The 72,089-nt window shown below is 41.6% G+C and overlaps 3 protein-coding genes across 3 annotated transcripts in view; 1 reads left to right on the top strand and 2 right to left on the bottom strand.

Moving 5' to 3' along the window:
* Nucleotides 1-37,596, bottom strand: part of LOC149303108 (inactive ribosomal protein S6 kinase delta-1-like) — a 60,010-nt gene extending 22,414 nt beyond the window's left edge. Inside the window, exons 1-9 of the mRNA XM_089481327.1 lie at nucleotides 37,495-37,596; nucleotides 35,798-35,833; nucleotides 33,687-33,807; nucleotides 24,471-24,586; nucleotides 24,013-24,103; nucleotides 18,456-18,515; nucleotides 16,498-16,860; nucleotides 7,715-7,836; nucleotides 6,357-6,449 (exon numbers count right to left, since the gene is read on the bottom strand). Of these exons, the coding sequence (XP_089337453.1) occupies nucleotides 6,357-6,449; nucleotides 7,715-7,836; nucleotides 16,498-16,860; nucleotides 18,456-18,515; nucleotides 24,013-24,103; nucleotides 24,471-24,586; nucleotides 33,687-33,807; nucleotides 35,798-35,833; nucleotides 37,495-37,596 (1,104 nt within the window). The remainder of the gene's footprint in view (nucleotides 1-6,356; nucleotides 6,450-7,714; nucleotides 7,837-16,497; nucleotides 16,861-18,455; nucleotides 18,516-24,012; nucleotides 24,104-24,470; nucleotides 24,587-33,686; nucleotides 33,808-35,797; nucleotides 35,834-37,494) is intronic.
* Nucleotides 37,597-40,622: 3,026 nt separating this feature from the next.
* On the top strand, nucleotides 40,623-47,268 carry LOC149303107 (RNA 2',3'-cyclic phosphatase ANGEL2-like). Its single transcript, XM_089481326.1, has 8 exons — nucleotides 40,623-40,800; nucleotides 41,060-41,298; nucleotides 42,386-42,455; nucleotides 43,330-43,748; nucleotides 44,014-44,141; nucleotides 44,616-44,677; nucleotides 45,321-45,476; nucleotides 47,120-47,268. The coding sequence occupies exons 1-8, from the start codon at nucleotides 40,623-40,625 to the stop codon at nucleotides 47,266-47,268; spliced, it is 1,401 nt and encodes a 466-aa protein (XP_089337452.1).
* A 3,922-nt stretch (nucleotides 47,269-51,190) lies between these two features.
* Nucleotides 51,191-67,453, bottom strand: LOC149303106 (tubulinyl-Tyr carboxypeptidase 2-like). The gene is made up of 6 exons (XM_089481579.1): nucleotides 67,368-67,453; nucleotides 65,901-65,957; nucleotides 62,687-62,761; nucleotides 53,502-53,883; nucleotides 52,840-52,946; nucleotides 51,191-51,263 (listed from the first exon to the last, which is right to left on the bottom strand). The coding sequence occupies exons 1-6, from the start codon at nucleotides 67,418-67,420 to the stop codon at nucleotides 51,191-51,193; spliced, it is 747 nt and encodes a 248-aa protein (XP_089337705.1). The 5' UTR covers nucleotides 67,421-67,453.
* Nucleotides 67,454-72,089: the final 4,636 nt, after the last annotated feature.

Below are 72,089 nucleotides of genomic sequence, written 5' to 3'. Positions count from 1 at the left end.
ACCCACATCCAGGCAGATTTTCAGGAATTGGGGGGGCAATAACTTCTATCCCTCTAACCAGTATTCTGGCTGTGCATGATGGGAGTTGTGGTTCACCAAAGCCAACATTAGGACCACCAATAGTCAAAAGTGGTCCAAGGAAGCAAAAGCAGTGAACCAGCTGATATATATATACACACACACACACACACACACACACACTATATGGACAAAAGTATTGGGACACCAACAGAGACTTCGCATTCTAAATAGACAGACATTAATACGAGGATGGTCCTCTCTTGCACTCTTCTGGGAAGGCTTTCCACAATATTTTGGAGCATTTCTCTCTACTGGACCAGATTCATTAAACCAAGTCAGGATGTATCAGGTTTTTGTTAATTTCTTCTTATTTATTATTATCTTTTAAATTATTACATTTATTATTATTTTTTAGATTTCGAAATTGTATTGAGATTTTCACGTTTGCAAAGAGTGTTACAATGCACAGCGGTAGACACACAGTAGCACATCCAGAAATACATTACATCAGTACTTCCATAGCACGGACAAAGTATGAACCGCATACATACAGGAGAAACGATCCTCGCGTCCATTCAGCTCCGTCGCCAGGCCACGCCCCCCTCAATTTATTACTATTTAGGAGTAATGTCATTATTATTAATTGATTCATATAACACCATCACATTGTGTAGCACTGAATGTTCATTTATCTACTTCACTTAATATAGTCCCTTGTAGTCTTCAATCATTTAAGATGGAAATATATAACCGTCCTATCCTATAAACCGAGTGAGTTTTTCTCGGCCTCAGATAGCTCCTCCCACAGCCGCCTCCACTGAAAGAGGGAGCATACCACGGTATGCTTCCTGCACATGCTCAGTAGAATTACTATTCTCGCCAGCGGGAGTAGCGGCAGCCAATCATGTCTCCTCTCTGGACACTGCTGGTTTGCCAGCATACATGTGATTGGCTGGTTCTTCATGGACTCAAAAATCCAGACTGTCCCTTTAAGCATCCGCTGGGAAAATATTAACGGGGCAAAATACGGCAAGATCAACAATAATGCTAATTACATTTCTAAAGTAATATTTAGTTATAAAAGTGTTCCTGTTCAGCAGCATAAGAGACAACATTGAAACGTTCCCGTCAGGCACCTAAAAAGCGTCAGCCTCTCGTTCCAGTCCGATTTCACACTCCCCGGTTTATTTGCACCTGGATATCATTCACACTGAAGTAATAAATACAAGAACATATGTGATTTTTTTTAAAATATGCCCTTTGACTGTCAGTTTTTCCCAAACAGGTGTTGCCTAAATGATTATAAATTGGCCCCTGGATACACCTCTTCAGCTGAGCCGTACAGGACTGGCGCTAATATAATTAGGTCTGAAAACATGAGGCCGGAGAATGCTTCCCATCTGTTTGGCAATAATGTTTGGTTAACAATACTCTTTAAGAGAAGCACCTTCAACTACCGCTTCAGACACATTAATGACATTGCCGTGTGAAAGAGTGGAGACACGTGATGAGCTGAACATACATGGTTCTTTCACATAGCGAGAGACCTTCGAAGTAACCCTTGCAGAGCCATGCTGGAATTTACTATGTAACCCCCTGAAGCAGCAAGGGTTAAGGCTCTTGGATATTTTCAGGTTCTAGAAGCAGCCATAAATATTAGCGACCCTATAAATATTAGCATTAACCCCTTGCAGGACAGAAAACACAGAAACATTAGCAGAAACGTTTTTCCTGATGCAAGACCTCAATCAGTGGTCGGTCTCGTCTTAGATTCAGGAGCCATCCCATGCATGTTTAAATTACCTTGTGGTATTCGCCTCTACCACCTCTGCTGGGAGGCCACTGCACCCTCTAAGTAACATACGATAGGACTCGAGTCCCCATACTCCAAAAACACACTTGTTCCCCATGAGTTAACCTTGGTAATAAAGTCCACTCCACCTCCCCAGTTTTCAGCATAAGGTCCGTTTCAATCAGATGGATTAGGAGGACCGGGTCGCCCGCCTCTGCCCCATGTCCTCCGTACCACTCAGTGACTTCAATGCTCAGGAATACCAGCTGTCGATTATTTTGTTTTTATCGCATAAACCTGACCCAGCTTTCCTGGGCACCCAGAGACTCTATAAGGAAGACTAAACAGGTCCGCGTGAGCAGGGCAACAATGCAAGGAGCTCAATGGTGGCCCCGCTCATCCATCCTAATGCTCTGCCCACTTCCAAACATGTCATGCCTAATTATATATTAGTTTATATAGCACCATCATATTCCGCAGCGCTGTATTGATTCAGCTCGTGCCCCTGTTTTTTCCCCATTAATTTTTCCTACTTAAACTTTGAGAGGCTTGTCATTATTATTGATTTCTCTATCACATTCCGTACCCTTTTACACTCATTTATCTACGGCGCTGAACGCAGAGCGTTGTATTCTAGATCATCATCATCACGTTCCGTGCTCCAACACTTGTGACGTCTAAAAGAAGCACGGGGAAGGACTAAATCATGAAATCAAAAGAAAAAAAATGAGCAAACAAATATATCATTATATCATATCTGTTCATTGATAATAACCGTATAGATAAGGTCATCGCTATAACAACAGCAGAATAAGGGAGATTTACTATTTAAAGTGGGGCCCAGCCAATAAAAACTCCATAGAACAGACGAACGACATCCAGGACACAAAACATGCTTCGGAAAAGACAGCCGGCGAGAAGTAATCGGGAGAGAAAGGGGTTCTAATGACAATAGTCTTGCTAGAAAGGGGCGAATGTATCGTGATCTAGAGTCTACCCTCTGAACATCTGCAGCGCTTCCAATCGGCATGCATCACTCCTAGCGTAATGAACAGTTCTGGAGATGCGTATTAATATAATGGCTTCATCCTCATCTCACGATGAAGGAGCCAAGTTTTTTTTCCTTTAGCCGACGCCGGTCCAATTACTAATGAAGCTATAAGCTTAAAGGACAGTCAAACGGCTTGAATAACCCCGCGGAAAAACAAAACGCAGACAGGCGAAGAGCGCTGCAGATTGCAGGAAGTAAAAACATGATATATATTATTATATGCTATGTTACTTTATTATATGCTTTATTATTTTATATAAAAAAAATATACATTTATGAATATTATTGTTCTGCAAACTGGAGAGACAATAAAAAAAAAAATCTGTAAGAATTAGAACCAGTCAATGAAACCATTCTAGAGAGAACAAGAAGAGATACATAATGCTAGAACACCTTACCGCATGAATTAATACGTTCTAGGATTTCTTTATGTGGTTTAGCAACGGCACATTAGCATATTCACAAACAAAAGGACGGAGTGGCCTTTTGGTCCTCGGGGGCCAGTGCCGTACGCGAAGACCTTGTCTGCTCTATAGCAGCCGCCATACAGTGAGATGAATTGCAGATCCTCTGATCCAGTGATCACAGAGACATTAAGTGCCACCTTTAAGAGGCTATTCAGTTACAATTACATACTCAACTTCATGCTGTTAGATGGCATCATCTTATTGTATATCTTTTTTCCTACAGGAACAGACACTATGCCGATATGCCGTCCCCTGGGATGTATTTCTCAAGTACATCAAACACTGATAACCGTTACTTGGTTTATTTTTGCTAATTTCAGCTGGTAAAAGCAGCTCTACTTCTTGTGTTACCGGTCAGCGTTGATTAAAAGCCATTTATGAGAATCATCTTGGATAAACACGTGTATCAGCTATGGCGACACGCGAATCCATCAGATCTTCAGCGATGAGACCTTGGTAGAAGAAAGCATGAAGAACCCGTGGTCTAGGACCAGAAAGAGACAGTCAGTAGGCTTTATGGTCCTTTCAAGGCTCTAGCCCAGCACACACGGAACATAAACACCCTTATTTACTCATTAATATGCAGAGCCAAACAGCGAGCCACGTGGCCGGGACTCTGAATATAAATCAAGAGGTTGAGTTGTTGTTGACCAAACGTGAGAGTCGGGAAGCAGCGTGATCTCAGTGACTTTGCGTGCGGTATGACTGTTGGTGCCAGACGTGGTCTCCTAGCACCTAGCTTTCGAGGTTCGTGCGAAAAACAAAAAACATCTGGTTGGAGTCTATTCTATTGGCCAAACCTGCTTAAACTGACAGAACGGTCTCATATACTCAAAAAACACACTTCAATGAGCCGGCTGTATCTAGAAAGCCAACATTATTTAATGGACGCAGGGGCACCAGGGCATTGAGTAAGCCTCGGACACTTAGTAAAGGCGGTTAGGGGAACGATTTTGTAGATCTTACCATTAAAGTAAGTATGGTCTGCTTAATTGTTTTTTAAAGGTTAAAAAAAAAAGTTTAGTGTCACTTAAAAAAAAAAAAAAAACTATTTTGCCTCCTTTAAAAAACAGTTAGTGTCTAAATATTTCTATTGCATGCAAATGTAAAAAAAAATGTTTACTATGCTAATATTTTAATTAAAGATATTTCTTTTGCCGAATGCTTTCATATGCACCGCTGATCTATCATCAAACGTTAACTCTGCAACTTAACACCAGTATAGCCGGTGGCAGCCTGAAGGTTTGCCATCTGCTGCCATCCAAAGTCACTGTGGCCACCTTCAGAACATATGCATCAAAGCCCTGAGACACGAGACGGGAGGAATTGCCGCCGAAGCCACCATAAGGGAAGGCTCAGACCTGGAGGCAGGCGACGGGCAAGCCCACAGTATAAAGGATGCATGGTGGGCTACTTGTCATCGCACAAAATAACCAGTCAAGGTCACAGGGGACATCACTGGCTGATCAAATCTATGAAAGGAGGCACGAGGCATCCATTATGATGTCTTTTAACCCCTTAAAGTAGGGTTCGACAAATTTGGTTTGACTCCAGGAGTTTAATTTTCACATATTTAACGTTTCGGTCATATCCCTTCTGTCTAAGGTAAAGCTCCACCATCATATGACCCCTTAATATAAAACATTAGGTAAGATAAAAGATATCTTACAAAATATGTGTAATAAATAATATTTAAAAATACACTAAATAACTGGAGATCAATTCAATGTTTATTAAATACATTTGATAAATGCAGTAGTACATAATTAAAACATGAAGGAAAGATGAATCTACCTGGAATGGAGCTCACTGTGCCTCAGGTGCCACTAACCCTGACATACACGCTCATTGTAATACCATTTACATATCCATACACACGCTAACACCAAATACTAACACATACTTACACACTCTAACACCATACAGTAATAGACACACGCAATCATCATATGCTCACAAACAATTCTAACACCATACACACACAAACTGTAACACTATATGTCGACATACACATTCATGCTGATGCCATACGGAACACACACACAAAACACGTTATGCTCATACACACTAACATAACACTTATAAACTCACACTAACAGTATATGTAGAGTAAGCGTGTATGTTTTATATAACAGCACTTAGATGACATTGGCATTTAAAGTGCCACAGATTGGGGAGGACAGTTGTGTACCTGCCTAGGGTAAGGAAACTATATACATGTTTTAAAAGCCTTATGTGTATTCCATATGAGGGCAGCCATAACTAATGATCTGCTCGGTCATTTCTCCCCATTAAGTTATCTCTTCTCTTTTGTTAAATTGCTGGTTGTTGCCGATTAGTTCAGGCAGCTGTTGTAAGGGGGGGGGGGTTGAAGAATGGAGAGAACTTCAGGCAAACTGATAAGAGCTATTAGGGCTATTAATAGAATAACATTCATATTTTAGAGCTTCTTGATCCAAGGAGAAATCCTTTTGGAGTCAAGAAGAAATTTTTCCCCTGATGGCAGAATTCGAAGCTTAATTACATTTTATGCCTTCTTTTGGAGGAAGGTTGGGTAGAAGGGATGAACTTGATGGACTTCGGTCTTTTTTCAACCTTATATACTATGTAACTATGTAATGCTGGACTTCAGCTTCCGCTGGGCTAACTTTAAATGAAATCGCACCAAAACACTGATCCCAAATCAAAAAATGACAAACTATATGTAGTTTTAAGCAATAATTTTAGTTATGCTAAGAGTGGAAACAGCAAATTACCGAACTGATCTGAGCCATGTTGTTGAACATCAACAAAACACGTACCATGCACTTCCCATCAGATATATTTTGCACAACCTTACACGAATTGCTTACATTAAGAATGCTTTTTTTTCCCCTTTTGTTGCTTTTACATTTTAAAAGTGCGGATGCATTTGAGTCATTTTCCCCTTTTGTTTCAGATCCTTAAGATCCTCAGCTTCAAAGGCAAAAATGTCAGCATGCGGCGGATTTATGAGTGAACTCTTGAAGAGATACTGAAGAATTACCTTGTCAATCACCCCGAGCACTCTGAAGGCCTTCAGTTCCTCTGCAGGACTCCTTAGGTTCCAAGAGGGCCTTGAACTCCGAGCTCCTGGAGGCTAATGGAAGATATCAAAGATGAGACATCAATCAGCGTGGTACTTGAAGGAAGGACGCCTGCTGGAGCAAATGCCAGGCCGAAGGAACTAAATTTATCATAAATCAGAGAGCCAAGATGAAAGGTGACGTTTTATGCGTCTCTCTAATTATTAAGTTCCAAGTAAATAAATTAAGAGTACAGAGGGGGAGCTCACAAAGTAACCGTAATTCATAAACCTGTTTGTTTCTGGAAAATTAAACCGGACTGATGTTAACTCAACAAGGGTAGTCGGACTATGTTTAAGATCCGCAGAGAGTGAGGCCATCGTGAGGATTGTGACGCAATGTAAAATCTCTTCAGTACGTGTTGGATCCATGGCACTATGTGGCACGGGACATAAAACATTGTTTATTGCATACTGGAGTCCATTTTTTTTTCCAGTTTACTGCATGCAAACCCATTCTTTAGTTACTGGAGTTACTTCCTCCCACGGCTGCCGCTACTGAAAACAGGAAGTGTACGCAGGTAGCATTCCTCTTGCACACGCTCAGTAGCCCTCCTGTGCTACCCAACGGAAGTGGGGGTAGGAGCAGCACCCAATTCCATGTAAGCCACCAACACATAAAGCATAACCGAGATTGGATGGTGTTACGTCCCTCTGTATGTGCTGCGCTTTATAGTACTAGTTTAACCCATTCTCTTAAAAGAAGTGATTATCTAAAAACAGACTGGTATAACCAGGGATTTGTTAGAAATGGGAAAAGTATAAATGATTTGGAACAATAGGAGCGATACTAAATAATAACTTTCATGATCTTATGCAGGCTTAAACAGGACATACGGGCTATATCATGAATATGAGATCTAGAGAGAGTAATACGCGGGGATAATGTCTCATTTCGTCAGATGTACACTACAAATATATAGTAAACAATCATAAGTAACGAAAAGTCAGCACAGGAATCTTCCCATAGCATGTCGCTTACAGCATTCAGAACAGGGCGGTTCAGTGACGGATTTGATAGTCACCAATCTGATGTGTGGGCTTCATGCAAATGTGGGGGTCCTGAATGTCAAAAAGAACATGATGGAAACATAGACTGAAATATTCTATTATGAAAATACTTTCCAATGCTCTTTTATATAAGACTCACATTTATGGAAATGAAGTGCCATTCAACTGGTCGAGTCATATATCCAAAAAGCAATTATACAACATACTGTTATTGCAATCTATATAAATGTATATCACAGAGCTGGACATAGAGTTCAGTTTTAACTCACATCGCTAAGTAGACCCTCATCGGGGGAATGTCTAACGCACAGGCTAGAAATGGTCTCCGCACGCATCAGGTATTCAGCCGTCTTCTTCTTCACGGCTTCCCTTCGCGTTGGGCTGGACTCGCCTAAGGAAGCAGAAACAACAAAAAAAGGTGTGAAACACGCAAAAAAGCTGTGCTTGTAGGAAAACAGATTAACTTCTTTAAATATCTTGATTTTTGTCTAGTTTGCGTGATGATTGTATATCACCGTCTGCTAGAGACTGATGCTTTCCGTCTTTTAATAATAATAATTAATCACAAATTAATAAGCACACTGCTTATTCCGGCAGCGCACTATTAACAACATATACACCGGGCGTGCGTAAAATATGATCTACCCCCAACAACTGCCCAAGTAAGAATTTGTTTTTACGCAGTAGCTAATTTGCCCTCTAGATGGCGCCATACGTGTACAATAACTGGAATCTTCGTTACAGTCGCTGGGATTAGAACAATCCTAAATGAATTGTCAACATTCCTTAAAAACTAGAATGTTTAAATCAATGGTAGCCGGCCGCTAACCAACAATAACAAATTATGATGGAAGGTTGACATCCAATCTTTATTGTCCTATCAGCCTAAATATTAATACTTCATGATGACGATATCATTCCCCAAGAGATCTTATTTATACAGCACCAACAATTTACTCGTACTATGATTTAAAACCCACTTAAATATGACATTTTGGAAATGTAACTAATTTACATCACATGCTCTTAAACCAATAACACTTTAAATTACATTCTAACGTGTATAATTTATTGCTGGTTAAACCAAGATCTACCTCCTCGCTTTCAGCACTTGGCATAATAAAATAAAATAAAAAATAAGATAAAACCAGGGATTAAATGCTAAACTTAACGACAGCACAGGATGGAATACATGGAATTTTTCAGGCAAAATTTAATACAGGTTTGAGCATCCCTTATACAAGACGCCTGGGGGCAGAAGTATTTCGGATAACGGATCTGGGATATTTATCCTGTACTTGTCACCGATCGGGTTTCTACCTTTCCAAGGCAAGCATGATAAATACCCTCGATCAGTTCCCTTTATACGTAGGCACGAGGCCATATTATCCTGGAGTTACAAGGACAGAAGAAATACTATCACATCAGATCCCAGCGTACCTGTAGATATACGTTACATAGAAGTAACATAGAAAGCAATACATTTTCAATAATTATTGATTAGGATTTAGGACACGCTTTCAACAGTATCAACTTCCCTTTATCACGGCTTGTTTTGCTTCAGAAATCAGAGATTTTGAGACAGTCGCAGTCAGATCAGCCGCATCTCTCGTGTAACGGGAGTCTACATGCTCATTGTAAACGCAAGGCTTTCACACTTACAGAAAGTCTCTCAAGAGCTCCGACATTGGGGGCTCCGCAACCGTCATCAAGAAAGGGTTTAAAGGCCACTTCTTAATGCACTATGCCACATTGTCGAGACGCCAGGGTAGGCTATGAGTCGTAGAAGGGGTTAAAAAGGCTTCAACACACACACAAACCTTACAACAGGGGCAGACTGGCAGTAAATGTGGAGATGTTTATACACTGCCGTTCAAATGTTATCCTTGTTTTGTCCATTAGACATTAGAATAACATGGATGAGAAATCCAGCACAGACGGGGTTAATGTTGTAAATGACTATTGTACCCGGAAATGGCTGATTTATAATGAAATCTCTTCATAGGCGTACAGAGGCCCTTTATCACTCCCATCACTCCTTTTTCACTCCCATCACTCCTGCATTCCAATGGCTCTTTATCACTCCCATCACTCCTGCGTTCCAATGGCCCTTTATCACTCCCATCACTCCTGCGTTTCAATGGCCCTTTATCACTCCCATCACTCCTGTGTTCCAATGGCCCTTTATTACTCCCATCACTCCTTTGTTCCAATGGCACTTTAGCACTCCCATCACTCCTTTGTTCCAATGGCTCTTTATCACTCCCATCACTCCTGCGTTCCAATGGCCCTTTATTACTCCCATCACTCCTTTGTTCCAATGGCCCTTTAGCACTCCCATCACTCCTTTGTTCCAATGGCTCTTTATCACTCCCATCACTCCTTTGTTCCAATGGCACGTTGCGTTCGCTGATCAATTAGTTTAAAAGACTAATTGATGGTTAGAAAACCCTTTTTGCAATTATGTTACAGCCAGAAATTTTCCATGAAAACAGCTAAGTGACCCCAAAATTTTGAATGTTAGTGTAAGTCTGTGATCACATCTTGATCCTTACTCTATATGTTGGACAGGTTATCATTATCACGCACTTTGAGAAGGGCTCAACCAGTTATTTTTAACCCCTTTTAACCCCTTACTTTAAGGACAATGGGCGGTCCCTAAACCCATTGAAAACAATGCATTTTGAGATACCCAGTATTAAATATCATATAATACAAGAACCCCAACTCTGAATATCTCACTCAAGAGAGAAACCTAAAGACAGCAAAAGCTGAACCATTTGGCCTAACAAAAAAAAACAACAAATTTACGGAATCTCCTCTAAGCCATTGGCTAAGCCTCACCAATCATCCAGATGAACCCTGCCTTAAAAAAAAATAAGAAGCAGCAGAGTATTACCCCCTCATTAACTGGATAAAGTCTAAGGAAGTCTTACATTACTGAGAGGGTGGTAGACAAATGGAACAGCCTCCCATCAGAAGTGGTAGAGGTTAATACAGTGAGGGGATTTAAACATGCATGGGACAGGGCTTACGGCTCCTGAATCTAAGACGACATCAAGGGCTCATTAAGACTGGAGTCTTAACATCATGATAAAGGTTCTTATCTGTCGTCAGATTCTATGTAAGGGAGACGTCGCCATTAAAAACGTAGGAAGATAAGCGAGAATTAGAACGTGTGTTTAATAACCTGTGGTTATAACAAATCCACACCCCAAAAACAACCCTCCTAACAGAACCGGAGGTAAAAAGAACACCAAACACAAAGCCAGCCTTTCACCAGAGCCGATCACACAAGGAGGCAAGAATGACGTTCGATCCGTTTAGTTCATTTAAAAAAAATCCAGTAAAAAGCGCCGGTAACGGATCCGGATCCGGAGGGAAGTTGTTTCTTCGCTGTGGATTTCACACGAGGGAAGGACAGACGCAGGGGCCGTCTATCTCCCGGCCCCCCGCGTCGAGGATATTGCCGGGCAGCAGGCGTTCCGGGGCAGATGGATAATAGTGGGTTCTGGGAACTATCGGCTAACCAGATGCTGACCGAGCAGCGCATGAATCCATCCATAACCCCCCCCGCTCACGGCCAGCGCACCCAGAAACGGGTTGAGAAGCGGACGTTACGGAACTTCCCAGTTAAGGAAATAGTTAACCCCTTCAACACTGGCTTATTGATTTCACTCCATCTCCATCATTGTGAACCTTCCATGTTTTTCTTTTTTTTTTTTCCATTATCTGTAACTTTTTCGATATAAAAAAGCTGTTTCTAATAGAAACATATATAGTGTGTTCATGTCAAGCCCCACTCGTTTACCGACGCTTATATAACACTGACATATAGAAACACAGAAGGTGACAGTAGATCTAACTAGTCTGCTGTAAAGACTCAAACCTTGGTCAGTTCTTGGTCTTGTCTTAGATTCAGGAGCCGTATGCCTATGCCACGCATACTTTAATTCGCTCACTGTATTACCCTCCACCACTTCCGCTGGGAGACTGTTCCGCTTATCTACCAGCCTCTCAGTAATTTGGAAGCACTCATCTATAATTGCTAGAAACAAACACTTCCGCACGAGGCTCTAACCGTTTCTCATTGTTTTTCACAAAAGAACTTGGGATGGAGAGAGGTCGCGGATCACATATAACACAAATAATACCCTTTACAGCCAGACTGTGTCACGGGCGAAGCCATCAAGGAAACGCCGGCTTAAACACAAGCGTTCTATTCATTGGCTTCTCGGCTTTAGAATTGCGGCTCAAGAAAAAAAATTAAAAAAACATCACTTTAGAATCATCGCCTACTAATTCCGAGTCATAGGGACATTTGGGTTTATTCACTAAAGGAGGAATCACTACACATTATAAAGAAACATTGCCAGTGAGCTCCTGCTTGGCTGGCCCTGTATAATGTATAGTTGAAGCAGTGAAATTACTTCTGTCTCTTTGCCGATTGAATTATTCATTACACAGGGCCCCATCCTTGCTTGTAACATCACACAAAACAGTCTCTCTATGGCCATTTAAAGCATGCAACAGCGTTTGTTCGGGATTAATACTACTTCGTGTAAAAATGGCCTGTAGCATTCCATATTAACCTGGCTAATTTTGGGTCATTTAAAGGGAACTTGTAGCATATTAATAAATACAATTTTTACAGAATTTTTTTTCAAAAAATGATTTGTTAATATTTAGGAGTTGCGCACACAAACAGTTATCTTTTAAAAAGATGCTATAAAATCTTTCCAGTAGGAAGTATAATACAAAATACATCTTTATAACATTTCTAAATTAATTGCCAACATTCCGTAAGAACCCCGGTGTTAAAATGGATGGTAGCCGGCCGCTAACCACCAATAACAAATTATGACGGCAGGTATACCCATCCAATTTGTATTGTATCATCTGCTCTTAAACTAATATTCTTTGCAATTTAAACGTTATTCAATTATTTAATTATGTGTAATTTATTGCTGGTTAAACCAACATTTTTTTTTTTTCTTATTTTCAAAATTATTTGTTAATATTTAGGAGTTGCGCACACCAAGTTATCCTTTAAAAAGCTGCTATAAAATCTTTCCAGTAGGAAATATAATACATCCTACCCAAAAATGGACACTTTAATACAGTATTTTATTTTATTTATTCACAAAAAAAAAATAAAAAAATATTTTTTTTATATTATATTATATATATATATATATTTTTATTTTTTTTTTAAATGACAAATCGACAATTATTCATGCCGGTCTCATTCTGACTCCGCGGGGACTTCTAACAATAACCAGAGTGTACTTGCTGCTTTTTACAGTGGACAATATCTTGCTAGCGAATGTGGAAGAGCAGTGGCTGTTGGTTTAAAAGGCTCTGGCAAAATAAAACAGAGTGGTTGCATGAAAAAGACCCCTGTAATATAGACCCTTCGAGATTCCTCGTCTGTCTCCGGAGAGCAGCAGCTGTACCTCATCTAGATGCGCATGAATGAAAATATTTAGGCAAAAATCCTCCCACTTCGTTTATTTTCCATTTGACTTTCCTGCAATTATTTTGTAAACTGTTCGCATAACAATACATAAAAACATCTGCAAAAACAGGTAATTAACATGTCAAGCCTAACTAATGCATTTTTACGGTGGCCATGCCTCGTCAGCTGTAATTAGAACTCTTTTTAAGCAAATGATGATGTTGGGGGCTGCGATGTGCGAGTGCTTATTTCGGAGTCCTTATTACTGGTAGTGCAAACAGAACATCAACTCAAAAGCTACTTAATTACCTGTAAAACCAAACTTAATATACATTTACAAACACGGGGAGACATTATTCCTTTGCTCGGAAACGCACCAATAACACGCTCCGGTGATTTTCTCGAGGGAACGATGTGGAAGAGGAGAATAAAACACTCTAATTACGCAGCCGGTGGAAATAAGCACTTGGACCCTCTGAAAAAACTTTCGGGAGATTTAAAAAAAAAAAAATAGATGGCTTGGGTTCGAATAAAACCATTAAAAGTTGTCCCAAATAATGCATGAAGAAGCAGATATCCGTTTATAGTTCTAGATGGAGTCCCGGGATCATCCTGTACACATCAGCCAGTTTTTTTGGGACACATATTCATGTTACCTGTTGCTGACCTGCGATGTATACATTCACATCAGTTATACATCACACATGCTGCAGGGCTGGTCAGCTGCATGTAAAATGGATGTGCACTGGAAAAATAGCCAATGAGGTCATCTGACTCAGGATTATATTGGATAGATGCGATGTCTGAATGACCTTGAAGAAACAGTCTAGTCTTCCATACGGCCCCGTTAATGAGTACTGTAAGTACTTTGTAAGCACTGTAGTATGTATTCTTTAAGTAGGCTGGGAAAAGAAGAACTTGTAGGAGAAGCTGCAGCGCCAGTGGCAGGAGAGCAGCCCCACTGAAAGCAGTGGGAATCCTTTACGGGCATTCTGGTCGGTGGTCTTGTTAGCTGGCTGGCATGCGCGCTTTTGTAAGCTGAAGATGCGTTTAGCCAAACATACCTCCGGCAAGCCATGTAACCGGGGAACGTGGAGAGAGGCAAACATATATGGGGGGATTCTGCAGAATCACTACGCATGCGCAGGGGGACACAAACAAATTGAAAGGGCGCACTCAAATATCATACGCATTGAATTGTCCTTTTAAATCACCACAACTCACTTTTAACCTTGTACAGATCCCATACGTTCTCTTGGAAGAACTAGAGACAAATCTCACATAGATGCCTAAATACAGATACGCCAACCAGTCTTCTACCGTGACTGACGGCGCACAGCATGGAATCGCCTCCCAGCACAGCCTAGGATACACAGCGCGCCCATAAAGCAATGCTGGAGGGCGATGCCATTACATCACACTATCCCCAAAACCAGTCTTACAGGGCACACTGTGTGCGACGGTCTGCATGTTACCGTATAACGCCTTCAAATGTGTAAGAAGCCTGGAGAAGAGCCCGAGGTAGTCTTGGAAGCTTGCAATCTATTGTACTTCAGTTAACTACTTAAAAGTAGGGCTGCAACAACGAATCGATAAAATCGATAATCGATTATGAAAATCGTTGTCAACGATTTTCATAATCGATTAGTTGAATCGATTTTTATCGATTTATAAAATTATGTTTTTCAGAGCAAACGCTCTGAAAAACTCCCGTCCTTCTATAATCCGATCTCAAATAGAGATCGGATTATAACTGTAGAATCCAGACCCCCCCGCAAAGCTGCAGGAGACCTGGATCCTCTCTGCCACCCGGTGAGGGTCTGTGCAAAACACAAAGACATCCTCCGCTTCTCCCCTTCCGCTTCTCCCCTCCACTTCCGCCGGGGCTTCTATTACTGAACCCGGCGTCACGTGACCTTCCGGTGCGGCTTCCATCATGGAAGCCCCAACGGAAGCGGAGGGGAGAAGCGGCTGTCTTCGCGCATCACACAGACCCCTACCGGCTGCCGGAGAGGATCCAGGTCCCGCTGCAGCGCCTGCAGGGGATTTGGATTTTAGTGCGCGATGTGCGCAACCTCGCTACTTCATCTCACTGCCACTTCCACCTGCCCCACCAGGGGTTAATATATCAACAGAAGAAAAACAGGACAAGTAAGCAGCGCTGGGTAAGTATTATCTTTATTTTTATGCTCATTTGCCCTGTGTTTCTTCTGTTGATATATTAACCCCTGGTGGGGCAGGTAGAATTTTTGCGGGATCTATTAATTATGTGCATTTGTGTTTTTTTTTAATGTCTATAATATTTGATTTATTGTCCATATATTTATATATATTTATATTGTATTGTGTATTTTTTTTTGTCTATATTTAATAAATATAAATATAAAAAAACAATTTTAGTGATGTCAGTTTTTCTTATATCGGGGGGGCATAAGACATATCAGGGGGCACAGTGGCATAAAGGGGCTATAAGGCATATCAGGGGGGACAGTGGCATAAAGGGGCTATAAGGCATATCAGGGGGGACAGTGGCATAAAGGGGCTATAAGGTGTATCAGGGGGGACAGTGGCATAAAGGCGCTATAAGGCATATCAGGGGGCACAGTGGCATCTCAGTGGCATATAGGGGTAAAAGGCATATCGGGGCATGGTGGCATATAGGGGGCTATAAGGCATATCAGGAGGGCACAGTGGCATATCGGGGCACTGTGGCATATATGGGGCTATAAGGCATATCAGGGGGCACAGTGGCATATTAGGGGACAAAGTGGCATATAGGGGGCTATAAGGCATATCAGGAGGGGTATAATGCATATCAGGGGACAGAGTGGCATATAGGAGGTATCCCCTTATACCTCCTATATGCCACTCTGTCCCCTGATATGCATTATACCCCTCCTGATATGCATTTCTGGGACAGAGAGGCAAGCTGGGGGTGAGATGTGCATAACTGGGCAAAAATAGTTTACATGAATATTTACTAGTAAAGCTTTTTTTGGTATTTTTTGAGTTCTTGTTAAAATATAGCTTTAATTATGTCAGTAAAATAAGAAGGCGAATCGTGAAATGCCATTGTAAATTATACGTTTTTATTTAAAATAAGCGAAAAATTTGCATATTGGTTTTTTTTTACCCGATTAATCGATTAATCGAAAAAATAATCGACCAACTAATCGATTATGAAAATAATCGTTAGTTGCAGCCCTACTTAAAAGTATCAGATTTGCCAAATTTGTCTTCCTTCTTTCTACAGCTATCACTGCGCAACTATGCACTATGCAGTCCGCCCGCCCCCGCGCAGTCTCTCCGCCCCCGCGCAGTCTCTCCGCCCCCCCGCGCAGTCTCTCCGCCCCCTCCTTCACTAACAAGTACAATTATTTCACATTTTCTAATCCCAGAAAACCAAACGTTTCATAGATGTTAATTTGGCAACCGCATCAAAAAATATTATAATCGTAAATGTTATATATCACCAGAAGTTCAAGGTTATTGTTTAATATGATCACTGTGAGCCTTTATTCTATGTTCTATGGTTGGACTACTGGAGGAACCCAAGTATCAAAGTGACTGTTATTATGGAGCGGCATATCGTACCTTGCACGCCTTCCAAGAGGAGATCGACCCCTTTCCTGTAAAAGCTGAAGGCGGCTTCATAGTCCTGCTCGGTCTCTTTGTTTAAGGCCATGGTGATGAGCTCGCCGGCCTTCGTTAAGTAGTCCGATTTGTCCGGTTTTTGCCTCAGCCGGACAGGGAACAGGCCGCGGCTTTCTTTCTCCGTCTCGCCTCTGGATGCATCGAGGCTAGCGGCAGAGAAGCCCTGAGCTACTGACTCCGCGCATGGAGAGACGGCGAGCGGTCTACTGGGTGAAGTCTGATTGGAGGCCATTCCATTATCCAACCCCGAGAGAGAGTCTACGTCCACCGTCAGAGAGATCAGATCACTGTCACCGGACAGACCTGGAGGAGAGGAAAACAGCCGATGAGTAAAACGCGCGTGGAACGGGACAGCGGATAAGAACCGTTCGGCCCATCTCCTGTGCTTCGAACCAGATCATAGATCCAGGATAGCCATATAGCCATACTGGGCAAGTTTAACCACCCTCAGTGTATTAACCAAGTGGCCAAATACTACAGATTTTAGTAGCCTTGTACAATCCCATTCTTATGCATTTTAATGAAATTTGACAATTTCTTTAATTTGTACGAATGTCCAAAAATGAGGAGGGACCCCCCCCCAACGCAAAAAAGAAAAAGTAGAGAGCTACGAATTTTTATTTTTTTTTTTATTTTTTTTTTAAACACACACACTCAAACACACTCACACACTCTCTCTCAATGTCTCCCTACCTCCCCTACCGTGTTCCCGTATCCTTTTCTACAGCTCCGCTTCTTTGTTCTTCCGTCTTCTTTCTTGGTCCCTTCTTCCCGCTCCGTTAAGATTGCCTCCTCAAAGATATCGCAGCGGACAGAGTGAGGAAGAGAACCAAGAACGATGACAGAAGACGGAAGACGGAAGAAGCAAGCGGCAAGACAACAAGCAGAGCTGCGGAAAAGACGTGGATATGGAGGTGGTTGGTGGAGAAGGTAGGGAGACATCGAGAGAGCGCGAGTGTGTGTGCGAGCGTGAGTGTGACAACAAAACTTGTTTCAAATTGAAGCCCTGCCAATCTCATCCAAAACGGAAGGTCAGGAAACGAAAAAGAATGGACCAAAGACAAAATGAAAAATGGGGTCTGATTTCTTTTTTGGTCCAGTTTTTTATTTTTTTACCCACTGGGAATACACATGTAAAAAATTATATTTAAAAAAAAAAATAAAGCGCCCCAAAATATCAAAATTTGTATACATTTTTTTTATAATAACTACATTAAGTTTGGAAAGATTGGGCTCATTAATTGGTTTTAGTTAAGAAGGCAGAAAGGAGTCTATTTATAAAGACCAATCGAAGTTGCCTCACATTAGGTTAATGATGACCGGTCTTCAGCCCCCTGTACCCGCTCCCCTGTAACAACAACTTATCTAAACCTCCTACCGAGATCTTTCTGTCCATTAACGGCGTTGGAGATCGTCAGATCTGTTTTCATGTCAACATATTCTGTTTACATGGTCAGGAAACACATGTATCACGGCAATTACTAAGACGATTTACCAAACTAACCGCCTTCATTACATCGGCACATTACTCTTTATATATTTTAAAGGGGTTGTTCCACCTATTGCACTGAATTGGCCACTTTTATAACTAAACGCAGCATCAGAAGGATGTTGAATGTCCGAACCCTTCCCAGAAATAACTATTTTGTTTTTTTGTTTTTTTTTCCAGGAACACTTAATTGTCATGTGAGACAAAACCAGGCACCGATAGGTTGCTGAATTAAAAAGCTCATTAAAATGTCGTGTTTTGGGACGCCAATAATAAAACTGTTAACCCTGGCACTAAAGCACGCGCTCTACTTCGATGGAAACTTTCATGTAACGTCTTTGGTTGCCATTGTTAATATAATGAATAATAAATGACTTTTTTTTTTTTTTTTTTTTTTTTTTACCCTTACCTCCACATTCAGACTGACTGGCAAATGTCACGTCATCGAGTCCAAACGAGTCCTTCCTTACTGCAAAGAAAACGTAATTAGAATCTACGTTAATTGGTTCTGGCCAAAGAAAAAAAAAAATAATAATATAATCTGTAAATGAGACATGATTAGAAATGTTGTGAAGTATATTCAACAGATTTGGCAAAAAACATGATTAATTACAGATACTTGAAAGAGTCGCCCGTATGCTGTGTATGAAGCTTTCTGAATAGGTTTTAAACAAAAGAATCAAAAGAGGCAGAATTCCACATTCTTACTGTAAAAAAATGCAAAAATGTATTCACACGGGACAGACGGGTAGAGCTTTTCAGTGTAACAAAGTAATACAGGATTTTAACCTTACATATATATATATATATATATATATATATATATATACATACACACATATACACTGTGTGTATATATATATATATATATATATATATATATATATATATATATATATATATATCTACCCTGCAATGGAAAACTTAACGTCACCTCTGTTCCTGATTGGTTCTAGAAGCCTGGAACGGGAGAGAGTTTAAGGACAGGATAATGCAGTCTCTGCCACAGGCTGCCTCCGATCTCAGCCTCCACATGCTAAGCTTTTATACTAAATATCTCAAACACACAATTATACCATAAAACACAAGCGTTGCATGGCTTCTGTACATGAATGAACATATTAAAGGTTGGAATGGCGACAGCTCTCTTTGACAAATAGAAACGTAAAATGCAACGGCGGATCAGACCCGTTGAGCCCCGTCTAGCTGCCCGTTTTCTCTGATGTAGAGACTAAGGTCTCCATCGGTCCTTGGTCTTGTCTTGGATGCAGGATCGCTTGATGCCATGGTATTTCTATGACATCATGTTTCTATTCAAACTTCAGGGGAGAACGTTCAGCTTCAAAGTGCTCACAAACTACCCACCCTCAACTTCATTTTTGTGATATATGTCTCCATTTACATTAATCTTGCTTTAAACGGGGAGCTTCACTGGTGAGTATATAAGATAGATGGATATTCTGGAGTAACACCGATGTACACGCTTTCACAGAAAGGGAAGCAGGTGGAACAGCTTCATATTCTTAGGTTTTTACATTAAAACAGATAGAAGGAGCTGAAATTTTAAGACAAGTTGTCAGAACATGAACCTTGCTTTATTCCTCTAAATGCTTGTCAAGCGATTTCGGCGCCAGCGCTGAAAAAAATGAATATGCAACAGTTTTAACCTTTGTCAGAAGAGATTGTCACGCAGGCATCTTGTATTATCATCCGAGGAAAAAAAAAAAAAAAAAGAGAAACCTTCCCCGCGGTGAGAGCGGCGAAACCATACATCAGCTGCGTTCATGAATACATACTTCTGGCTCGCACGCTTGGCAAAGTCACTCTTTGTTTGGCTTCCAAAGCAGAGAAAAAGGGAGTAAGTAACAATTATTATTGTGTTACAGGTGAGCGAGCGGAGGCTAATCCAAGATAAAACCGATTGAAAGAAGAACATCTCAAGCACTACACAGACCTTCTTCTCTTAATACTTTATGATTAATTAGAAATAAGGACTCTTCCTGGATGGTCTCGGAATCTGCATTAACCTTTTCAAAGACTCGTAGCTAAGCAAGGCAGCGGACAACGTTCCTAAACGCTTCTTGCAGAACAGAAAGGGTTAACAGTCTATATATAGTAACAAAAAAAGAATGTTAATTCTTTGAGAGGCATAGAATTAGGGGGAAAATCTATCCCTTACGGCCAAAGCTTTGTGCATGCATTGTGAAAATTTACGAGGTTGATGGAATCTCTTCTTAGGAGTACAGAGGCCCTTTATCACTCCCATCACTCCTGTGTTCCAATGGCCCTTTATCACTCCCATCACTCCTGTGTTCCAATGGCCCTTTATCACTCCCATCACTCCTGTGTTCCAATGGCCCTTTATCACTCCCATCACTCCTGTGTTCCAATGGCCCTTTATCACTCCCATCACTCCTGTGTTCCAATGGCCCTTTATCACTCCCATCACTCCTGTGTTCCAAGTTTAAAAGGCGAATTGATGGTTAGAAAAGCCTTTTTGCAATTATGTTATAGCCAGAAATGTGCTTGTTTTCCATGAAAACAGCTCAGTGACCCCAAACTTTTGGGCTCTAGATATATATATATATATATATATATATATATATATATTTAGCTCTTAGTTTTGGGAACCATTGCAGGATCAGCCCAAAGCAAACTGAAAACGGAATTTTGATATTTAATTCTGAAGGTTTTTTTGTTTTTTTGTGTGTACGGCCCATTGTAGTCAATAATCCCATATCCTCATCTCGTTCATCCATAGGTTTCCCAACACTGTACTCCTAATTCAAGAATAATACTACGGACAGCAGAAATCCAACACTGGATACAAACAACTCAAAATAATTATTTGAATATTTCGAATAGCGGTTTCAATCGCAGACACCGCTCCCCCCGCCATGCAATATAATACCCTCGAAAAACATAGGACAATAAAAAAAAAATACATTAAAAATGCTTTACTAGCCCTGCAAAAATTAGCAGTTGATTAATTCCCATTCTGTAGATTGTTTTGGGTCACTATTGACAGCTGTAGAATGTGCAATCAATGCTCCCGAGTGCCACAACACTTAATTGGCACTGTCACTTAAGGGATGGAATAAAGGGGCGAAAAAAGCAGGTATTCATTTTTCAAGTGTTTTGTAGGACAGCTTGAATACTGTTAACATTTAAAAATTTGCATCTCTCAATCACAGATGTTTCACAGACTCCGATTCCAGATATTTATGCATTCAAACTCGCCTTTGCAGGCTTTGCAGCTGCAAAAGGGGAACAACACTGCCCCCAAGAGGTCACTGATATATATATATATATATATATATATATATATATATATATATATATATATATATATATATATATATATATATATATATATATATATATATATATATCCTTCCCGACACACTCACCCGCTGCCTATTAACCTCGCAGTGGTAGATGATCTGTATTGGGAAGGGTTAACCATTGGCCCTCCAGCCCGGTGTGAACAACTGTTAAGATGGTCAGCTTTATTAACCCTTTCATAGCAGGAGGGATCAGCAACCCCACTGGCTTTCAAGAGGAAAACAAGGAATAAAAGATATTTTCAAGGCAATTTCAGAAATATTTATTTTTGCACCAGTTCAGTAACTTACTGCACCCTATTACTAAAAAATGACCAAATGTTCCAGGGGGGGGGGGGGATTGTACCTGTCCGTTTAGGTAGTTTTTTAAGGTAGGTTTAAAGGGGTGATATACGGCAAGACAGGAGCCAAGTCTAACCTTAACCCCTTGGCTGCTAAGCCATTTCCCACCCTGGTGCTAAGCTGGTTTTCGGCATTTTGGTGCATCTCACGTTTAAAAGTAAATTTCTTGGGAATAAACTATACAAACCATATATTGTTTTTTTTCAGCACACCCAGAAGATTCCAAATATACCATTTTTATATGTGTATGTCTCATTAGGTTTGTAAAACAAAGCCAAAAATGGGAAAAAAGTGTAATTTTTCACTTCCGACTCAATAAAAACTAGTTTGTCATTTTATTTTTCTAAGCTCTAATAACAAAAGCTGTGCTGCTAAATATTTGTAGTAGGTAACCGGTCTAAAATAAACCGAAATTGAGAACAGTAGACTGTTTTTCGAATATTTTATTGCTAAAAGTTTAATTTATTAGACTATCACAAAAGACATCTTTACATTTAATGCATGGCTGCCGTCAATTAAACAGCTCTAGCTGCCCGGGATGTTAAAATATGCCAACAAAACTATATATTTTTAGAAACTACACCCCCAGCTGCAGCAAATGAGGTCTTATTTGTATCACAAATCTGATATGCACAACAATAAAAAAAATAAAAAATTAAAAGCGACAAGTTCATTTATGTCTTGTGCACTCCAGTCTTGTGCTACGAATACATGCAGCCCCTCATTTGATGCGCCAAGGGGTGTAGTTTCTGAAAATGTATACTTTATGTACCATAATTTAACTTCCTAGGGGCTACACGTATTTCTAGGACAAAAGTTGAGTGCACAAATAATGACGGAATATGTCGCTTCGGCTAGAAAATATGTTTTTTCTAACCATAGCAACATGTTCATTTGTGTCTTGAGATACAGGCATCTAAGCAGAATGCCCCCATACCTCTTTAACTGACAATTGTCAGTTTTCAATAAAGTTGCGAGGTGACGTCATCGCGTCATTACGCGCGCCGTCACTGGCCGGATCGGGTGGTCCCGGTGATGCCCTTCAGTGTGAGGGGCAGATCGCCGGGGTAGGTGGTGATGGAGGTCCACAGACCCCCATCAAGGTAGGGTAGTGCTAGCGACGGCATGGTGCCGTCGTTAGCACCTGACTGGGACTGCTAGCAACGGCACCATGCCGTCGTTAGCAGTCAAGGGGTTAATATGTGTACATCTGTTACTTATTGCCAAACCACTGCTGTATTTTAACCCCTAAGGACGTACCTGTACGTCCTTAAGACCTGTGGCAATAAGCCCATTAGGATGTACAGGTACGTCCTGCCTTTCTTGCACCGGAGATGAGTCTGTCAATTGACAGCTTGGACTCCCCATGTTGGCTTAAATCAGCATCGCTGGCTTCCTCCAGATAGATCGCATGTAACAGCGCTATCATTCAATGAATGACCGATCACGCAATTGAGAATTCACTTCCAGTAGGAGAGCGTCGGTAAGGCCTTTCTAGACCCTGCTGGGCTCTCTCACTGCTCCCCCTGCTGGCTGAATGCAATTCGCAATGTAAGGTTATGGATTGTGATCAGCCAAAACACATCAGGAGATGGAGAGGGAGAAAAATAATTTCTTCCCCTTCAAAAAAAAAAAAATCAAAGAAAGAAAATTTTTAATCAATTAAAATTGATGGGGAAGCCATATTACCATGACATCACTGGCATAAAAATATGCAAAATATGAGAAGGGATCTCAAGCCATACTGCACAAATACATAAAAAATCTAAACAATCGCCCCTTAACCCTTCCACAATATGTAAAAAAAAATTCTAAAATCACTACCCCAAAACCTCTTAAGCCAAGTATTAAAACATACATATAATATGGGGTAATACGTAAAGCATGTATGTGGCCTTCTGGAGCATAAAATAGATGTATGTGTGGTATGACTGTAATCAGGGGATGTTGCTGAACATAAATTGGGTCATTGTTCAGCTGTGGCCTTTACAGAATAAAAGAACATTTTTTTTTTATTTTAGCCTATATTTTATGCATTATCACTAATGTTTTATATATTACTATGATTTTAAAAGAAGGCTCTACTTCTCCTAAGCTAAATGATATATAATTTGTGCAGGTTCATCAAATATGCAAAAGGAGAATTATGGTAAAAATGCCAAAAATATATGAAAAAAATATGAAACCCCCCCGGCCTGAAAGGTTATATTTCATTCTATATCAGACACATAGGCCTTGCAAGTAAAAACCTAAACAGCAGATGAATGAACAAGAACTCACCATCAGAGCTACAGTCAGACAGACTGTCTGTAAAATCTGTAAATGGCTCAGCCGGACCAATCAGATCTGACCCATCATGCACTTCTCCACCCTAGGGGTAAGAAAATATTGTGAAACACTTTAGACAGTCTTACTTCACCTCCCCCCAGTGTCCTTCTTCAGGAGACACAGTCCCTCCTGGGACCCATGCTGGCTCCTCTTTTCTAGGAGCTCAGAATATATAAGTAGCTAGCAATAGGTCGGAAAGTCACTAAAAAAGTTTTATCAAAGCCACATCTTCTAAAACGAGTGTCCCTCTGGCCGTTTGAAGTGTCGGAAAGCGTGTGCTTATTGTAGATATTCCTCCAGATAACTCCACTGCTCCCAACAGTCGTAGCTAATGTACAAGTCACGCTAAACATGGGACATAGATCATTAAACACTTCAATCGGACAACTTTACAAAGCATGATAAATCACCTTGAAGAAGTCCTCAAACTGACTGCTGCTGTAGAGCGCTGGGATGTTAGCGGAAAACTGGAGTAAGTCCTCGGCACATTGTCGCCTCTCTTCAATTACGGCCTCATCAAACCTCCCTGGAACACAAAAGACTGGTTAGAAAGTTGGACCTTATCTAGATATCAAGTCTGTTTTATGCTAATCTCAATGAAAGATCTGCAAAATTCCCAAATGCCAAATATATTATTATTGTATTTATTGAAAGTATGCCACGATAGCGGCCGACCGATGTTTATGGAGATACAGCTCCCTTTATGGAGCATGATTGGTATTGAGAGCCGTGCCTCCCTTGCCTCTACAGAATCCTCCCCATGCGCTTTTTCCCCGTCCTCCTGTCAACTCCATGTAGGAAACGCAAGTGAGCTGCAGCTTCCACCCAAAGTGAGATCCCTTTTCCAAGAATGCTTATTAAATCATTAATAAAGTACTTTAATATGCATTCTTCTATAATGGGTTATCGGGGACATTAGATCGGCTCTTTAAGCCGATTTTATGCATCGTTTACGGCCTCAGTCTCTGGCACTGAAAGGGTTAAACCGCAATGAGGCCACGCGATTCTTCGATGAGGACGCCATTGGAAATGCATTTTATTTCAACTGAATATTTGAAAAAAGGCGTAGGGGTTCCCCTTAAAGCCCCCACCAATGTGTAGCTGTATGCGACCTGGAGATACGGGTTTGTTGGAGGGCTCTCCCCACCCACCATTGTTTCCACAGCAGAAGGTTCGCAAAGATTCCAGAGATTTATTGGAGAGGGCCGGGGAAAGGAGAATGGAAAACTCTGCCAGAGGAACATGTTCACCCCAAGATTATAGTTTTCAAAGCAACGTTAGCAAAAGTAAAAAAAAAAAATAATAATAATTTAAAAAAAAAAAATATATATATATATATATATATATATATATATATATATATATATATATATATATATATATATATATATATATATATATATATATATAATATGGGGAGAAAGAAAGTTTTATTTTTTCCAAAGCCATTTTTTTCCCGGAAAAATTGAAACAAAATTTTACAATGATAAATGATGGCATTTATACTATTTTACATGAAGGCCTTTATGAAAGACGCAGCATGTCCACATCCGACCGGCACAAATAATGCCACTTATTTTTTCACCTGCAATTGGAGCAAATCTGATTGGGCGATTGTGATCACTCTCCCCCTCCAATCCATGTAGAGGGATTAGAGGAGATCTTTTGGGGTTTTTTTGTGTTGAGGGTTTCTTTATTTATTTTGTTGCATTTGAAGGAAATAAGGGCTTACTTGTTCTCATGTATAGCTGAAATCTTCTTATCATATACAGATAGTTTCATTTGCAACAAAATATAAAGTTTTAAAAAGCAAATTTAGTTTATTTACTGAAAAAGCTGTACTTTTATTTCAAGCATGATACTTATATATATATATATATATACTGAATTTCATGCTCGCAGGGTAACAAAATCATTTAAAATTTGTAAAACTACTCCACTTTGAATTAAAATTTTCCATTTATTTTTTTTCCCATGGCTTAAAAATTCCTGGAAATTTTACATCTCTAATACATTCTAACACAGCCCAACATGCAGGAAATGCATGGAACAAGAAACTTTAAACGTTAAGAATAATAATTAAAATACAGTAAAATGGAGCAAAATCTGTAGAAGCCAAGGACATGCTCCACCATTCCGACTTGATTTCCAAATTGTGATTTATACATGCACCCAAGTCAAATATTTTTCAGCGTGAAAGATTCAGCACCTCATCACTGTAGTATTTCACTGTTTGGGATACTTTAATTTCAAAGCAAATAAGGAGGAATTACTGAAAAAAGGAGCTCACACCATAATATGATCATTTAGCTGATTTAGGAGAGACTGTGTGTATTGCCAGTGACATTCTTTTCTGCTAGAGAACACTGCCCCCTGCTGGCTGAAACATTGTACAGAAACAGAATAAACACAACAGATAAGAACCTTTCGGCCCATCTAGTCCTCCCATTATCCCTGCGGTAAAGAAATTATATTACAAAAGCGACCGTATAACAGAATACGACAGATTGCTTTGTTGTAACTTAATGAATATTGGCTAATCGCGTGTATTCTTTTGTCAAACCAAAACTTTAGTCCAAAGACGTAGTTATGTTTTTGTTGTTTTATAAAAGAATACGACAAGATTACAGATAACAGATGGGAGGTGGAAAATTACTTAGAACCTGGAAATAAGTGAGATCGCTTAGAATTCTATGTATTTAATTAGGATACAGAATATAATATCTAATAATGAGGATGCATTTTTACAGCAAAGAGCAATTGGTTGAATTTTAATGGGAAGTATAGACAAGGATAGGGTGTCCCTTTTTTTTTTATTATTAATTAAAGGGACAGCCCAGTGTCCCAGGAAGCCCCCCAAACAATGAATGCACTAAAGAATAATTGTGCTTACCTTAGGGGTAAGACCCAAAGTTCTCAATAGACCCCGATCCACTGATTGGCAGGCGGTGGATCACGTGTAGCGAGAAGTGTTCGGCCGAACACATTTCCTACACGGAATATCCCGGGGGGGGGGCGCAATGAAAGTGTGAATGTGTAATCCCCGCCATGCATTAGCAAGGTGGACACCAAAGATTTAAAGGACCTCTCAGCGATCATATGGATACGACGCCTGGAGCGTTGCATTGCATTGCCGGCGTAATATTTACCATCGCGAACCTGACCTTTCTTCTGATCGTCTGATACGTTGTATATTTGTCAGTAATTGGCACAGAAATCAGAAGGAAAGCGGAGATGACGGCTCCAAATCGCATTAGAATAATAAATTCAAGGTTGGGATGACGATAAACCGACACAAATAAATATAAAATAAATAAAAAATGAAAATCCTTTTAAACATTTTAGTAGCTTATTCCTTTGGTCAAATAAATAATGCGTACATTTTTAACGAGGACGGTAATGACCGATGTTGTGGCACTGCCAAATCCATAGGTGCCCTACAAAAAAAATGATAATATTAACCTGTAATAACATGCGGATTATTCCCCCAAGACTAAAATGGAATAATAATACATTTTTTGCATGTGTTGTTTTACAGATACTGTAACGTGGAGCTCGGATTTGACCGGTAATAGACACAAGCGAGGAACTGATAACAAGGGGCGCGTTATCACAGCCTTCCAACCCGCACCTCCTGCGGAGGCTTTCCAACGGGCCGGCTGGAAAGACCCCAGCGTAAGCAACGCTTTCAGAAGGAAAACAATGTGGCGACACGGCGAGATCGCATCGCTTTCCTAATAACATTCGTGTTCTGGGTTTAAACTCCGGGTGTTTTGTTTTTAGTGCGCGTGGGAACAAAATACATTAAGCAAACACGGCAGAGAATCACTAAACCAGACCTGGGCAAAGCACGGCCCGCGGGCCACATCCGGCCCGCTGAATAGCTCGGACCGGCCCGCAAAGAGTGTCCTGGTGACTCACCAATGAGTCCGGTGTCCCCCCCCGCCCCGGTCACTTACCTTAAACTCCTGTGTTGGAAGCGTTTGTCTCGGGTGCCGGCGCTTTACGCTGGGCGCCGGCATATGACGTCAGACGCCGGCGATCAGCAGTGAAGCGCCGGCACCCGAGACAAACGCCTCACGCTTCCAACACAGGAGTTTAAGGTAAGTGACCGGGGCGGGGGGGGGGGGATCCTGAGAAGGGGGGGTTAGGGAGTTAGAGGGGAGATACTGAGAAGGGGGGGTTAGGGAGTTAGAGGGGAGATACTGAGAAGGGGGGTTAGGGAGGGAGGTCTTACTGTGTGTGTGTGTCTTACTGTGTTTGTGTGTGTGTGTCTTACTGTGTGTGTGTGTATCTCACTGTGTCTGTGTGTGTCTCACTGTGTCTGTGTGTGTCTCACTGTGTCTGTGTGTGTCTCACTGTGTCTGTGTGTGTCTCACTGTGTCTGTGTGTGTCTCACTGTGTCTGTGTGTGTGTGTGTCTTACTGTGTCTGTGTGTGTCTCACTGTGTCTGTGTGTGTCTTACTGTGTCTGTGTGTGTCTCACTGTGTCTGTGTGTGTCTCACTGTGTCTGTGTGTGTCTCACTGTGTCTGTGTGTGTCTCACTGTGTCTGTGTGTGTCTTACTGTGTCTGTGTGTGTCTCACTGTGTCTGTGTGTGTCTTACTGTGTCTGTGTGTGTCTCACTGTGTCTGTGTGTGTCTCACTGTGTCTGTGTGTGTCTCACTGTGTCTGTGTGTATCTCACTGTGTCTGTGTGTGTCTCACTGTGTCTGTGTGTGTCTCACTGTGTCTGTGTGTGTCTTACTGTGTCTGTGTGTGTCTTACTGTGTCTGTGTGTGTCTTACTGCGTGTGTCTTACTGTGTTCATAGCTTATTCAGTTATTGTAATAAATATTTTAGCCCATTTTTTAGCTCAAAATATTTTTTCCTTTTTTTTCTCCTCTAAAATCTAGGTGCGTCTTATCAGCAGGTGCGTCTTATAGAGCGAAAAATACGGTATGCACTCCGAAGCCTTGTTCATTTTGTTCACTTCTGTGCTGTGCTAATAGTTATTCAGGCCTTACTTATTCAAGCACCTCTACCAATGACGTAGGCTTGAATAACTTTATTAAACAGCACATAAGTTAACAAAATGGACAAGGCTTCGGAGTTTGTAGTTTGTAGAGGTCTGGCCCTCTAAAACCATTCCAATTTCTCATGTGGCCCCATGGGAAAATTAATTGCCCACCCCTGCACTAAACCAACGATGAGCCGCTACGGTGCGAAGGATTCTTTTCCCCAGGCAGAGAACCGACCCCTGTGTGTCTTCACAACCAAAAGGGTAAAAATCACACGAGGCCGGCACAAATTCAGGAAAATACAACCACCTTCTAAATATCTGATGAGAGTTCTTACAGGTCCGTGCAGGCTACACAGTCTGTTATTTACTAAGGAATTTTATATATATATATATATATATATATATATATATATATATATATATTTATTTTTTTATTTGTTTTATATAGCGCCATCATATTCCGTAGCGCTGTACAATGGGCGGACAGGACATAACAAGTAGTATGCAACATAACAAATTGACTTTGAGACAACAGGTGAGGAGGGCCCTGCTCAAAGGAGCTTACAATCTAGAGGATATATTTACATATATATGTGGCTTAATATTTCATTTTATCTAGAGCACCAGCAGATTCTGTAGCTGTTACAATAGAGGACGGTGAAAATTAACAATAACATTAAAATGAACAATATAACACATATTAAAATATATATAATATATATAACACACATCAAAAAATATATAATATATATAAAACAGACATTAAAATATATATATAACACACATTAAAATAAATATATATATAAACACACATTAAAATATATATATAATATATTTAACACACATTAAAGGGACACTCCAGCCATCACATGCCCTTTAATGCATTCTCCCAAAAAGCTTTCCTGCCAGAAAAAGTGGTAAGAATAGTGTTTCTTCGTTTTGGAGGAAGTGCTCACAGAGGGCTAGGGTTACTCAGACTACTTTGATATGCATTTTTCCATAGCAGGGTGTCGGGGACATTAAACTGTCCCTTTAAGACACACCGGTGCAACAGAAACCGACGGGCTGATGGCTGATTACGTTGTACAGAAACAGAATACATCTACCCTGAATTTTAATTTAAACGTGCCATGAATGCTCAGACATCCCCATGGATGGGGGGGGGGGGCATAAAAAATAAAAAAATAAAAACCCATGAGCTTGCAGGGTAGCTAAAACCTTTTTTTTGCACGATCGCCGGCGTTAATCCTGCATAATGCATAGTTCAAAATCCCACCTATTTAACTATGCATGATGCAGGCTCAGCCTAGCACTTGCTACAACTATCACCATAGCAACAAGATAATGGGTCAATCAGTGAGAACTGGTTGCTAAGGTGATAAGACCAGTTTCTAAACTTCCTAAAAAAGGCGCGTGCTTTTTATTATTACAGCACAATTCTCAGCACCCCGCCGGTGACCTATACATCTCAAAGGTATCAGAGATCGTACACGGCTTGGGGTAGATTCCTTTACTAATCCTCTGCATCCAAAACCTGTACAGAGACCAATTTACAATATACCTGATGTCAAGCAGGAACGCCTTTGAGGGGTTATACAGGCATGTGGAAATGAAATGAAGATGTATTCTGTTTAATGCCGTCTATTACATGAACATCTGCGGCTGCAGAAAGGCTACAGGACTCTGCTCGCTCCATGATTTATATACAGGCTGTTCATTCGGTTAATCGGTAAAATGGAGCACGAGTCCCCGATCAGCCGCTCTGACAGGGGGGGTCCGCAGAGCTTTCAGGCTCCGTTAGAGGGACGCTTCAGCCGTCATATGCACGTTAATGCTGAGTGGCCGCTTTACATATCGCCATGTCCCTTTCGTTGTGGGGAGGGGGGTTCTGCAGAATTCCCCCCCCATATCACTTCTACCCCCAGCTAAATGCCCGTTGCACGAGCTATATTTACCCCCAGTCAGCCCCATCGCTGGCTCAAAGAACGCTGTTCACTTCAGACCCTTGTGTGCCTGTACCGAAAGCTTTCCCACGGGTTTTAATAGGAGAGCTTTCCCGACAATGATTGGTTGCTTGAAACCAATCAGCGTCAAGAATCGGTTGACTATGGGGGGTGAGAGCAGCTGCAGCAGCAGGGCTGCAGTTTCTACCTCAAGTAAATGTGCTCTTTTTCCCCCCCATTTTGGAAGAATGTATACTAAAGTACTTAAGGAGTAAACGGTCCCTTTAAATACACATGTTGTCCCAAAATCACTCTAATCCCTGCGCCCCAAAAACAGGCAGCAAATGCATTCTACCCAGCTATAGTCTCAATGCACCTAGATGCAGACCACCATGAACTTGGCATAGGGGATATACACCGACGTAAATGTGCTAAACCCAGGATCCATACATCAGAGTTCCGCTATGATAGTCAAACGCGCATGAACAGTCAGCAACAAGTTTCATTTTCAAGTTTCATCAAAGCACCAATTTCCAATAATTACATTATTAAAGCCCATTTTCTTTCTATTTTTTATATCTCCTTTAAGTGTTTACCTACAGACACCGATGTATGCGGCAGAGCCAGCGTCCTCTCCTGTCCTGAAGTTTTCTCAATTCTCCTAACCTTTCCTTACAGGGAAGGAGAAGGTAACGACGATCGGGCAACATGGGCAGAAAGGGAAGGGTCAAACACAAACTACTCCGTACATTCCGTCAAAACCTTTACCATGTCGCCATGTGTATCTTCTATACTAAGAAATAGCACAAGAGATTATATATATATATACACATATATTTATTTATATTTTTTTATTTATTATTATTTTTTATATATATATATATATATATATATATATATATTTATTTTTATTTTTTTATTATTATTATTATATATATATAGTATATAACAATATTAAAAAAAAAGAATAAAATATATATATATATATATATATATATATATATATATATATATATAAATAAAATAATAATAAATAAAAAATATAAATATAAATAAATATATATATATGAGTTGAATTCAGGTCATAAATTCCACCGGCGCTTCCCTTACACGTACATTTTAAACAATGCACTAAATAACATTTAACAACATCTAAAGCAGCAGAGAATCAAACATAGGCTTGGCTATTATAAATGATTACATAATTATAAGAAAACTAGCCGCCCACTTTTATAGCACTGAGTGACCTTTTGATTTTATATCCGACATAGAGTCCTAATTGCAAAAAATCCCCATTTCCATTAATTCCCTAAATAAAAAGACAGCCCCGAGAGGTACACAAACCTAAACAACACCGTAACAGAAAAGCAGGTATTTGGCTTTACTGCCTATAACCTACAAATTAGAAAAAGCCGTTTCCTGGTTAAGCGATTGATTAGTTATTAAAGTGTTAAAACATGTCAGAAAGCTACGGTATAGGAACATTACAGAGATATACATCCGGCACGTTAACGGCTTATCATATTCATATTATATGGCCTTCTTTTCAGTACTTTATCCAGTTGCTGTACATTAAAATTTAACAATTCATACAAAAGCTCATCAACATGGCACAAAATGATCAGTCATTTCATGTCGTTTTAGGAGGACAATCAATGTTTTGAAACAAAAACATTAAACCTGCTGTTACGGTTTCTCTTTGAGGCTTCGGTCTGCAATAATAATCTTTTAATCTTTGAAATGCAGGCATAAATCCAATATACAAAATATACAGAAAAGCTTGATGGAACTTTCAGCGCACTTTCACAACATACAAACCCGTGGGAAAATGATACGCATGCGCATACATATAAAGTGTATAATACACTAGTACGCAAAAGTTTGGGGTCACTTAGAACCTTCCGAAAAGCTAATTTTGCCCATTAAAATAACATGAAATGGATCAGAAATCCAGCGCAGACGGGGTTATCACTCCCATCACTCCTGTGTTCCAATGGCCCTTTATCACTCCCATCACTCCTGTGTTCCAATGGCCCTTTATCACTCCCATCACTCCTGTGTTCCAGTGGCAAGTTGTGGTCACTAATCAAAGTTTAAAAGGCTCATTGACAGTTTGAAAACCTTTTCGCAATTATGTTACAGCCAAAAATTCCTTGTTTTCCCTAAAAACGGCTAAGTGACCCCAAACTTTTGAATGGCAGCACAGGCATTTATTGTTTATTTGAAACTGTAAGAACCTTTACATTCAGGTTTGTTTAATGTAATAAAAAAATAACCCATAAAGAGGGTTTTTACCACAAATATGAAAAGCCTCCTTCTAGATATTCATCGGAGATGTTTCTTTAGCTTTCTCATAGGGTCGCCGCCAGGTAACCCTTTGAGGGGAGGCATCAGCCGGACCATGCCAGCATTCACCGCAATAACAGTTAAACCGGAGATAATACATATAGTTTGCCGAACAAAATGCTTAAAATGTGTTGGTTCTACCTGCTTGCTGTTACCCCATCTGAAGAAATAATATGAAAATGATTTATTTTCCAGTGAAGCTGCACCCTGATGCCATGCATGCTGGCAGAGACAGCAGATGTAAAGGTTTTGATCCATACATCTGCTGATCCCTATCCAGAAACAACCTAGCGGCAGAAAAAAAAAAAAGACAAGACAAGGCAAACACAACACCTACCAAACAGCTTGGCTTTAGCGAAGGGCGGAAACAGCTCGGTCTGTCTGAAGAGAAGTTTGTGTAATTGCCAGAGATCTCTATGCAGTTTCTTAAAGTCGCTGTATCTCTTCCAAGTAACTATCTGGGGGGGGGGGGAAACATATTGAAATGAAGATCTGAAGACATAACCATAAAAACCTAATAGTGGTACGTCAGCTTAAAATACAAAAGAAAAAACATTGATAACAAAAAAAAGAAACGTATTTGCGTGTCGCGGATAATAAGCGAGTTGCAGTGATGTGTCTAGACATCTTTGAAACAAAAAAAGGCATATTCTGGACATTCCATACGGAAAGTTTCAAAATCCAGCTGAACAATAACGCTGCATATCGTTTGTATTTTGTTCGTACTCATATCTCATTGGCATTCGGACATATACATGCAGAGTAAATGAGAAGGTTTGTAATTATTATTGGGCTCAAGAAACCGGGAGGTTCTGGCTTTGTCGCAGCGGCAGGGACATCTCTCTAGCGCTACAGGGAGATCAGGCTGTCCATTGACAGGCTGGACTCTTGCCTGTTGGCTGAAGCCAGCATCGCCGACGTCCTGCCGACTGATCTTGTGTTTTCAGGTGCCGGTACACCGCCATTCAAGCTGCGTCGATCACGTGATCGGCCATTTCTTTCTGGTAGGTGTCACCGCTGAGGACAGGAGAGGCTCCGCAGGGTCTTTCCGCAATGCAGGACTATGGAGCCCTGCTTGCTGATCACAGTTTGATCAGCACAAACAGGTCAGGAGGAGGAGAGGGAGAAAAATAGTTACTCCCCTTTCAAAAAAAGGGGGGGGGGGGTTGAAAATAAAAATAAAAAAAATGTTCCTAAAAAAGTGCCCCTTAGCTCTTCTACTATAAGAAAAACATATATTAAAAGTACTCCTAAGCCCCTTAAGTCAATAGTATTAAAAAATATGTAATATGGGGTAATATGTAAAGTATGCATGTGGCCCTCTGGAACATAAAAATTACGTATGCGGGGTATAAATGTAGTCAGGAGATGCAGCTGAACATAAATCAGGTCATTGTCCAGCTGCGGCACCTACAGTACAGTAAATGTTAGCAAGAATAATTTGATTTTTTCTTCCATTATTAATAATAATTCTATGATTTTAAAAGAAGGCTCTACTTCTCCTGAACAGAACGATGTATAATTTGAGCAGCTTCATCAAACATGGAAAAGATGAATCTCGGTTTAACAAACATATCGAAAAATTATTATCTCTTTTTCATATAGCGCCAACCTTTTACGCAGCGCTTAATACAATACATATATTCAGGGGGTCTGACAAGACGAGAATGGACAGACAACCCGGCCCACAAGCTTACAATCTAGAGGGAAATGGGGTGACAAACATAAGGCACAGAGACGGGTGAGAGGTAGTGTGGGGGTTGTATCAGTGACAGGGAAGTTCTAGCAGCTAAGATGGGGCGGCTTCTCTGAAGAAGTGGGTTTTGAGATGTTTCTTGAATGTTGGGAGGGAGGGTGAAGGCTGAAGGTTCGGTGGAAGTAGATTCCGCAGATATGGGGCAGATATGGGGCAGATATGGGGCAGATATGGGGCAGATATGGGGCAGATATGGGGCAGATATGGGGCAGATATGGGGCAGATATGGGGCAGATATGGGGCAGATATGGGGCAGATATGGGGCAGATATGGGGCAGATATGGGGCAGATAGAGTGAAATCTTGTAGACGGGAAAAGTGATAAGTGAGGAGGAGAGCCTTAGCTCATGGGAAGAACGTAAGTATAGAGTAGAGGAGTATTTGTTTATGAGAGCAGAAATGTATGGAGGAGCAGTGTTATGGGGGCAGTGTTTTGGGGGGCCTTATATGTTAGTACATTATTTTAGATTTAATTCTGAAGGTAATTGGATAAAGGCGAAGCAGCAGCAAGATGGCAGCGTCCGAATACCATGCACTACCAAGATTTTCTCTTTATTATTACTAAAGCAAAAAGAATATGAAAAGATGATAATCTCGAAATATATAGGTATGGGAATTAGGATTCATTATATCTGTATACGGTATAATAATAAATAATCTGGAATGAGAACATTTCCCTTTAATAAATGTTACCTCTTGGACATCTTCAGGGTTTTTTCGGGACACGACCTGAAAAAAGAAAGATAAAAGAAATGAATAAGGCAGCGAGCAGAAAATTGGAAGTCGAAACGCGACACACAGAGGTTTATAGAAAGACGTCTCTGTATCATAAAAATAAAATGAATGGCACCTGCGACAAGCTGCGGGAGGCAGGAAAATGGGTTAAATGTTAGGATAAGAATTCAGTTGCAGATTATATATTTGGAAGAGCTAAATTTAAGGTCACTTTATTGCATTAAATAATTGAATAAAAAAGTTCTACAGCATCTTTTCTTGAAGTATTGACCCCTTAAATGCCAACCATATGAGGTTTGACATATACAGGTAATTTTTTTCCCCATTTGTTCCAACGCATGATCTTATATGACCCACAATTTGCCTTTAACACCAAGTACGTAACACACGCTTGGCACAGCCTTCTGGGGAAAGCTCTGTCTGGGGGTTAATTAGAGAGACTTCATTTTATTATAGGTTTTATCTGCAGCACTTGTGTTGCATCAGACTAGATATACACATTCTAATTGTGTTACTACGACAGATGGGACCAGAGGGAAACGGCAAATATCATTTCTCTTTTGTATGGCATCCAAACTAAGCCGGAACACAACGTACTTAACTTCCCATGGAGGGCAATCTTATCGTACGCCCCAAAGGTGAGCATCCCGCTAAGAAATGATCGGACCGCCTAATTTTTAGCTTTAGTAATCGGTTACCAACAGGGAAAAGTAAACGGTGTGCATCCAGGTCTTTAAATCTTATCTTTGAAACAGCGTCTCTTTGGGTCAAATCACTGGCTTCAGGGGGCAATTTATTAAAGGGACACCCCAGCCATCATATGCGCATGATAGCTGAGTGGTTTCTTTGTGATGTCCCCCTTGTAAATGCCCCGGGGGGGATTCACCCCACACGCATTTGCTCCTTTGTCTGCCCTCTTGCTGGAAGCAGCCAATCAGTCATAGCAAAGCGCTCCATTAAAATTAACGGGGCTGCATCCCGAGCATGCGCATGGAGGTCTACACAGATAACAATGTAAATCCCCAACACAGCTATCAGACACATTAAAGTGCATATAACGGCTGGGTGTCCCTTTTAGTTGCAGCTTAACACCATCTCATTAGACCCCACACTGCCCGGGTACAACCCCTGCCAAACCAGAGCAGAAACTGACTGGCGGTGAAGATATTGCATGGAAAGAGATGTGCAAAACACATCCCCTGCAAGCCATATAGCTGGGGGCTGCCGAATCCCTCCATGCATGTACAAGGTGGATCACGGATACTGTACATTTTAAGTAAGAAACCACTCCGCTATCATACTTATTAAGCGACTACAGCGGCTGGACTGTCGCTTTAGCATAACCTACACTCGCAATGATGCACAGAATGAGAGATCTGACACGTTGACTCGTCCAATGAAAGGCTCCTTGCTAACGGCGCCCCAGGCAAACTTCTCAAATAATCACCACCTCCCGCGGACCAAGGCGCGGACGCATCCCTGTAACCGGTAGAATATTTGAACTCTCGCCATTTTTCTTACCGCAGGACTTTTATCGGCGCTGCACGTAATGAAGAAACATGGAAAAAAAAATTCCAAGTAATCCACAATCCTCCCATTTAGTTCCAAAATCCAGAGTATCGTCCTTTCACCCCACACGGTAAACATTGACTTACCCTGGCTGTGACTTTATATATGGTGAAACCCTTCTGGTGTCTTCTAGGATCAGTGACCGTGTAAAACCGCGCCAGATCCCCTCTGTCTCTATGGGAGATCATACTGTCCCGCTACCGCCAGAGAGAGACCATCAGAGCGCTATATCCCTTTCTGACTGCCATTTACACGCTACACGCAACCCAAACACTAAATCACTACCGGGGAGTCCTGCCGGAAAATGCAGAGCACTCCTATCACAGCCAGCCAATGCGACTCCCACATACTCCCTACAGCAACTATCAATTCCTCTTCTCATCTGTGGACCATTCTGGAAAGTGGCTGCCCATTCATTATGGTCACAGTAAACTATTCGATTCCCGTTACAAAAAGACTCACATCAATGCAATGAGCAGAATTTGACAGGTGTCATGTCACACACACCGTGCACATATAAACATTCTGGTTTTGGCCTTTCTCACCCTTCAGCTGCACGTCCTTCCCAACCAATACCTAACACAGGGGGGTACTAATGAACACTAGCCTCAAACCCTTTCGTTTCACTCTCACTGATAACCGTACACCACCCCTGGAATACAACTTCCGGGTCTTGGGCGGCTATGTGGAATAATAAGGTCACATAAATCAAAACACAAGAGAGGGAGAGGGCGATCATCGCATCCTATCCGTAGTTCTGATTAAGAGCCATGTTTGTGGAGCTCAACTGCATAGGACACGTTTGATTTTGATCTCCGATAAAATGGACGTTGCCTTACAGTTCACATAAACCTCAGAAGTCCATTCGTGTGAGTTGTTTGTCAGTCTCTAGTGTTTAGCGCTCTGTGTGCGTTCGGTCGCTCTGTATTTAAAGGGAAGCTTCCGCTTGCATGTTACGATCGTCTAAAGTTCTCTGATTGGTGGCTTGTCGAGGGGCGGGGCTAAGCATAGTTTCCGGTTTTCTAATGAGGGTTTTTTAACTTTTTTTTTTTGGTACCGGTGTTTTTGCCGACGTGCTTGATAATGTTCTGCTGAAGATAGCGTTAGATACGGTTGATCACGGTCAATTATGCACGTAAAAGAAGTGGGCTAGATGAAGCGATGTGTTTCGGTATTGCGAGAAAAAGCCCCGATATCAGATCGCCATTTTTTTCTTAAAAAATTAACAAAATGTCCAGGCCGTGCAGATTTATGCGGGGTATTGCAGCTTTTTATTTACTTGTATTTGTTAGACAAAAAAACTTAAATGCGAGTTTTTTTTTTATGTATTGTTACTTGGTTTATAGAGCGCCAACGTATTCTGCAGCGTTGTTGCATAGGATGCAAAAAACACGTTGCAGACAGCAGTCCCTTCACTATATTTAATAAGAGCCGTGTATAAAATATATACCGTTATACTTCGGGTCCTTGGCCGTTATCTCTCCAACTGCTAGTTATTCAAAAACTACCAGGCTGACCTGGAGATATCGGACGTTATTAAAGTAAAATGCTAGATTTTATCGCACATCTAGTGTAAAGTATATTCTAATGGGCATATAGCGGATATTTTCGGCGCTATTGGTGCTCGGTAGAGTAACTTTTACTGATTAGTAAGCGCTTTAGCTGTGTTTCCAGACGATCTAATCGATTGCTGAAAAGCACCTGACCAGAACTAGTACGTACTAGTCGATGGAACGGCTTGTCAGCCAATCGTCTGCTACCTTACACTCCCGCTACCGGCATGCTTTGCGCTGGGATGGAGCTTGTTTGCTGTCATGGCTTCCCAGCTGTAGTAAAAGCAGCCGGCGGTTGGTGAGAGGCAGGTAGGGCCTGTCCGGGCGTTGGGTAAAGCTAGGAGGCGTTGTGTTATTCGCTGCTGCTACAAATACGTATGTTTTCTGAAGTCGAGATAAACCGTGTCCGGGTGTGACCCCGGTGCCGTTATATTTGGCTTCTCTAGAGCTTGGGGGCAGATACGGTTTGTAAGGAACACGTTCTACAAATGAGTCGCGTATCGGGGGGGGGGTCCATGTTTGGGGGGGGAGCAGTAAAACTGAAGCCGCTGTGCTTCCTGCCCCCCCCCCCGGCAATACAACGTAAAACACGCCTTTATTCAGAACTGCACCACTTTGTTCAGTACAGCGGTTAACCCCTTCATGACCAGGGGTGTTACTCCATAAAGACTCAAGCTTCTGTGTCTAACCATTATACTCACAAACACCTTACAGCAACACACGCTAACACCATACACTAATACACACACACTCATACCAATGCCAAACTTATTCACTAACGCTACACTCATATATACGCGCACACGGAATCTGGCACTACAATACAGTAGGCATATTGACTCTTGCACTGTACATATACACACTGACTGACCCTACAGTATATAAATATACAACCCCCGCCCCCCCTCGTAGAGACCTGCCACATCCCTGCCTACCTTCTACCTTTGTGAATCTGCCCCCTGTGTGGTGAGGCACCCGGATAGATCACAGGGTGGCGGGTTCGCAATGGTAGCACTGCCTGGTTTTTACCACCTTATCCTGCAAAACCTTGGGCGTTTTAGTAATCTAGGTAGTTTTAAGAACAAGAACCAAGAACAGTCTCCGATGTTCTGAAAGTAATATTCTGGAAAAGGAACAATTGTGTGTTTTTTTTTATTTTTTTTTATTACTGTTACTTTCAAATATAAATTTTAAACGAAGCAGAATGCTTTAATGTGTAATAACCTGCAGCGCTTCCTTATCCATGAACCAGAATGTTCCCCTGACTATCAGTCCTTTAGATTGTATTGTTTGCTTCCATCCACCATCCTTATTTTGCCCCGCCGTGTAGCACTGGACTTGATGCAACAAGCTTAACCTGATTGTATTATTTCTGTATAGGGTACCCCATGTTACCTCGTCGTCTTCACCGATTGGGCAGAGACTGGGTTGCCCGTGCTGAACACCCCAAATCTCTGCGCATGAATAGACACTTTTTTAGGTCCCCATGGTGGACAGGACACCACCCCAGGACTCCTTACACTCCTGGCAATGCTTGGCACCCTCCAGTAGAGTGGCGACCACATCATTCTTTTGTCCCTAGTAGAGCTCAATATCAGAATCCCTCCTGTGTTCCTTGGAATCCCCGTCCGTCAGCCTGGCTTCATACGTCTCACCTTAACATGGCATCGAAAGCAGATGAACCATTACCGAAACGAGTTAAAAGTACAGAGGAAAGCCGTCATGGGAGAAAGGTGTCTTCAAAGAGATCATACAGTCCGACAAAAGATTTCAGAGTACCGCCGATACCTGACCCATCTGCTCCTGTCACCGACTCCGAAGAAGATGCAGACAGAAAAGGTGAGTGTTAGTGGCTTTTGGTTTTCTGGCTGTATATATATTATATATATCAGGAAAACTTTGAAGGCTTTGTACTTTCCTATGAGTATCGAGGGGATTCTAGACATTCAGCATGAACGCAGAACGCAGGCACCCCCTTAAATCCCACATGATTGTAGCTTTGTTAAAGAACAACGTATTTATACAGCTTAAAATGCTTTATTTCACCCTCATCAGCTTCTTATGTAAATATGCTCCATTTCTAATTTTCTTCCGACAGGAAACCTAAGGAGAGGATGGGAGGACTTCAGCCAGTATTACACAGCAAGGGCGAGAGATGAGAATGACAGTCGGAGATGTACAGAAAGCTTTGATTTCACTGTCCTCTCCTATAACATACTTTCCCAAGACCTGTTGGAAGACAACGCTCACCTGTACAGCCACTGCCGACGGCCGCTTCTCTTCTGGAGCTACAGACTCCCCAATATCCTTAATGAGATCGAGGAGATGGATGCTGATGTAAGTTTAACTGTAGCTCTGGGAGATTACCCGGATTCATGTGATTGTTTTCTCTGTTGGGGAGGATATTAAGTTGGCGAAGTCATGCTGGGTTTTTTTTTTCCCCTCTGTAAAAGGTTCAGGTTTTTTATGCAGGAACTTTGAGCTCTAGTCTGGCCTGGGCTCTTTATTTGTACAATTTAAGTAAATAATTGTAATAATATCAATGGTCTTGTGCACGCAGATTAACACAAACCTATGCTGATGCCAGTTTGGAGCAGAAGTATAGTATCTGTGTAGTGGGGCTTAAATCTTATCCAGTCATTTGAAAACTTCCCTTCCTCCGAGTGAATTATATAACAGAACTTATAGGGAAAACACTGCTATGTTTGGAATAATCTGCAAGATTTCATCATTTTCGAGTGCTTTGCATTTGATGTCCCAGAACATCGCTGTTTGCGGCAGGATAATGACTTTACTGCAGAAAATGAAAAACTCAAGAGCCAGCCACAGATAAACCATCCGCTGATCCTTTTTTTTTCATTAGTTGTCTCAAACCAGAACATATACTGTCTCTGTAATGCTTTCCTTTCTTAAAGCGGCAGTTAGGAAGAATACATATTATTCTTTAATATGTATTTAAATATTAAAAAAATAAAACAATAGCACCCGTCTCCTCCGTGGTCAGTTGGTATCTGTGCCGCTGATTTTAACCAGCTAATAGCAGATCAGCTTCAGAAAGCGCCCCCCCCACTGAAATGAAAAAAGGAATGGCAGTAAGTATACGGCATGTCGGGAGATGTTCGCATCTTCCGGACTCCAAATAGCTGGATAGTGAGGAATGAGTCAGAGTGCATGCGGTAGAATCCATCCATGCATCTGCAAGGGGATATTCTTTTACTGTGCGGCTTACAAAGTACATAAAGTCGATAACGGATCCCTTGTAAGTATGTAAAATAGTTCAGAAGCCAATTAAAATTCATGTTTATAATGGCTTTAAAAGTCTGGCTATGCTTTACCGTATAATATCTCGTGGAGCGAGCATGAGTGATTGTTTATTAGGTGTGGTAGAAAGCTGGTTTGGAGTCCTGTTTCTTTCTTTTTGTAGATTCTTTGTTTACAAGAGGTCCAAGAAGATCACTACAGAACACAGATCAAGCCCAGTTTGGAAGCCCTTGGTATGCAGTATTTTGGCAGTCCAGCAAATTCCAACATCCTAATGGTCCATAGCCTGTTATACGGCAGTCCCAACGTGCACCCTTTGTTTGCTGGACCCCGACGTGATACATTGATGAAAGTTCATGTAGTAGAAAGTGTGTGTTTGTCTTGTCCGTGGATGGCACAGGCAACACACTAGGCTTTTACGGAAAGGGGCAAATGTACTTTGGGACATTTTGCAGAATCCCAAGCATGGATTTGAAAACCTGACTGCATTAAAAATAATTGGAGTGCCAATCTATCATGCATTAAAGTGCATATGGTGGCTGGAGTGGGGACCTTTTAACTTTATTTTTGAGAAATATATATGGTTCTGTGGATGCAGTAGTCAATTTCTTTCAATGCAATGAAATTTGCGTGTGTTGGCAAGTAGCATGTGAATATTGGGGGGGGTTAAAGTGGTCACCCTACCTGTCTCAAAGCAGATTTAGAATAAGGTTCGGAAGCCCTGGCCTTGTTTTACTGTGGAGCTTAGGTGTTGTACCTAAATTACAATAGTACATCCTTATTAGCTGTCAATAAGTCCTTCAGTGAATCTGAAGGTGTCAAACTTTTGCCACCTTACATACTTAAAGTCCTGAGAGAACCTTAAACACGGCTTTTAAGAGACAGGGAGCATAAAAGAAAATGTTTTCTTTTATTTGAGGTCATATTTTAAGTTTAACATCTTGAAGTTCTGTCAAAACAAAAACCTTTACTTAGATATGTGTCAACCTTTTTATCTATAACTTCAGTTTCTTGAGCTTTTTTTATGCTTACACATTATAACTTTGTAGTTTTTAACTTGTATGTCTTTTTTTTTTTTTTTTTTTTTTCTTCGTGTTGTCTTTTTAGGATATCATTGTGAATATAAGACGCGCACGGGGAGTAAACCGGATGGCTGTGCCATATGTTTCAAGTCTTCCAAGTTTATTTTGGCGTTGGCGAAACCTGTGGAATATTATAGAAGGAACATAGCGCTGCTAGACAGGGATAACATTGGCCTCGTGCTGCTGCTTCAGCCCAGAACGGAAATAGAAGCTCCAACGATATGCGTCGCGAACACACACTTGTTGTATAATCCAAAGCGAGGGGACATTAAGTTGACTCAGTTGGCCATTCTGCTGGCGGAGATATCCGGAGTTGCTCGTCTGAAGGACACGAGTTACTGTCCCATCGTCCTCTGCGGCGATTTTAATTCTGTGCCTGGATCGCCTCTGCACCGTTTTATAAGAGATGGAATGCTGAACTATGCGGGATTGTCTGTTGGAAGGGTAATTTAAAAAAAAAAAAAAAAGTCTCTGCAAATTGGGGTCCAGGTTCTTTATACTTTTGTTGCAGAATGTTGTCTTCCCACCAAATGAACATTTCAGAGCAGCAGAAAACGGGAGAAGCCCGTGCTTTACTAATGTCGTAGAATCTCTTTGGAACGCACATTGTATTTCTTCTGATCCCATACGTTATACTCGGCTGTCGCTACCTCTCTGTAATTATCCCCGATTATGGTTACTTGATTTCACTAATGACTTGTTCTTTCAGGTTTCAGGGCAGGAAAAGTACCCCACAGGGAAGAGGATTTTGTCTATTCCTATCTGGCCAAAAAGTTTGGGCATTTCTCAGAACTGTGTGTATGAGACAAAGGAGATAACAGAAGAGTCGGGTAAGACGTAACCTTTATGAATGTATTTTAGTGTCATATGCGTCCCATTAAAGAACTGCTCTAGGTGTAACTTATAATGTTCTTATAATCGGTTGCTGCCGGGGCCAGATTAATGGTGGCGCGCACAGAGCAATTTCTCCCGTTTGTTCTGGGTGGTTCAGATAACCGGTTCTCACCTGTCCAATGAAGCGGCGATCCGATCCTGTGATGTGCAGCAATCATCCTCTCGTACTGACGCTGCGCGCCTGGAAATGACGCCATCGCTTGTGGGCTCGAAGTGTCCGTGAAGGAGGATGATTGCTGCACGTTACTGGACCCGATCGGAACGCCACACGGTGAGGGAGCTGCAGGCCACAAAGAACGTGCAGGAGGGAAGTAGAGGCGGCAGTACGTACCGTGTGTTCATTTTTATGTAATGGTGTATTGGGGGGGGGCAGAATAAAAGCTAGGACGAGGATGAAAAATGTAAAAGGCAGACAAGCGAAATAAAAGAAAAAGGTGACGAAAAGATATCAGCAAGTGAGGTGCAAAAGAAATTGCCGAAGAGGAGGAAGAATATAAGAGTAGGAACAAAGAACGTAAGAGGCAGAGAATAAAATTGGGGGAATACAGAGTCGGGGCCCTTTCTGTATAATTGCTCCAGGACTCAAGGCTTCCTAATCTGGCCTTGGGTTTTTGCTTTCTAAATCATAACTTCCAGCGGCCTTATTGTGTTCCCGGAGCTATCCACCAGTGACAATACGCTTTGTGCTGTGAAAGCTTGGTTTAACGTGCTAAAACTTGGATTATAATCATTAGTAATGTTCGGTTTTTTTTTCCATGTTTTTGGAGGTGGAACCATCGAGGAGGCTGCTGAAGACGTGTTTGATAAAAGGTATTCTGAACTTTCAGCTGCATATCTGCTTTCTCTTTTGAAAAAGTAAAAAAGATTAAAGATTTAGTCCATTTATGCCTTTTTACTTCCCATAAAGTACCTTTTTTATTACCAATTAAAAATATCTTAATCTTGGATATTGTATACTCACATAAAACACACATACATAACAGAACTAATATTTGAGGGAAACTTTATAATGGAGAACATATTGGTTGCCCCTTGCGAAGTGTTATAATAATTAAGCGGTGCGTCATTTTGTTGGAAATCTGACTTCTTTATCCTAAACGTCTGGCTTTGACAGCGTGGATTCCAGCTTGCAGCATCGGTTCAGCTTGTCCTCTGTATATTCGCATTACATTCCTGGGAGCGGCGTCCCCGAGGTCACCACCTGCCACTCCAGATCTGCCATTACTGTGGATTACATTTTCTACTCCTCTGCTAAAGATGACATTTTCACTGATCCAGGTAAGCCGCTGTTGATCATTTTAGCATTGAAGAGGCCTATAATCTTAATTTTTCCGTTTCAGCAGAGCCGTTGTGGCAGTGGTTCGTCCTCAGCCTCAGGTTGCAAAGCGTGTATGTACAGATTTAACACTGGGTGGCAGGCAAGTTGCAAATATATAGTGAGATACCATTAATGTCAACACTGATCACATAAAATATCTTACGGCAAGACTAAATACATGTTCTAGTTAAACAGCCACCATGTCCATGGCGCACAGTACTCGTTGCACTATAACACAAAGTGCTAGATAACAGGTGGCATCAATTCATTCACAACCAAGCCGTTCAAAGTTCACTGCAAGAGCCATTATGTGGGGTTTATATGCCTGGCTTGAGTGGGTTTTAGCAGGAATGATTCTCCCAAAGTTTCACAGTAGAAAAAGGAAATCAATTTGTTTCATTGTATGCTGTACACCAATAAGCCATAACATTCTGAGTACTGACAGGTGAAGTGAATAACACTGAAACTCGCCATGGTGCCTGTCAGTAAACCAGCGATAGGGTCATGGGTGGCCATTGATGTATGTGGATGGTTGGGTCTGTGTGGGTTGCTTACCTGGAGAACACATGGCACCAGGATGCACTGTTGGGAGAAAGCAAGCCAGTGGAGGTAGTGTGATGCTGGGAATCCTTGGGTCCTGACATTCGTGTGGATGTTACTTTTACACGTACGTCCTATCTAAGCATTGTTGCAGACCATGTACACCCCAATAAAGCTCCCTGCCACAAGGCGAAAATAGTTCAGGAATGGTGCGAGGAACACGAGTTCATGGTGTTGACTTGGCCTCCAAATTCCCCAGATCTCAAGCCAATGGAGCATTTGTTGGATATGCTGGACAAACAAGTCCCATCCGTGGAGGTCCCACCTCGCAACTTAAAGGATCTGCTAACTCTCGGTGCTGGATCCCGCAGCACACCTTCAGAGATCTAGTGGAGTCCATGCCTCGATGGGTCAGGGCTGCTTTGGCAGCAAAAGGGAGACCTATACAGTATTACGCAGATGCTCATAATGTTATGGCTGATCGGTGTATAATAGCATGTAGGAGATGCAGTCAGGCCACCAGGTATTCTAAAAATATATGTAAAGTTACATACTGAGGGTTAATGAGTATATATATATATATATATATATATATATACACGCACCATATATTTTTATATTTTGGTATTATGTTTCCATGATTTAAAAAAAGTAATTCGCTTGTACTGAGTCTGCAAGTCTCTTGTATTTTTTCTCTATAGTGTTTTATTCAGTAAAGAGGAAATTTGCTGTCTCGGCTCCCTGACTTCGCTCTACATTGTGGAAGGCCAAGCCAGTGAGGTTCTGTTGAAACAATAACTTAGATGGCCCTGTATAAAGCCTAGATTAGATATTGTGAGCGACCCCCACTGATCAGACCATGTATTATGCAGGGCCAGCTTAGCCCTTGCCAATACATTTGCCAGGGGAGGCTCTTTAATATGTAATGAATTCAGGGCATTGAAACCATCTATCCTGCCAGCTGCTGTTTTTTAGTAGGTTTAGTAACCACATAGTGGGTTTCTGACTTTGTAAACTAGTTTGATGCTCCAGCTGAATCACAGTCTGTCTCTTTGGTTTGCAGGGTTGGATGTCTCTTGCAATGGATTGAAACTGCTTGGGCGGCTGTCACTGCTCACTGAAAAAGATCTATGGAGTGTTAATGGTCTTCCCAACAAGAACAATTCCTCTGATCACCTCTCGTTATTAGCCAAGTTTAGGCTGGAAATATGACAAATCTTTTAGTTTTTAATTTCTCCTTGTATGAATTTTATTGAGGAGACGTGGATCTCGCTGAAGGGAGATCATATTAGTTTTGTATTTTATTGCTGTTTTTATGTGTTTATTGTTTATAATTTGGTTGTACGATGGCTTCTGAACATTCTTTAGTGCCGTGTTTCAAGTTTTCCAGTCCTGTGAATATTTTCTTAATTATTATAAAATAAAAACAAACAAGTTACGGGTTAAACCTTTTCCCATCCCAAATCAAGAGCAAAAAGGATCACGTTTTAATGAAAATGTGTCACATCTTACAAAGTGTTAATTAACATACTTAATATACAAACTGCAGCAAAAAAAAGGATCGAATAAAGAGTTTTTTTGTTGGAAGAAGCAAAATGTATCACTCAGAGTAATGGACATAGTTTATTATACGCTACAAAGAAAGATAGGAATTTTTATTTGGATGGTTTTATTAATAAAAATAACTCATTCTGCATGGTTCAGCTCACAAGTGAACCGTTCGTATGACGTAACAAATCTGGAATAAAGCTATGAGACGTGGACACACATGTATGTATAGAATGTATGGGAAATGCAAGAAGCTGTCCCTGGAACCCTGAAAATGAATACTTCAGTATGTGGTGACATGGGGGCTAATGTGTAAAGGCTGCAACACACAGCGTCTAGAATCAAGTCATGGTACATATAAACGTGGCTACACGCCTCGATACGTGTACCACGCAGGATGTGGTAGTTAGTTCTTTGCACCTTTTCATTCACAGAAATAACTTTTGGAGAAAGTGTTGCAAAAATTAGAACAATCGCAAGATGCATAGTTTGGTTTTTAATTCTTTTGCTGTTGTGACACTTGTATATTTAAATATATCTATTTAATCTACTCTCCAGTGTGTAGGGACAGGAGCACAGGGACCTCCAAAGCTCAGGGGTTGAATCTCTCTACAGCTCAGATTTTATGTGATAAATGGTTATTTTATGTCACCTAACCAGCATAGGGCAACAGAGCCCACACTGTTCACACTATTCTGAGGTCTCCAATAAGAGCTGTGTGGGGTCTTCATGCCGAACAGTTAGAAATATATTTTTACTCTCAGCCTTCGGAGAAAACGTGTAGCTCTATAGCGAAAGGGCCGCGCTTCTCATCAATACAACGGCGGGCCGAGCACCATTGGGTTTGTTCTTCAACAATACCTTCTGTATGTTCCTTTTTAAAGCATGGTGCCCAAAGTGCAAACATTATCTAAGAAGATGATAAGTCTGTGCACAGTCACCTAGCGTATTCATTGCATTGAAGCTGCAGCTTCTCCTAAGGGTAAGAGAATGTGTATTAAGGTGGTTACAATGTATTTTAATATGTATTCTGTGGGAACAGCTGACTGGGACACTAGCCTCTCTCTGTAATGACACAGCTCGGCATACTGGCAGTAGGTAATAGAAAATAAATGACACCGGTTTACTCAATCAGCCCCATTATTTATTTTGTTTGTTTGCTTATCGCACTTCCAGCTGTTAGAACAGAACTCAATCAAGGACAACAAATCAACGTCACATGTACTTTCTTTGCACAGAATCGCAAGACACGGATCTAGAACTTCCACCAGATATTAACACGGGGAGGAAAGGATTGCATATCGGCCGGTGGAACGCGGAGGTAACATGGTGACGTTCAAATCGGTACTAACACTTAACAGTTTGGGGGTTTTAACCCTTTAATATGCCTTTGCATAGTTTACTTGCATTCTGTCAGCACTTTAGTCATTTGAGTTACCTGTAAATAACAGCAAGGATGGAAGGTAAATAAAATGTATCACCATCTAGATTGTAAGCTCCCAAGAACAGTGCCCTCTTTCCCCTCTATACCAGTACGTCTTAACGTATATTCATGAAATTGACAATAATTAGAATTTTGAGAAATTTATTGGTAACGTCTATATAGCATAACAGTCACTGTTTCCCCTATTGCTGCTGGAGCAACATAAATAAAATGTGATGTAACGCCGCACGCAGCGCGACCTAATAACCGCTTACAGGTAAATATCTGCCGCGCATGGACCAAACTCTCAGGAATACACAGACACAATGCCTAAAAGTCCCTACAATACACATCATCCTTCAACAAAGCTGCCCGTTATGATTGTTAGACCTCAGAGCAAATGATATTATATATATTGTTTACGGTACATATATTATATACAGTATGGCATGCCTGTATTGCCATCACATGCCATAATGCACTTTATTTTGCTTGTGCAGCTCACCTGCAGACACAGGTGCGTTATTAACGGCGTCTGAAGAAGGCTTTAAATTGATTGAGAGTCTCATTTGGGTTAAAATGCGCTGCAGTCCCACTGATTCATCTCCTTGGTAGGAAATATAGCCGTGGAAAATGACATAGGACTCGCCAAACTTGGGGTACTTTGACGTAGTGGCGGGCGAAGTAATATATGGCCATCTAGTGTGACGGGATCCTTAATATTTATATCAGTATTTATTTAAGTCAGGGCTCAAACCTATGTGTAAAGTAGCCGGCGGGTGCAAATGATGATGTAACTGCGGGTAAAGAATCAAACATTGGCATATCAGGTGCCCTTATCTACATCTCTCTACCCGGTTTAAATTCAGATCAGGATTGTTTATAGACAAGGCCTGATAGACAAAAGTGTATTTTATTTCGCTAGTTATATATGAGTATATATATATATATGATTTAAATGGTGTAATAATGGTATAATGTGTCTATATAGCATAACAGTCATAGAAAGGAAAAGGAGAATCTGCGAACAGGGGCGAAGAATATTTGCGTATTAAAGCATCTTTCCACAAATACTACATTTATAAAGGATTCTCGAAAGGCTCCGTGTTGTTGTTTAACTTTCAGAGTAAAGAACAAAGCTACAGCCTTGCCAAGCTTTATTTGCTTAGTATGTTTTAAGGGTATCATTAACGTTTCCGAAGTGGAACAGCACCTTTACACGGCTGTTTATTGGAAGTACAATAACGGGTAAAAATATATTTATGCATAAAAAAAAAAATCTGCTATGGGTATTTTAACACTTAATGGCGGTGGAGATGTACGCAGACCTCAGGGAGACCCCCTTCCTTCACCTCCTGTCACAGATTTAGATAGCAGACATGGCACCATATATTTCATTCACTATTATAAGAAAAGCAACTCAAGGTCTCCCTGCTTCCTTAGACACAAGGGACGGGCCCCAAATCTCTTACCCCAGGACACAAGATTATGCAATACACGTTGGGGAGAAGTGATGGTGACCAGGTGTGATGGTGACCAGGTGTGATGGGCACCCAAAAACATTTCTGTACAGAGCCTCACGTCCTTTATCTCTTTGGCTCCTCACCGTCCCGGTAACTTGGCATAAGAAATGACATAAGACTTCTCTGTCCCTCTTTTGAAAGATCTTATCTTGAACCAGAAGTTTTCTCGTCCTGGCTACCAAAAGGAAGCCACGGCAGGTTGCATTCTCAGGTCTGTGGCACAGCATTAAAGTGACCTTTTTTGCACTTGATTGTCCACATTACACAAAGATCTCCATTTATTCTCGTCGCTGGTCAACGTAAGGACGCGTTTCCTGGGAATCTATCGTCAGAATCTGTTATTACCATAGAAATGACGTTCACGCATCGCTTACTAAACCCGGTAGCCGTGAAACGCGTGAGGCCAGGACGACGTCCTATAAATATTAGCCAGAAATAAGCGCGCTCAGTGCCGGGTAGAAGATCATCCTTTAGGAAAGCTGGTAAGCTTAATAGTAAAAAAGTGTAAAATGCAAAAATCTTAAATGAAAGCATAAATAAAACGTCATAATAAATAGTCACAAATCTTTAGAAAAAGAACAGGCGGCGGGGTAAAGTGCAACGGGAAGCACCAGGGAATTCTGCTTCTTCCGAAGGGTCTTTAAATCCGAATTTGGTAGCCAACGTCATTCAGGGTGCCGAGGTCCGCTGGTTTCTTGTCTATTCTTGCTGGCCTGGAAGGAGAAGGAACATTATAGAAAACGCATTATGTACTATATGGGAATACTTGGCGAGTCGGGGGTGTATAGAAAATATTTCTCAATGAATGCTGCATGACGGCGTCAGTACTAGTACGGGGGGGCACCTTGCAAGGATTGGAAAGTGGAATATATCATAGTCCTTAGATCACTACAGCTCTCATTGGGCTATTGGGTAGATCTCCCATGATAACCCAGTAGCATCATTTATGTACGAACTAATGACATCATATCCCGATGCTCTACAGGCATCCGAGAAGGAGTTAAATGAGACAAATATCAATGAATTAGACAATAAGTAACGGTGCGGAGTTTCACCCAATACGGCTACGACAAAGTTAAATATGAGCTTTATTCATTTTTTTAAGAAAAAATAAATAAACTACTCCTTAAACATTATTCATTCATTTAAAGTACTTTCATTTCAGAAGTAACACAAATCTCTGTTTTTAAAGCTTCTTCTCTACGGTAGGCAACCTCACCCCGGAGAGGGTCCCCCCCCCTTTTTCTTTTATTGGTTATAATTCAGCCAGAAAAATTCGACCCTTTTAATAAAATGTGTAGTATCCCTTTAAATAACTCCACATTACGCCGTCTCATAAAAACAAACAAACATGGCTTACACGTGTCAATAAAAGAAGGCAGACAGCTGATGTTGGTGGCCCCGGCGTGGGGTGAATAGCCCGGCGCAGGGCAGATCACTGATGCAATGTTTCAGAATAGAAGCCGCTGCTGTTACAAATGACCGCGGCGTACGCTTTAGATATTTCTGGACAGGAGGTGAATGGGGAAGACTTTCGCGCTGCAGTAACCGCTATAATCGTCCCCGGCCCCCGGGCTACGCTGTGATTAGTGTCCGTGGCATGAATTCCGGCTTAAAATACCAGCCGGCTTCTCATTCCCAGCAGCTGCTCCAAGGAAGATGAGGCTGCTTTCTTTCTTTGGTTCTTGGCTCATGCTTAACGACCAGTATTTACAGGAGAAAATAATTCCAGCGGATTCCACTTACAGCGTCGCAGGAATGGACGGGGGGGGGAAATATCATCCTGTGACGCGGCACATACCTCCGCAAGTCCAAATTTAACATCATACTGGCCTTACGTCAGCTAATAACCTTTTGGCCAGCAGAATGGTTGAGATGTAATAAAGCGATATAAAATAATGGAACATAAAATATAAGGGATAAACCCTTTGGCTGTTTTAATAAAAAATATAATAATAATATAATAATATAATGTTATAATAAAATAAAACCGGAATAAACCCCTCGCCTGTTGTAATAAAATAATAATAATATAATGTTAAAATAAAACAGGCATAAACCGCTCTCCTGCCTTCGCGATTTCCCATCATGCCTTGTCTGATTCTTTTCTACTCTTTTCTAAAGCAAGATGGGGGAATACATTCCCTGCTGCGCGCGCTCGTCTGAGCACTTATCAAGTGTGTGAAGCACGGAAGACACTTCCGCTGCTCAGTTCTGCTAAGGTGCGGATACTGAGGATGCTACAGAAGGTCCTTTCTCATACGAAACAATAAGGGATAGAACACTCACGATTTATCTCTCCTGCAGACACGTCTCTGAGGGCTCCCCCTCGGAGGAGATACAGACTTCCCTCTTCTTTCTTTTACAGGAGACTGGGCACTCAAGGATTTCAGTATCTTTAATAGGAAAGAAGAATTGTAGGATTAACATCTGCTGAAAGAAAAGGCATCTAATAGCAGAAAACAGTGACTGTCACTGTATTAACCCCTCACATGCCAAAATATACTCGCCATCGCAATGTCTAAGGCATAAATATTTTTCAAGTCGTTCTAGGACATTTTTAAAGTATTTCTTTTTTTTTTTGCACTCTTGTGTGTACAACATAATAGGTCAAGATTTCAAAAAGATATCAAAACTGGTAGAAACAGAAACATATAATGCGACGGTAGATCAGAGCCATTCGGCCATCTAGACTGTCCTTTTTCCCAGCTGTAAAAACTCAAATCAGTCGTTGGTCTCGTCTTCAGGAGCCATCCCATGCATGTTAAAACCCCTCACTGTATTAACCTCTACCACCTCTGGTGGGAGGCTGTTCCGCTTATCTACCACCCTCTCAGTAAAGCAAGTAAACCATATCAAAATGTTATCATGCTATAAATATTTGTCTTATATATCGCTGTTTTAATGGAGGCAGGTAAAAAGCAATGAGGTTGTAAATGGGAGGCACATACCTTCATCCTCATGTCCCTGGCGTGTTTCTCCAATTCTTTCTTTATGTCGGCTCGCATCATCTTCACCATGTTGATAACTAAATACTTCCACTCGATGGGCTGGAAGGTGTGAAGGTCGTGCGGGACGTATAAGCCAATCTTCACCTTTTTCACCGTGTGAGAATACTTTTTGTAGGACTCCTCAAAGTCAAAGATGAGTTCGCTTAACGTCCGAAACGTCATGGGCTTGTCCATGAGGTCCGATCTTCTGCTCATGCCCAGCGACCCGTAGCGTCCGTTGCAGTGGATGCCGAGCACGACGTGGTGAAAATGGCTTCCTGAGAACTGGGTTTTAAAGCTAATGGGGAAGCGCTCCACGGACTGCTGTCCGTTTGTCAGATAGCTTTAGATAATGCGTTAAGGAGACTAAACAACAGCAAACAGAGAGAGAGCAGAATGTATGGAGCAAATGCATGCCTCAAGCGGATAGCGGAGGTCGCTAAACTAAAGACTGGGATAGAAATAACATAAGTGCATTTTGTAGCAAAGCAATAAAAAGTGTGCGATGTGATTATTATTATCACCTTTAGCTTTTATTTATATAGCATCAGCAATTCCCACAGAGCTTCTTACAGTCCATACATTCAAAGTGTCCGACAATGCTAGAACTGGCAGAGTAAGACAAACCCATACGTTACGTAGAGAACCCCACACACACGCTTACACTCATTATTCAAAAGAATACTTTTCTAAGCAATTTTGGCACACAGCATACAATGGAAAAAAAACCCGGTATGAAGGCTGAACCTACACTATTTAAATGACAATTGCGCTAAAATGTATTTAGACTCCTCTGTGCTGAGTGTTAGTTTTGCCTTTAACCCCTTAATGACAAAGCCCATACATGTACGGGCTCAAAATGCATTGTTTTCAATGGGTTTAGGGACCGCCCATTTTCCTTAAGGGGTTAATGATCGCATTCATTGAAGTTAGAAATTTCTAGACCTGCTCTAAAGAGGTATTATTTTAACATGCGTGTATCTCTCTACAGACACCGTTGAGTTGCTAAAGTGCACACAGCCCCAACTGCCAAGACTGATAACTGAAAACACATGAATTTACCCTTTATTTTATGGTGCTTGCTTGGTTTCCTTTACCATTAAAAACAGAAGTGACATCCGGCACCTAGCAGTAACTTTGGGATCCATGTAATAAATGTTAATACCGTATTTGCTCGATTATAAGACAAGGTTTTTTTCCAGAGCAAATGCTCTGAAAAATACCCCTCGTCTTATAATCGAGGCCGTCTTCTGGGGCCAGGCTGCTTACCGGTGCTTTGGTCGCAAGCAGCGTCTCTGCTACTAGCAGCAGGAGAACAGGAAGCTAGCAGAGTCCTCACATAACTCTACCTCCTTCCTCTGGGGGCGGGGCCCCTGCAGAAGTCTGCGAGTGGGAGATCTGCAGTTCAGGAAAGGGGGTGGGGGAGGGTTTTTGAGCAAGTATGTGTGATTAATGGAATGAATGAGTATTTAATGTTTGTGAATGAGTGTGTGTGTGATAGTAGTGATGGGAAGTTCGGATCATTAAAGTGAATCGGATCATTTCGATTCGTTCACTGAAATGATCCGATTCATGATCCGGATCTTCGGATCACTCAGTGTGTCTGCACGGAGTTACTGTTTTCCAGTAACTCCGTGCAGGCACACTAACGATTGGCCCCGCCCCTTTCATTATGAATCCTCCCCCCTGCCTCCAGTGATGTCAATGAAGGCAGAGAGTCGTTCAAAGATTCGGATCTTACAGGGATCCGAATCTTACAGTGATCCGGATCACTGTAAGATCCGGATCATTGTAAGATCCGGATCATTGTAAGATCCGGATCTTTGAACGACTCTCTGCCTTCATTGGCATTGTAATCATTCAGAGAATGTCACCATACTGTTATAAATAATACATTCATAATCACTGCCCCCAGGATTTACATTCCCCTTTACCTGCAACTGCACCTTAAGCTAACTTTATTAAATTAATTAAATTAACCCTCACCATTAAATTAACCCTAAACACCCCATCAACCATGACTGCCCTAAAATTAACCCTTAACACCCCATCAACCATGACTGCCCCTAAAATTAACCCTTAACACCCTATTAACCATAACTGCCCCCAAATTAACCCTAAACACCCCATTAAGCATAACTGCCCCTAAATTAACCCTAAACACCCCGTTAAGCATAACTGCCCCCAAATTAACACTAAAGACCCCATTAAGCATAACTGCCCCCAAATTAACCCTAAACACCTCATTAAGCATAAATGCCCCTAAATTAACACTAAAAACCCCATTAAGCATAACTGCCCCCAAATTAACCCTAAACACCTCATTAAGCATAACTGCCCCTAAATTAACACTAAAGACCCATTAAGCATAACTGCCCCCAAATTAACCCTAAACACCTCATTAAGCATAACTGCCCCTAAATTAACACTAAAGACCCCATTAAGCATAACTGCCCCTAAATTAACACTAAAGACCCCATTAAGCATAACTGCCCCTAAATTATCCTTAAACACCCCATTAAGCATAACTGCCCCCAAATTAACACTAAAGACCCCATCAACCATACCAATTTATTAGGTAATTTATCTGGAGTACATGCAATTAATTTAGGGGCAGTTATGGTTAATGGAGTATTTAGGGTTAATTTCAGGGGCCGTTGTGGTTAATGGGGTCTTTAGGGTTAATTTCAGGGGCCGTTATGGTTAATGGGATCTTTACGGTTAATTTCAGGGGCAGTTATGGTTGATGGGGTATAAGGGTTAATTTTATGCTGATGATTGAGGGTTAATTTAATTAATTTAATAAAGTTAACTGTAGGTGCAGTTATAGGTAAAGGGGGGCAAACTCAGGGGAATCTAAATCCTGGGGGCAGTGTGAACATTATTAATGTATTTATTTATAAAAGTATGGTATCAGTGATTTTCTCTGAATGATTCGAATCTCTGTAAGATTCGGATCCTTGTAAGATCCGGATCCCTGTAAGATTCGAATCATTCGACTCTTCGGTTCATTCGACTCTTCGGTTCATTCGACTCTTCGGTTCATTCGACTCTTCGGTTCATTCGACTCTTCGGTTCATTCGACTCTTCGGTTCATTCGACTCTTCGGATCATTCGACTCTTTGAACGAATCTCTGACTCTATGAGTCATCGTTCCTGTGAGAATTAATGAGCTGTAACCTGACCCCAGAGTGCTCTGCAGATGACTCACAGCTCTAGGATCAGGTTACAGCTGCATGATGATTCACAGACTGAACAGCTACAAACGAATCGTTCAGTCTAGTGAACCGACTCATCCGGATCACTAAAAAGAACCGGATCAAATGAACGATTCGTTCATGATCCGGACATCACTATGTGATAGCATGGATGTGTAAGGGGGGTGGTGGTGGTAGCATGGCATAGGGAGGCTGTAATCCCACTACTATCATCCCCAGGTTCCAGCATGTACTGGCTGCCTTGGCTTGATAGGAGTGTGATTGCTGTTAGCAGTTATATATATATATATATACCTCCAGAAATGCATTTTAACCCCCTATATGCCACTCAGCCCCATGCCTCTATATGCCACTCTGCCTCCAGAAATGTCTTATACCCTCCTATATGCCACTGTGCCCCATGATATGCCTTTTAACCCCCTATATGCCACTCAGGCATATCATGGGGCAGAGGGGCATATAGGGGGTTAAAAGGCATATCATGGGGCACAGTGGCATATAGGAGGGTATAAGACATTTCTGGAGGCAGAGTGGCATATAGAGGGTTAAAAGGCACATCATGGGGCAGAGTGGCAAATAGGGGGGTATAAGGCATTTCTGGGGGCAGAGTGGCAAGCCTGGGGGCAGATGTGCATAACTGGGGGGGGCAGGTTGACAAATAAAAGGAAATAAAAAATATATATTTTTCTCAATCATAGCTTTTATTAAATATGAAAATTAGTTTACATGAATTAATATTTATTAGTAAAACTTTTTTCCTATAGGGTAGTCTCATATTCAGGCTTTTTGTTTTTTTCCGAAATTAATATTTTGATTTTGGGGGGTCGTCTCGTAATCAGGGTCGTCTTATAATCGAGAAAATACGGTATTACTATTATTAATTATTATTACACAAACTGCATTTACACAATCTCAACAGTAGGTGGTGCTCATGATTTAAGACATTTGATTGGAAGCACAGAACTCCACGGTGGGTGATATTTATTGTATGTCATAGAGACAATTTCCTGCGATAAAAGGGTTAAAAATGACCTATTTCCATATGCAAACACACAAACAAAGGTGAGTTTTCCGTAGTAATCTAAATGTTGCAGTTCACTTATACTCACAACCGAGCAGCCTCTTTAGAAAATGCAGAATATTTCCAAAAAATATACCAAAAATAGAGTAGCACAACCTAAAAAGCATTAAATGTATAAAAAATCTGATTCCCGGGTTGCTGCTAGAATAATAATGACCAATAAGTAGACAAAACAAAGCAAGAATTTAGTGAATACTATTCATAAAACACCTATAGAAACGGGTCAGATGCAACCAGTAAGATAAACAAGTTCATCCACTTTGCTGCCAAAGAGTTTAACCCTGTATGTATATCACCGAGGCGCTACGTTTACGCTACATCTTCTGGGCCTTTGTTTACCGCGCTAATAATGACACCCATTGAATGGACGGAAGCATTTGGCCGGCTAGAAAATTCCCCAAGGATGTTCAGAAAACCAAAAGCCGGACCTGCGCCCATAACGTGCGAACCTGCACAAGGAAAGGCACTTAACTCTTTAAATGCCGGAGAGCCAAGTAAAGCAATGTAATTATGAGCTAGAAAAATATAACAAGCAACTGAACATATAAAAGTACAAAGACATTATATATATATATATATATATATATATATATATATAATTATATACTCTCCTGATATACTGATATGCAGAGTATTATAAAGCTGCCTTGGAAATGCAGTATGTATATATATATATATATACACACACACATATATATATATATATATAATCTACAAACCCTGACACTGTATTCTCAGTATTTCAAACATTACACCAATAAAAGCCTTTGTATTTAGGGCTCTTTCCTCCGGCTGTAAGTTGGATTTTGACTTAATGTGTTTATTTGAAACAATAGTTCCGTGAAGATTTTTTCACTTTTTCCATGTAATTTGTTAGCGTCTCGAATGCCCATCTGTTAGCAGAACACAAAGACTTCAGTGACCTCTTCCCACGCATGTAACTCCCACCCGTCCACCACCAGCACCCTCTCGCACCAATACAATGCACCGCGCGGGTACAACGAGGAAAACAGATGCTTCACAGGAAGGAGACCTCCGATGTTCTAATGAAAGCGCGTAACGCGTCCTCAAAAGGACCGCTGGGAATAGTGGATATTTACGGAAACGTTAGTTAACCCAAGAAGGGTGGGTTCAAGGGGTGGAAACGAGGTCTGGGTAGCCTTGTTGGATAGACCGGCCTCAGTCTAATAGATCTATCGGACCCGTTCTTCACCAAATTCAGCAGTCAGTGGGGAAGCTGTCCAAATGGGTCCAGCATAAGTCAAGAGTGAGATGTGGGTCCCCCATTCCCATCAGGAAAGGACCCAGTGGAGGGTGGGCGCAGAGCCGTATTCTAGCCAAGGGTAGGAAGTTGGGGGGGGGGAGCAGTCGGCCTGACGCAAGACTGGGGGGGCATATGACCCTCTGGAGCAATCACCAATTGGACCCCCACCAATATGCCGCTGCTCAACAAGCTGGTTGCAGAGGAGATTACTGCTCTACCCAACTGGCCCATTTACACTATGGAGGACTGTGCCGAGCCAGAGTAGCCTCCATTAAATGCATTAAAAGGCAGCGTGTGCCATTAAGACACGGAGCACCAGGATATGATGTCATATCCAAGAGCTACGCAGTGAGGATGGCGGGCACTGCAACGGATCAGGCCACTGGATACAGCAAGGGCTCAATAGTCCAAGTGGGCTTTTGCCACTTAATTAATCCTTTGGTCTATAAACAAACATAGCGACGAACCGACATCCCGGCACAACTGGGTAACAGCGATCCCTGCCGAGATGCCTTCTACAACCAGGGAGACCACCCGGTACAGCCTACAGGCGACCTGTGACCTCGCTGAACTAGGCAATAAAATCTAAAGCTAAAGGAGACAACAGCAGTAGGTTTCTAAGAGATGAATGAAGCACAGCAATTAAAGAGTCTTTTCCCAGGTAGCCCAAAACCCTCCAGCCAACTCAACAAACAGGGCTGCAGAAACGTCGGCGACAGTATCCGGCCAGTGACCTTATTAAAGTGACATCTCACTAATCTGCTCATCCCCCATATACCGCGAAGAGCCGACATTCGTATCCTAGCAACCGTGAAGCTGTATACACATGATGAAAGCCACGTCGCTCGATGGGATTCCACGGAAGAGCCTCGGGGTGTTAGAGAACATAGCAGAAATACAGTGTCCGTGGCGCTTTAAAAGATTTTTTGGCAACGTGTACATATATCGCTAGAAAATGCATAAATCAAAAGATATTTTAAACTCCAATCACTTGGCTGTTGATCCATACATTTGCGAGCAGTTTGTATGAATCACGTTTGCACGAATGCAGATAGACAACGGACACGACGACTACACCTTGGGACAACCGAACAGCGGCCGGTCGTAATCGGCAGTTGGGAAGCTTGTTTGGCTTTTCATGTAAACTCAATAAATTGCAAATTAAAAACAAAAAAAAGTGACTTGCCCGCCAGCTTTTTTCAATTTTTCATTTGCTTTGTGACGCTTTCTACACAGAAGCAGAATCTGATGGCGGAAAAGGACCATTAACATCTTCTGAGGTCCAGATCTATGGCTCCTTCTCCTCTCCTCCCATTCCTTGTGTCTTGTATTTATACGTCTATAATTATCTTTTAATTAGATCGAATACTTTTACTGTTCTACTACAAAAGGGTTAAGCTTCTACATATCTCATATTTACACGTATATGGAAGTACATCCCGTTCCAAAACCACAGGCATCACTAAGGAGCTGGATCCCTCTTTACGGCTACAACGGCTTCCGCCCTTCTGGGAAGGATTTCCACTAGATTTTGGGGAGTTTCTGAGGGAATTTTTGCCTATTCACCCACTTGTGAGGTGTCCTACGACAGCACCACGGTTAACGTCACCGAGCTCTTCCGCACGCCCCGTTCTACTGCCAGTGCTGGTCTATAGAGATGGCTGCCGGTGTGCTGATTTCATATGCCTGTTAGTAATGGGTGTGGAAGAAACACCTAAATTCAATATTCGGGATGGATGTGATATAGCAGGGGTGTACAACCTGCGGCCCTCCAGCTGCTGCAGGACTACATCTCCCATACTCCCTTAGCTGAAAGAGCATTATGGGAGATGTAGTCCTGCAGCAGCTGGAGGGCTGCACATTGGACGCCCCTGTCATATAGAGATGTCAAAATGGGTTTGTCTGAAAAGAATGCTATGAATTTAAAATATTCAAGAATTCTAGAAGGAGATACGCTCAAAATGAACCAAAATGCCATTTTTAACCCATAAGCTCGTGTGACAAGGGCTTCGGAATACTCCGTGACCTGCCTCGCCTCTTTATTTGCAGAATTGTTAATTCTATCATTCCAGAAGAATCCTGTCGCAGCTGGAAGTAGCAGCAGATTACGGACTGTATTTCTCATCGTGTCTTTCCCCTTAGAGAGGCATTAAGAATTTGGAGAGGTTAAATCACGGGGTTGCCATGTGAACAAGATCTTGGCAAAAACAAAAGTGCGCTCACGAGTTCAGATACCGTCTTTAAGGTCCCCTGGTGTATCCGAGGGCTTCCTAAAGACCCGAACACCTACATGATCAGCGGCGGGGATTTCTAGATTTATTTATTTTGAAAACTGGAAGATTTAATAAATAATTTAGAAAAAATGACAGCTTTCGAAAAGCGACGCACGCCTTCTAACGTTTGCCCTATTTGCCCCGTAAATGCCAAGGACAGATGAAATTGTTTCCAAATTCAAGAGAAGTACATGAATATAGTATTAGTTATTTTTAATTTGGATTAGCTGTGTGTGGATTCCAATGCATACAAAATATTCATGAGAAGGGCTTCCATTTTCAGGACAAAAGCAATAAATAGTTGGGGCAGCTATTCGAAATACGAAAGAAAATCACAGTAAAATGCTGAATATTCTCTTGTCCTGGAGTATAAAAAGTCCTTAAAGTGGTTAAGAGTCTGTTGTTCCCATTTTAGGAATAGGGGAAGATCTCCTGAACAGATCTCTGCTTTATCTCCAGCTTGGAACTGGTCCCAGAACAAGCTGAGGTTTAGGATGACCTCAAATAAACCAATTTAAGGAACTCTGTGTTCATAGATTCATTGTCGCACCCTACATGTATCCAAATGAACACTATTCCATGTACTTTATCACAGGAAAGCTGAACAGAAGTAAATGCATTTACGTGGAATGACGTTCCTACCTGGAGGTTCTTCAGTTCCAGGGCTTGGGTTCTGGTCACCACCAGCCATGATATTATGACATAAAACAGTTAGATTGCCGACGTTCACCCACCAAGCGATAGCGTATGAAGGTTGGTTCATTTCATTGTAATAAGGGTTCCTTAGAGCACACTCATCAGGAACCATGAAGAAGAGAACAACCAAGCAACAAAAGCTCGTGGTGAGGTCTTTCTAGCACTAGCGATGGACATTCAAGTCACCCAAGTGAGGTCTATTCACTAAAGAGATAGAATTGAGAGGACACTTTGCAGGAGGGTTGTGTTTCAGCTCCTTAACCTCGTTATACATTATCAAGGTACAACCCCATGACCCCTGCTTCAGGAAGAACATGGCTGACCCTTTATAATGTATAGTTAAACCGGCTAGGTTTCTCCAAAGTCTCCTCATCCATTAAATCATACATTATACAGGGGCCAGCTCGGGCCAGTGTTGGCCTTTTATAATGAATAGTGAAGAGTGCTCTCCCTACTGTAAAAAGACCCCTCTGAGATCAGAGCCAGATGGCCCGAGTATGGCTACTGGGTGACGGGGCGACCCCAACTACTCACCTATAGGGAAACCATATGGACCCTACGGGTGCGGTGGATGCATTACTTCTGATGCATTTATAAAATTCTGAAAAGGATACATGGCCAGGATGACGGCTTCCAGGCATTTTATGGGTAAGGATTCTCTGGTCATCTCCCGCGCAGTCTCCATTAACCTGTGAAGAAAGCGGATGAACCTCAGTACGGATCCAGAAATGCCCCGGAGCACCAAACGCACAACGTCATCCCAACCACAAGACCGTCTTTATCTCAGGGCCGTCTCCCCGGCCGCAGCTTTATAGTCACAAGTCCTGTATTTAGAGTTATCGGCAGAGAATTTGTCTTTATTCACGGAGGGGATGTTATTATTATTTATTGTTTTATGTAGCGCCATCATATTCCACAGCGCTGTACAATGGGATGTTACTTTGTTACTAAGATGCTAAAAAAATTCCGTTACCAGCTGATGATTTCAACTAAATTGTGTGATTTTATGATTTTATAGGATACGAGAACTAATTTGGAGTTGCCTGATGTTTAAAAGGTGCTGTTCCACTTAGACACAATCATTTCTTGCACTCTCTAGCACAGACCTGGGCAAAGCACGGCCCGCGGGCCCACATCCGGCCCGCTGAATAGCTCGGACCGGCCCGCAAAGAGTGTCCTGGTGACTCACCAATGAGTCCGGTGTCCCCCCCCCGCCCCGGTCACTTACCTTAAACTCCTGTGTTGGAAGCGTTTGTCTCGGGTGCCGGCGCTTTACGCTGGGCGCCGGCATATGACGTCAGACGCCAGCGATCAGCAGTGAAGCGCCGGCACCCGAGACAAACGCCTCACGCTTCCCACACAGGAGTTTAAGGTAAGTGACCGGGGCGGGGGGGGAGATCCTGAGAAGGGGGGTTAGGGAGTTAGAGGGGAGATACTGAGAAGGGGGGTTAGGGAGGGAGGTCTTACTGTGTGTGTGTGTCTTACTGTGTTTGTGTGTGTGTGTCTTACTGTGTGTGTGTGTGTGTGTGTGTGTGTGTGTGTCTTACTGTGTGTGTGTGTGTGTGTGTGTGTGTCTTACTGTGTGTGTGTGTATCTTACTGTGTCTGTGTGTGTCTCACTGTGTCTGTGTGTGTCTTACTGTGTCTGTGTGTGTCTTACTGTGTCTGTGTGTGTCTCACTGTGTCTGTGTGTGTCTTACTGTGTCTGTGTGTGTCTCACTGTGTCTGTGTGTGTCTCACTGTGTCTGTGTGTGTCTTACTGTGTCTGTGTGTGTCTCACTGTGTCTGTGTGTGTCTCACTGTGTCTGTGTGTGTCTTACTGTGTCTGTGTGTGTCCTCACTGTGTCTGTGTGTATCTTACTGTGTCTGTGTGTGTCTCACTGTGTCTGTGTGTGTCTTACTGTGTCTGTGTGTGTCTTACTGTGTCTGTGTGTCTCTCACTGTGTGTGTCTCACTGTGTCTGTGTGTGTCTTACTGTGTCTGTGTGTGTCTTACTGCGTGTGTCTTACTGTGTTCATAGCTTATTCAGTTATTGTAATAAATATTTTAGCCCATTTTTTAGCTCAAAATATTTTTTCCTTTTTTTTTCTCCTCTAAAATCTAGGTGCGTCTTATCAGCAGGTGCGTCTTATAGAGCGAAAAATACGGTATGCACTCCGAAGCCTTGTTCATTTTGTTCACTTCTGTGCTGTGCTAATAGTTATTCAGGCCTTACTTATTCAAGCACCTCTACCAATGACGTAGGCTTGAATAACTTTATTAAACAGCACATAAGTTAACAAAATGGACAAGGCTTCGGAGTTTGTAGTTTGTAGAGGTCTGGCCCTCTAAAACCATTCCAATTTCTCATGTGGCCCCATGGGAAAATTAATTTCCCACCCCTGCTCTAGCATGTTAAGCCATTAAACCTTAGCAGATTGGTCCTTTCAATTTTTTTGTTTGTATGGCAACAACCTATCACTGCTTGCTTTTGTGACACGTGACATCTAAATATCTAAAAGATATTTTCTTTTAATGCTGACGTCGTAGAAGTTAGAATCTACGGAATAATCATACTATACATACTGTATACGGTATGTTTGCTACTGTTATATTGTTCTATAATGCAAATATTGTTGTTTTCTTATTATTTGTGTTCTGCAGAGATTCACTAAGTGGCCCTTTGTTTTCTTTTTCTTTCAATATAATCCATAGAATAAAGGATATTGAGATCAATGTCTCAAAAACCCTTCCAAGCAACAGCTCACATGTAAGCAAAGCAGGCAGTATTACATGATGCGATGATGTAACTCAATCCCCTCGCCGACTTAAAACGATTTCAGATAAAGAAAAAAGGGCCACAGATATTAAATAACCGGATAGCCAGGTTGGTGTCAGAAGGGGACACTTTTGATGCGGCACAATTGTTGGATCTGCTCGCAAGTAAAATAAACAGCTTATAGAGAGAATAAAGCACATAAAAAGATGTAAATATTGTGCTAGCCGATTACACGCAGATGTATAGATCAAAAAGAAGAAGGTTTTATTTGTTCCTTCTGATTAGATGTGATATATGCTGCCCGGCACCATTAGAAGCTGGATAAAAAAACAAATTACGGGATGTCGCCAGTCTAGTTCAGCCAAGTAACTTGAAAAAATATCTCTTTTGATCTATACATAAGTTTTCTATTCTGAAAAAGCAGGGTTTTTATCCTAAACCGTTTCTCAATAAAAAAAATAGAATAGAATAGAAAAAAAAAAAGAATTACCATAACCCAGTGTTCTGTTTCTGTTATTTTATAATAGAAACAAAAGGGCTTTTCGATTGGGGAAGAGATAAAGCTGATAGTGGCCGATGTGACCCCAGTTTAAAGGGAAAGTCTCACGGAAACAAATATTTTCAGACCCGAGGCAGCCATTGTTGTCAGTCATGGGATATTTTGGGCCACTTTCCCTGCTCAGTCACCGCACTGAGCTGATTCTTTATGGCAACGCTAATGAAGTCCCTTCCTACAAAGACTTTCATTAGTCCAGCTGGGGTGATTAAGACTGAGCCATTCCATTATTTATCACAGGCAGCATGAGGAGGAGTCAGGGAGTCTAGTAGACTGGGATAAGATAACTGAGAGAGAACTCATAAAATGGCCAATATGCAGCTGACTGAAAACATATCACACAAAAACTGGAACCGTTTAAAAAAACAAAAAGGGAACAGCCCATTTTTGGGGAAATTTATTTACATTTAAAAAAGTGTTGGGACTTCCCCTATAATAACAATACAGTAAATAACGAAGGGGCCTGAAACACATGCATACAAAAACAGTAAAGTGAATAATAACAGGATTCCTACCCGCTTATTGGTCTTGTTTTTCGAATTTCGAAGAACTGAGTTCCCGTGTGATTATATCTGTATTTCTGACATTAGGACAAATAAAACCTGCATAGGAGAAACTTTAAAAACATTCTGACACACAATGGGTTAAGCAAAAGCGACTTCCAATCAACCCCACATCAGATGATCTATTATCACATTACATCGGCCCCACAGGGTTCACCTCCTCCCAGCATTTGGGATAATATTATACCAAAGATCCATAACGGAATCTGTTCTACTCGGTAATAGATGTGAACGCGGCCCTCAAAATACCGCGCAGGCGGCTGTCCATAACCTGTTTTTTTTTAAAGACTCAGACCTTAATCAGTCGTTGGTCTCGTCTTAGATTCAGGAACCATTTGCCTGCACATGCATGTTTAAATTCCTTTAGTTTATTAACCTCTACCAACTCTGCTGGGAGCCTATTCCACTTATCTACCACCCTCTCAGTAAAGTAAAAAAAAGAAAATTGCATGTTTGAGGATGACATTTAAGTATCTTCTAGTAAAAACACCTAAATCTGAACATGTGAGATGCTGCCCTCGTTCCTGAGGTCTTGGTGGCAAGAAGGATGAACCAGCAGCTGTTTCTCAGCATGAAGCGGAACCCCGTTGGGCAGCTGCTCGCTGCCTCCTGACGGCTGGCATTTCTGCCGGATCCTCCCAGGCTAATATTTCAAAAGACAGGCTTAAAAAAAATGGCAAAGAGCGAAAAATAAATGGAAGATCCAGAACGGGGAAGGAATGTTTCTGGCCGCTGTGTTTTTTGGCACCAGGTAACCAAAAACGTCGGTAACCAGGAGTTCCGCATATGTGATGTCCTAGCTGGAAAATCTAAGTCTAAAAAACATAAAAAATAACAAATACATAGGAAAAAAAGGAATATTTTGGTGCTGCGCTCCATTATGAATTTATCTGCGTGTGACAGCCCCCCCGTAAGTGTAACTCGAGTTGGAAGAGAATCGGAAAGTAGATCCGCAGGAATCCAGCTGTCGGACCGGTTCCTGCCGGCGATTTTGCACGGACTGGGCCCAAACGCAGCCAAATACTCAGCAGCTCCCCCTCCCATGGAAAACACGAGAGCGACGCACCGAAACGCGTACAAGAAGGAACAGAGGAGTCAAACACCATACGGACCAAGAAAACGCCAGCATCCAAACCACAGACGATCTAAACCTTCACTGAGGGTGAGCATGAAAAAAAATCTACATGTAATATGTTAATGTATACATGCATGCGCGTTGGCACGCTCGCTAGGCGTGCTGGTGCCAAGGCCACCATCGCCGGCTGAACTGGCGATGAAATGAAAAGGGGTGAGGCCTGGGTCTCCTGCAGAGTATCTCACATAGAATTTCCCAGCCACTTATAAGACATTTGGCCCAGGATGTAATAAAAGGCATCCACTACTCCTTTAATAACGTAGGTCAAAGGTCATAAAGGATACTGCAGCAATTTCATGTATCGCTGTACGGCCTGGAGCCAGTCTGGGATAGACATGGATGCCCTGTAGGTTGGTACAGCTGGCACCGAAGGCTGCGGAGAGAAGAAAGAAAACACAATTACACTTTACGACACGGGTTCATGGAAAGTTGTATGATCAGTGTATGTAGCGTGATGATCCCGTTATAGAACATGGATCTTACATATGAAGATGTGCTCTACAGGACAGAATTAAAACCCCAGCCTTCTGAACCAACAACAAAGCATATGGTGGCATCTCGGTGATCGATCAGAGTTTGGCTCTTAAACATACCCACTGCTGCCAACAATGCAGCCACTTCTGCTTATATAACACAATCCCTACTGCAGCTTCTCCCTAAATCAATATTTCAGTTACATATACAGTCCTACAAACTTTCCTGTCAACTCTCCCTTTAGTGAATACACCCCTTTTTCTTTCTATTCTTCATGATCCAAAAAAAAAAAAAAAACAACCCATCCCGTCATCCATTTCTCCAAGTCCCGGTCTTCCCCAAACTGTCCTATTTCGATCATAAATATGATTTGTGAAAAGTGGTAGATACGCGAGACCGCTTTCCAGCAGAAATGATACAGATTAAGACAATGATAAAAAGCAACTATGGGAATAAGTAAGATTTAACAACTTTAATAATTTAATATCAGGAGATTTAATAATAAGAGACAGTCTAGCAACAAATTCTATATCTCCGTCTAAACAAATCACTCCGTCCAGCATCCGCATTTCAAATCATTATTATCATTGATCCCTCCATCTCCGGCGTCACAATCACGCCATTTATGACATCATCATCGCCGATAACACCCCCACCCATATAATTATCCTGCACATAAGTCTCCCGTTCCACGCCTCTCAACGCTCCTGCCTCTGGACAAGGGTAATAATCACTGAGCGGGGAATGAACGTCATTACGAATTCCCTTCACATCTGCAGAACAGACCCGCATCGCCAATAAGTCACTGGAGGGGACGCCTTTTTATTCCTCGCACATAATCTTAGCTAGCGGCGATTCCCAAAGAATAACAAAGACGACGATATCACTGCGATATACAATAAATCATTATATACTGCATATGCTATAATCACATAACACTCTTTATTCCACCACTGACGGACTAACCGATACATTAGGTAAAGAGAACCCAACACACACGCTTACACTCTAGATGTGAATTACCCTTCATGCCGCCCTGTGCACACACGCCAACACCACGGATGTGCCCCCTGTTCATCAAAACACATTGCCTTACATAAAAATACACAGATAGGTATTATTTTGGGACAGAATGCAGCAATAAAGCGTTGCGTGCAGCGAGTCCTGCTGAAAAGGTGTTACATTTATCACCTCGAAGACTTTCAAACCAGACACCTACAAATTCTACATTCAATGTGCGTGACGAGCGTGAGATTTACACGCCGCCGGCAGCGTATGTCAGACCGACCCGGAGAACGAGGATCTTTATAAACAGCAGAGGAAGGGCAACTCCTGCTGGCACTCCAGAAACACTACGGGGAATGGGTTCAATGTGAAAATAAGACATGCGCAGAAGCGGAGCCATATTCAGATCTCACATCCCAATCAAGCAAATGAGTGACCTTATATCACAAATAAACAAGTTCGAACACGGCATAGGTACTCTTTACCACCCATCGCAATTCTAACCAGTCCATGGGGCAACTGACAACTACCCCCTCCGCCCGGCCCAGCTTGCCCCTGACTACTCTCCCCATAACCAGCAGCCGTCTCTACTTTTCAGGCATTCTCAAATCCATGTATAGTAACCCATGACACATAAATGTATAACTTTCTTCTGTAAACCTTTTGGAATCTCTTCCTTACAGTGGAAGCCGGCCAGAGGTAGGTAGGAATGAGTCCACTAAAAAAGTAGTATAATTCCAAAGTTACCAACAATCCTTATCTAATTGGGACAGTCCTGAATTTGTGGAACTTGTATTCTATTGGTAGCTTTGCAATGGCACTGTGCATGTACAGAGGTATGCGACTGAGCTTCCCACTCGAGTACAGCATGATGTCACACCTGTTCATGTGGGCGGAGACGCGGCATGATGTCACTTTGGCTGCCACACCAAGCAGGTGACACCGTAGCAGAACTCCATCTCCCTGATTATTTTTTTAACTTTATATTTGCCCTAAAAACAGTATTTTAAAATCTATGCAAAATGATAAACCCTTATAAACGCCGACAATATTGCAATTCAAACAGTTTAGTTATTTACACTAAATAACCCCATGTGATGGTGATTACTGATTAAAAGAAACAATATATATGTATCAGAGACCCTCATATATATATATTTCGTTATATATTTATAACTTCCAGGCATCATGGCCTAATTATTGCCATTAGCGCATCTCTTCCTTATCGTTAAGTTGCTGATCATTGTTGACTGGTTCAGGCAGCCTTTGTGAGGGCAAGGAGAGGAAACAGGAGAGAACAAGACAGGAAGTGATTCGATAAAGATGGCGGTGCCGCACGCAGTCACAGATCTCAGCTTTTATACCAAATATCTATAAAATAGATACCCGAGTAAGAAGCATAAATGAAATATAAATGAAATATATTCACTACGGCTACATGTCCAAAAGTAAACGTTTTTGGTACGGGATTAAAAATGGAAACTCGCGGAACAAAAAAAAAAAAGTTCAAAATTAATACATTTCGAAGGAAGGCCGGCGGATTAACTAGCAGCTGCGTAATCCATATGAAGCTTTCCTGCTGGCGACATCCAATTCCCAATTATACTTTGTGTTCCACGTGAGCATTGATAATATTATTAACACAGAAAACAGTGAGAAAAAAAACAGCTAAAATGGGAAAGAATTTGGAAAAACGTGTCTTTTTATGTTTTTATGCTTCTAGGTGGCTGTGAGATTATTTTTTTCGGCATTTTTACACACATTTACACAGAGTTAATTAGCGCTCCTGGTTTAATACGCATATATTAGCGCATCAGGCTGCTTCCCACGTTTGTAATTTGCATTTAAGACAAAGAATATTTACAACCTCACACTTTTTAAATAAGATCCCATAACTGGCAACCTTTCCATCACGTAAAGATACAATATATACTTAGATCATGCCTTACAGACAAAATATATATATACTGCGACAAATGGCTATTTATGTCTTAACCCCTTCATGACAATGCATTGTTTTTAATGGGTTTAAGGACAACCCGGTGTCCCTAATCCTGAGAAATATCTGTTGATATTTTCGGTCCGGTGACCACGAGATGATTCAATGCAAATCCCCACTTCTTTATTTTCTTAAAGAGGAACTCCAACTAAATGATTTTATTACTAGTATCAGATTAAAAATATGATCTCAATATGTTTGTGCTGTTTTCTGTCCGACACTGTTCTAGTTGTGGCATAATATAAATGTTTTCAGGCAGCTGTGTATTAACCATTTGCGTGTGTTCTAGATCAGTCATCTGAGAACAATCTACTATGGCCTGTGATAAGTAACAGAATGGCTCAGTCTTAATCATCCAGCTGGACTTCCTGTTGAGAAATGTACATCATTAGCATTGCCATAAAGCATCGGCCCAGTGTGGCGTTTGAGCCGGGGGAATTCACCCAACATATCACATGACCCACGGCAATGGCGGCCTCCACGCAGATAAAGGGAGTTTATTGAAACAAAATGAGATAAAGAGCGGCTTCTTTGTTACACTCTGGGGAGTATTACTAGAAGGTGATACATACTAGAGAATTTTATTGCACTGCGTCAGATATTCGATTAAACCGAAATGTCTTCGAACAGGAGACTCGTCTATTGTGGGCCAGAATGCATATGTTCTACGAATGGTGTGCTATGCTAGACAGTACACAGGCCACGCACACGGAAAGCCACGGAATATAGAACCCTAGACGAGATGACCCTGATATTCAATGAATCATTTTCCTAGGCTGTCCAGACTGGCCATCGGGCTAACTGGGCAAATGCCTAGTGGGCAGGTGTCTGACGGCGCTGCCTACTTACAGACCATGGCAGATCTGGCCCATTAATGTGCCGGCATCGGCAGAATGCACACAATGAGACATTGTAACCGCAGCGCATGTATCCAGCTGGCACCATGCCGCTGGCCTTAAAGCGCCAGGACGGCTCATAGTCCCCAGCCCGGCCCTGGTCCTAGGGCTAGGCAAAGAGTCCTTAAAAAAACAACGGTGTTCATAATAGGCCTTTAGGAGGTCATGGTGCATACGACACGTTACATTCTATGTCACACGGTACATACGGTTCTTGTTAGGAAGATGGGGCAAAAACCGGTAGCTTATTTACTGAACTGACAGAAAGGAATGAAACCTTATTTTCTTTGTATAAATAAAGGTTATTTGGATGGTTTTTGGCCTGAGGGTTGTTCCTGGCTGTTACAGGGTTTGTTAGAAGCACATGAGTTAACCCCACGGTCTCGTTATACTGCAACCAGGATATGAGCTCAGCTCACGGGAGAAACATGTTACACGCTACACATCCTCCGGCAAACAGGGCTGACTGATCACGTAAACCATATGTTTGCCTTTCCGGCTGTTTTTTGCAGAAAAGTTCAGAGGTTAAAGAGTTACTGTGAGTCAGAATGAAGCATCGTATCAGCGGACAGGTCCGGCGTGGCGAGGGAAACACAGACGGCCTACACTGAAAAAAGGAGAACAAATGAAGA

This window comes from Sceloporus occidentalis, unplaced genomic scaffold (genome assembly GCF_023333645.1).
Source record: "Sceloporus occidentalis isolate IW3139 unplaced genomic scaffold, rSceOcc1.0.p SCAF_15, whole genome shotgun sequence".
NCBI lineage: Eukaryota > Metazoa > Chordata > Lepidosauria > Squamata > Phrynosomatidae > Sceloporus > Sceloporus occidentalis.
This window is presented reverse-complemented; position numbering and strand designations above follow the sequence as displayed.

What these genes read in the sequence shown, in the direction of transcription:
- LOC149303107 (XM_089481326.1), top strand. Translation starts at nt 40,623, where the DNA reads ATGGCATCGAAAGCAGATGAACCATTACCGAAACGAGTTAAAAGTACA. An exon ending in CGGGATTGTCTGTTGGAAGG is followed by an intron (nt 43,749 to 44,013) that starts GTAATTTAAAAA and finishes TTGTTCTTTCAG; the next exon opens with GTTTCAGGGCAGGAAAAGTA. An exon ending in ACAGAAGAGTCGGGTAAGAC is followed by an intron (nt 44,142 to 44,615) that starts GTAACCTTTATG and finishes AAGGCAGACAAG; the next exon opens with CGAAATAAAAGAAAAAGGTG.
- LOC149303106 (XM_089481579.1), bottom strand. Translation starts at nt 67,420, where the DNA reads ATGTCTATCCCAGACTGGCTCCAGGCCGTACAGCGATACATGAAATTG. An exon ending in GAAGCCGTCATCCTGGCCAT is followed by an intron (nt 53,884 to 62,686) that starts GTATCCTTTTCA and finishes CATTATCTAAAG; the next exon opens with CTATCTGACAAACGGACAGC. An exon ending in CCAGGGACATGAGGATGAAG is followed by an intron (nt 52,947 to 53,501) that starts GTATGTGCCTCC and finishes TTCCTATTAAAG; the next exon opens with ATACTGAAATCCTTGAGTGC.